Consider the following 63,519-nt stretch of genomic DNA (forward strand, 5'->3'; position numbering starts at 1 on the left):
CTTTAAAAAGAAATGCAGGAGCGAGAACTATTAAGAAACACAGGAGCTGGGACTTCCCTGGTGGCCCAGTGGTTAAGAATCTGCCTTGTAGTGCAGGGGACACAGGTTCAATCCCTGGTCAGGGAACTAAGATCCCACATGCTGCACTGCAACACGGGTGGGTGCTGCAACTACTGAGCCCACACACCACAACTAGAGTGCCAGCACACCACAACAAAAGGTCCTACATGATGCAACAAAGATCCTGCCTGTTGCAACTAAGAGCTGAGGAAGTCAGATAAATAAATAAAAATAAATGTACTTAAAAAAAAAAAAGAAACACAGGAGCTGAAGTCTCACATCAGAAGAGTCTTATGTAATTGGTATAGTGAAGGCAATGCATGGTTTGTTTTCAAGCTCTAAGTTAATCCCAATGTGTATTTACGAACTATTACACCAGGGTTTGGGCTTCCCTGGTGACTCAGTGGTAAAAAAAACCCCACCTGCAATGCAGGAGATGCAGGTTGGATCCTTGGTCGGGAAGATCCCCAGGAAGAGGGCATGGCAACCCAGTATTTTTGCCTGGAGAATCCCATGAACAGAGGAGCCTGGCGAACTATAGTCCATTGGGTCACAAAGAGTCGGACACAACTGAAGAGTCTGAACATGCATGCACGCACACCAGGACTCATTGAAGAGATTAGAGTTTGAGTTATGAAAGAGATTTTAATAGTTTAAGTGGGGAGAGCCTTCCCATTTTCCAGGCTGGGGGTGGGGGTGCCATTAGTTCCAGATGCTCTTTCTGGTCTTTCCAAGACAGTGAACAGCACATAAAAATACTCAAAAGTATTCAGAGTGTACACAGCATAATCTGTTTCTCTCTTCCACTTATTAGTGGTACACTTGGGCAAGTCAACCTGTAACTTCTTTTGTAAAATGGGGAGAATAATTATACCTACATCGTAGTGTTAAAACAATTAAGTCATTTTAATATATACACAAGGAGACTCAGAGCCATGCTTAGCAGATAAAGTGTTCAGTGAATAATTATTTATTGAGCATCATCTATATGACTGGCAGAGAGCCTGAGCGAGAACGCTTCACTTGTATCTGTATCCTTTTAAATTTACAAAGCCCTTGCTTGTTTTTCATCACATTTCCTCCTTTCAAGGGCCTTTGATACAGGAAGGGGGAGTTTAATTTTGCTCACCTGACAGGAGAAAGATGTTGAGTGATTTTTCAAGAGTTTGATAGATAGAATCGTGTATTCAAACCTCCCAAAGAGTACTCTTTCTTTTGCTATAAATAAGCAAACCAAAAACAAAAAAATTGAAGAACTGAGGAATTTGTTCAACTTCTTTGCAGATATACCTTCCTACACACAAATACATGTTCACAGGGATCTCGGCCATCTTCTATCATTCCCAGATGATCCATAAATGGGATGTCTAATCTATCGATAATCTATAGTCTACTTGGAGTTGTATTTCTTTCAGCTGTATTTCCAGTCAAGGACTGTCAGCTCCTAACTCCATTTTCTGAAGAGAATTCTACTTTCACAGAGGTCCTTTCATTCTCTCAAGGAAATTCAGAAAGTGGAAAACGTAAAACAAGTTTGAGTAAGAAAGTCTTCTTTTGCAACACACACATGCATACTTAAAGTTAATACAGCAACTAACATGTTCCTTTCATGTCATAGGAGATAGGTTACATATATTCTGCTTCTAGATAATGAAAGTATAGGAAAAAGACAGATGTAATTGGAAAACATGAGTAATCATTAACAGAAACATAAAATCTAAACTTCCAAATTTTCTCTGATGGTTTCTATTAGCATGGACCACCAAAAGATACAACTCCTGTAATACCATGGTTGTTATTCTGTAACATGTTGTTATTCTGTAGTACACTGTAATACAGTGGTTGTTATTTTGCAACCAGTGGGGAATTTTCTGTATGATTGCAAACAAATATGTGGAAACTCATTCCAACACTTTAAACACAACAATCCTCTTAAGCTTTGAAAAACACTGTGCTCTTTTGAATTTACCTTTTTAGCCTCTATCCAACATTCTTGCTTGAATTGAGCCATTTCATCTGTAAGTGATGCTATTTTGATACAGTGATAGTTAAAGTGAGACACTAAGATGTCTCAGTTCAAATTTAAAAGGCTAAGTGCGATCACATACCACATCCCTCGGTCACCAGAAATAATTTAAGCATACAAACAAATTTCAAGAATAGAATTATTTTTAAATGACTTTAAAGGTCCAGTATCTAATACAGTAGGTTAGTGGCACACAAAATCAAAGCAGTGATATTATCACTATTAATAGTAATAAAAGTTTAATATTAATACAGTAGTAAATATTAATACAGTAGTAAAATAGCAACTTTAGATCTGGCATCCTCAATTTGACCTAATGGGAATTAAGAGCTATCCTAAAGAAACAAGTATAAATTTAAAATAATATGACAAGCTTTCTGTGTATTTTAACAGTAACTGGCAGATGTTATTGTTAGTCCAAACAACAGAAAACCTTATTTGAGGTTATTTATACAAGCAGAGGTTTATTTCACAGAATAAGGAATATGGAATAAGAATCAAGGCGGAACATGGCTCAGTAATACTACTGGGGATCCAGGTGCTTTGATCCTGCCAATACACTTATAGGCCTTCATCTTCTTGCTTTTCATCCTATGGGCTGATAATGGGTGCCAGGACTTCAAACATTTCTGGGAAGAAGTGGGATGTGAAACAAAAGGTACAATTGAGTCTTTCTTAAAAACTCTTTCCTTCTTTAAAAAAAGCCTTTTCCAAAGTTCCATCCAACAGCATCCATGTATGTGACTCCAACAGGGTCCTCTTAGACCAGCACTGTCCAACTGAAATACAATGTAAACCACGAACTGGAGTTGTAAATGTAATTTTAAATTTTATGATAGCCATGTTACAGAAGTGAAAAGAAGGAGATGAAATTAATTTAATATATTTCACTTAACCCAAAATATCCAAGATATTATTTTGACATGTGATCAATATTTTTAAAATTGAGATATTTCACCTTTTTTTGGTACTGTTCTGGAACTCACTGTGTATCTTAACTTAGAGTTGCCATATTTCAAATGCTCAATAGCCATGTATCACTATACTGACAGGAATCCTCAAACCATTCCCCAAAGTGACTAAGGAGAAGAAGTGAATTGGGGTGGACCAGCAAAACAGCACTGTTTGCCTCTTTGACATTAACAGGTATTTCATTTACTAAGGAGTGAGTTGATCTCAGTTTAACCAAAAGAAATCCCATCCATGATAAGCTCTCTGCAACCCTTCAATCTGGGATGATTCTACTGTAGGACGGACTACCTTTCAAAGACAAAATAATTTTACCTCTACTAATGAAGCATTTATAATGACACATAATTTTTAAATTTTCTGTATTCAGCTTGAAGCATCTTGACAGTTTCTTGCAAGCAGGGTTATTTGAGGTCATGCTTATTTTAAAAATACTTCTATTTATTTATTTTTGGCTGTGCTGGGTCTTTCTTGCTGTGGGCAGGCTTTCTCTAGTTGCAGAGCGGGAGCTACTCTGTTGCAGTGCACAAGCTTCTCACTGTGGTAGCTCCTCTTGTGGAACACAGGCCCTGAACACGTGGGCTTTAGTAGTTGCAGCAGGCAGGCCCTGTAGTTGCGGTTCGCAGGCTCTAGAGAACCGGCTCAGTAACTGTGGCACACGGGCTTAGTTGCTCTGAGGCATGTGAAATCTTCCCAGAGCGGGGACAGAACTCGTGTCCCCTGCATTGGCAGGTGGGTTCTTACCCATTGCACCACCAGGGAAGTCCCATGTTTATTTCTAGTCTCTCTGTTCCAGCAGGGGTTATTATAGCAGCCATAGTTACCATTTATCCTCTAACTACTAGGAAATGGCAACCCACTCCAATATTCTTGTCTGGAGAACCCCATGATCAGACAAGCCTGGCGGGCTACAGTCCAGGGGGTTGCCAAGAGTCAGACATGACTGACCGCTAAGCACACACATTTTCCCCAACATGCCCCTCCCTTGGGCGCTCAGAGAGGCACCGCTTCTCCAAATTTTACAGAATCTTCAGTTTAGGAGGCAAGAATCCACTTTTCTCTACTTCTGCTCAATCTTCTCTATCCTACATTTCCATCACTTTATGTTCTCATTCCATCTGCCTTGCCTCTTCTTCACTCTTTACATCTTTAAATTTTTTATAACTACACTTTTAAAGCACGCAAACTCGATTACAGTAAAACATTTTTGGTGACCACATTTTCTGAAGTAAGGATGAAGAACTATCCTCCAGTATCATAACCATGGGTGAATTATACATATATTAAGGTAGGGTCGCGCTGCTTTCACCATAACCATTTACGGTGCCAGTGCTTTTTTCTGAGAGAGAATATTTGAATATCTACTTATGGGACTGTGATGACAGTAAATTCCCTGCGGGTCAAAAGTTGTGTCAGCCCATGGCCGATTCATGTGAATGTATGGCAAAAACAACTACAATATTGTAAAGTAATTAGCCTCCAATTAAAATAAACACATTAATTTACCAAAAAAAAAAAAAAAGTTGTGTCAGTAAACATGGAGAGCAGCAAAGAATTTGGCAGAAGAGCAACTCGAAGGCAGACAAAAATTGCTCAAAAACATAAAGTTGTTCCTCAAGGACAGAGGCTTCACATTTCCCAGGCCCGCTTTCTTCCTCGTCTCCATTCTCCTGGCTGGCATCCTGCTCTTCGAATCTCTGCTGTCCTCTCCCTGCCTCCACAGGCAGTCCAGGAGCGGCCCACACGCCCAGCCTTCGTAGCTTCCCCGGTTCGGGTCCTGGTACCCGCCGACAGCCCATCCCCGGCCTCGCCCGCGCCTGCGTAGAGCCTCTTCTCGCGCGAACGCGCGGCCATCTCCCCGACCGACCCCAGCGCCCGCCGCCGAGATGGGAAGCCTGCAGTTAGCCAGCCCCAGCTCTTTCCGTGGGGCAGCAGCTGTCCTCTGCGTGTCCGGACTCCTCCCACCCTACACGCCTGCGGGCTCACTCCTGGGGATCGGGCCCATAAAGGCACCGGCCAGGCCCCCAAACAGTTACCTCAGGCTACGGGGCAGAGGAAGGTCCTTGGAGGCTGGGACGCGGGCGCGCCGGCGGCGAAGCCCCGCCCCTTAAGGCTGGCTTACTGCCTCCGCATTGGCCCGGGCGCCCGTCAGTCTCACCCCCTTCATGGGGCCGCGGCGGCGGTCCTCCCAGGTCCGTCTCCTCACTGCGCGGGTGTACGGGCTGCCTCGGCTCGAGTCCAGCAGAGCCGGCCGGTCGGAGCCTGAGCTGGCGCCGGCTCCCTCCGGGAAGCCTCGGGAAGGGGAGGGCCGTCCTCGGCCGGAGCTGAGCATCGTCCGGGTGGCCTGCGGGGCCGCGGCCTCTCCGCCGGCAGCACCACCTGTCGCGGGGCCAGAAGCGGGGTAAGGGCGGCGCGCTGCTGGGGCCCCCGGGGCCGGGAGTTCCGGGATGCGAGCGGGCGCCGGCCTCCTCACCCCGGCGGGCGGAGCCGCGCGTTCGGCCCGCGAGGACCCGCTGGGCGGATGGGAGGGCGGGGTGGAGGGAAAGGAGCTCGTCGAGCCCTGGCTGAGAGCTCGGGGAGCGGTCGGGGAGCGGCGACACCCTCTCTGACCGTGGACACCTCTTCCCTTGCGCACGGTTTAGGAACGCGACTTAACCGAGCGAGATTCGCTGGTCCCAGGGCGCCCCCCTTCCCGACCCGGAGAAAGGCCCGGTGGCCTCCGTAGCGAGAGCATCTCTTCTACCCTTTATTCCCGCTCCCTTTAAAGACCGATTTTGTGGCTGTGTATCCCTTTGTCAAATAGTTCTCATTTTCTGCAGGGATGGATTAATGGCAGGAGTTAGACACTGTGTGTGTGTGTGTGTTTGGATCGTTTCCTCGCTTTAAAGGAAGTTTGTCGCAGGCTAGAAAGTTCTAAGATCGGAACGGTTCTGACCATGTGAAATGACATCTGTGGACTAGGACTGGCAGGTGTCTCTTTGACGCAGGTGATAGCCATTTCTGCTTGTGTGATTTTACACAGTGAGGTCCTGGATTTGACTTTCTTGGTTCCGAAGATAATTCTAGAAAATTTCTTTTGCCATTTGGTGAGAAGAAACTTAATCCAAATAACGAATCTCAACAGAAGTGCTTCCTTACAGAGCACGTTCTCTCATATGTGTATCTTCTTAATGTTTATGGCAATCACTTCAAAACAAAACAGTTGATAGCACTGTAATTTGTTTCAGTGTTGCAATCGATAACAATGGAAGCAAGTATTAATTGTTACTTAGAGGCCGGAGCGCTGTTTCCTGCAAGAGTTATCTCAAAATAATGCCCTGAGGTCGTTATTCTTTATCATCTCCGGTTTAGAAAGGAAGGGAAGCTGGTGGCTCAGTGGTAAAGAAGCTACCTGCCGATGCACGACCGCAGGAGACACAGGTGCCATCTCTGGCTCCGGAAGATTCCCTGGAGGAGGAAATGGCAACCCACTCCAGTATTCCTTCTTGGAGAATCCCATGGACAGAGGACCCTGGTGGACTCCTATCTGTGGGGTCACAAAGAGTCCGATGCGACTGAGCATGCATGCTTTACAAAGGAAGATTAGGAAGATTAAGTAACTTGCCCAAGATCTCAGGTTTTAAGTGGCAAAGCCTGGATTCAAACTCAGGCAGTCTAACTTAATAGCTTCAGCCTCCTCTTCACCTTGTATGCTCCTTAAACATTGTTCATGTTGTGAAGCTAATTGCAGTGTTGTGCTCCTAAGTTTTGATCTTTGGTTCCAAGCTTTCTGTATATTAAAGAAGAAACAGTCGTTTCTTTACCCCTCCCCATATATACACACACAAATGCTAGGTAAATATATATTGTGTAACTACTATAACTAGTTAAGTTACATGTTTTATTACATGGTTGCAGAAATAAAGGAAAAAAAGTTTAGCAATTTTCTTCTAGTAGTGGACCTTTAAATAGTCAACTTTGAGCACTGCTTTGTAACCTGTATCTGATTCTTTTATGGTAGCAATAAAGACTTGAAAGTTAAGCATAGAGGGAAGAAATGCTGATACATCTTTACCATATGTTGGAGAAAATGCTGGGCTATGCTTTTGTAGAAGTTTTACATTCTCTTGAGAATTAAAACTTCTTCCTCAATGGTAGTGGTTTAGTTGATAAGTCGTGTCTGACTCTTGCGACCCTATGGACTGTAGCCTGCCAGGCTCCTTGGTCCTTGGGATTTCCCAAGCAAGAATACTGGAGTGGGTTGCCATTTCCCTCTCCAGGGGATCTTCCCAACCCAGGGATTGAACACAGGTCTCCTACATTGCCAGTGTATTCTCTACCACCTGAGCCACCCGATAGTTATTCTTGCTCAATAGTTTCTCCTAAAAAAGAACTGCTTATAGGTTTCACTCTTACAAGGTGTTTATATATAATGCTTATCTTTCAATATATTTGTTATGAAAACACTTTAAAATTCATAAAGGAAATACCCGTTTACCACTTGAGAATATCTTTTGTAAATTAACTCTTACTGTGAAGCTGTTTGTGCATAAATTGTATTTAATTTCATATAAAAAATAAGCTATTTTAAACTGCATTACGTTTTATATCAAACTAAAACTATAATCTGTTTTGATGAATTTCAGGCCACCTCAACAACCATATTTTAAAAAATAACACTAAAATGTGTAGGCGTTTACTAAGGATCAATACTGGAGAAAATTTATACTAAATATCAAAGTTACTCCACATTTGATTTAATGAAATGGTAAGCATTTTATTAAAAGCTAACTATTCAAAAGTAACCATTTTGATTATTATACCTGCCTATTACACCTGTTCTGATCAATATATACAAATTTTTAAAGTTATGAAAAATATATTGATTATGTAGATATTGTTTAGGATAACATTTGATATTTGCCTGGATCTGTATGCTATCCAAATTCTCATTCTTGACCTAATGATTTCATTTGAAATTGTTTAAATAAATGTTAGCCATGATTATCCTCATAGCCTCATGTTTTTAAAGTTATATAGGGTTCTTTTTTTAGACAAATTTTTATTGAACTATCGTTAATATACAAACTCTGTAGCCTCTTAAAATGCATTTCACTTTGGAAGATGATTCAGAAACAGCCTTTTAGAAGGCACCTTTTGACCTCCTTAGTTTATTACTACTAGTAACAATAACATGTAAATAAATAACATAGAATACTTAGAGGGCACTGTGATAAGCATCTTACATGGATTATATAATTTTAATCTTAAAATGGCTCTATTTAGTAGGTCCTGTTGTTTATCATCCCTGTTTGACTGATGAGATAACTGCAGCTCGAGGAGACTGAGACTTAACTGTGACCTAGTCAGGATCCTGGAGCTAGTAGTGTCTCAGGGGCAAAGCTAGAATTTCAGTCCTGTGGTTTGATTGTAGAGCTTACTTTCGACCACTCTGCCAGATTGCCTGGATGTGGATCTTATTGAATGAACCAAGTGAAGTGGTCAAGCTCTTTATGATGATGATAAAGCTCTAAGGTGTTGATACTACTGCCGCTGTTTAGTCACTCAGTCGTGGCTGACTCTTTGTAACCCCACGGACTGTAGCCTGCTAGGCTCCTCTGTCCATGGAATTCTCCAGGCAAGAATACTGGAGTGGGTTGCCATTCCCTTCTCCAGGGGATCTTCCTGACCCAGGGATCGAACTTGGGTCTCCTGTACTGCAGTCAGATTCTTTACAGTCTGAGCCACCTGGGAAGCCTTGAGGACTTGATACTGTATTTAAATATCATCATAACTGCACGCAGCTGTTTAATAGGTTCCCTTCCCTTCCCTATTTTGTTAATGAGAAAAGTGAGACCTTCAAGTTAGGGGTTCCCAGACTTTTGGACTTCATCAGCAAGTTTAAAAAAAAAAAAAGAAGTGTGTGTGTAGGTGGGCAATTCAGATCAGATGTAAGATCCCCAACTTTTAATTCTGTCGACGTTATGGACCTTTTTTGAAGCACTGTAATCTACCATCCCCATCCTTTAAAAAGAAATTTTTTTTTTTAAACCACCAAAAAAGGAGGAAGATGATAATTACAACATGAAAACAGACAATAAATTTAGTGTTGTGAAAAACTATATCGTCCCAGTTTTTCTCATCTGGTTATAGGTCAGTGAAAATGTGTTCCAGACTGACACGAATTCAGAGACCATTTGGGAATGCTTGGGTGACACAATGATTCCAGACTGGTAATTAGCTGAGTCCAGATTCTGACTGACTGCAGAGCTTATGCTCACTGCACCTGGTCACCAGGAGGAGAGAGAGTATGCTCAGTTGTGTCCGCCTCTTTGCGACCGCCTGGGCTATACCCGCCCAAGCTTCTCTGTCCATGAAATTTTCCCGGCAAGAATACTGGAGCAGGTTGCCAATTCCTACTTAAGGGGATCTTCCTGACCCGGAGTCTCCAGCCTTGTCAAGCAAATTCTTGACCACTGCACCATGACTTCACTCAAATTGAGGTCTCCATTTCATTGAACTTCTGCTTTCTACCCCTAGCTAGGGAGCTGGGGAGAGGAATCTTCAGCAGTCAGTGACCTAGCAGTTTCAGTCCCAGTCAGGTTTAGAAATACCACCCAGAGTGTGGACTCCTGCCCCCCTCCCCCGCCCCCCCACAAGGCAAGGTGAATGACACACCAGAGGAAGAAACCACAGGCATACCTCAACATCCAGGAAACTCTCGTAGAGTAGTAAGCAGCTTGATTTTTCATATTTATTCAAAATGGGAAGCCCCACCTTCTTTTGTTTCCTGTTTTTACTTCACTCATTTCTACAATTCTTTCATCCTATCTTATAATATGAGGAGTTCGGGTGTGCATTTTCCCCCTTTTATCTTGTTGCCTCCAGCTGGTATTAAGCCTACTGTCTGTCTGTCTCTCTCTCCTTAGTCCTTGGTTCTATTTTTGGCAGAAATGGGATTTTCTCCTTAAATTGCTTTTTGACTGATGCCTACTTGTTTTAAAGACATTATTAAAGTTACTTTTATTTTTTATTTTACTCTCTGTCACTTAGTAATAAAGTAATAATTTGAGTGTTATGACACCACTCTACAAGTCTTATACTTCGCTGCATCTGTTCTCTCATTTGATCATTACAGTTATCTATGGAGTAGATTTGACAGGTTAGTCTTTATTTTACAGAATAAATTCAGTATTTGATGTAAGCAAATTTTTAGCCAGGAACTGAAGATAGAAGATTTTATGTCAGAATGTTGATCTTAAGTACTGAAAGGAAAAACTCTTGTTTCTTCCTACTCGCAGGCTCAGTTCTTGTGGCCACCAAGTGTGTTTTTTCCCCACACCCGGAAGTTCTCACCTTCTAGGCAGAAGGTGTGCTTCAGCTGAATTCTAACACTCTCTACCTGGAGATAGCTTCCAAGACAACGAGTTAAGGACTCACTTCAGAAAGACTGCCCTCACTTCAGATGCCAATCAAAAGTCCCAGGTTTTGACCCATACTTCTGACCAACTGGCTGTAGATCAGGGCTTCCCACACCCCCCTCCTCAGGTTAGATAGTTTGCTCTCCTGGCTCACAGAACTCAGAGAGACTATTTTCAATTACTGGTGTATTATAAAGGGATACATTACAGGAACAGATGGATGGAAAAGATACATAGGTCTGGGTATTGGGGCTGGATTCAGGAGGGCATGGCCCTTCTTTGTCCTCTGGGCTTGTCAACCCCGAACACCTAGATGTGTTCACCAACCTGAAAGCTCAGCACCTCTCCTTGTTCAGAAGTCTTTATGTATCTTCATCTCTATTGGTCCCACTCCTTTTCCCTAGGGACCTGGAGTAGTACTGCAAAGTTTCTGCTCTAATAATTACTTGATCTTTCTGGTGATCAGCTCTGTTCTGAGGTTATCTAGTGGGCTCATCCTAAGTGAGTTCAGTAGCATAAACTCAGGTACAGTCAAAAGGGTCTCCCTATGAATAGCAAAAGATACTCCTGTCACTCAAAATTCCGGTGGCTTTTAGGAGCTCTGTGCCAAGAACTGGGGACCAAGACCAAATATATTTTATTATACTTGTGGTATGGCAAAATGTTTCTTTTTTTTTTTCAGATAGTCTTTGATTTTAAATTAGAAAGTTTTTCAAACTCTATTTTAGATTTGCCTATGTCACCACTAGACTACAATACTAATCCAGTCTTTTGGTACCAAAGTTTTAATTGTGAAAGATAATGCTTTCTCTCCTGGAAGACCCACTGAAACATGATCAGCGCTACAGTTTCAATTTCTGTCTTTTCAAAATTTACTTTGAAATAATTTGAAAGACTTGGTTGTAAACATTATATTTCATTATACTTCATTAATTCTTCACTGTGTATTTTTAGAACAGGGATACCTCTAAATATGGTTATCGAACTTGGAAAGTTTTAAATTATACAATACTTATAAAATTATAGTATATTTTCCAATTATGCCAGTTATCCCCAATCATGTCTTTGATAGCATTTTTTGGGATCAGATTTTGCATTTAGGTGTCTTGTCTTTTTAGTCTTCTTTGAATTGTAGTTGTTACTTAGTGTTTTTCATGACATGAACATTTTTGAAGAAAACTTGTCAGTTATTTTATGGTATATCTCTCATGATTTTTAAAATTACTGTTATTGAAATATATTTGACATAAAACACTGTGAAAGTTTAAGAGGTACAACATATTAATCTGATACATTTATATATTGTAATATTGCCATTGTGCTGATAATTAGCCACTCTGCATGTTACATAATTATAACTTATTTTCAATGATTGGAATAATTAAGCTCTAGTCTCCTTGCAGGTTTGATTGTAATACAGTATTGTTGCCTGTGTTCACCAGGCATTAGATCTCTAGGACTTCTCTCTTACAACTCTTGTTGGAAGAGTCCGACGTTTGTGCCTTTAAACAACGTCTGTCCTGTCCCTTAACCTCATTCCCATCTCTCATGATTCTTGATCATTTAGATTGCTTGTTTCTGCAGCCATATTTAGATACCACATTTATATAAAATATCCAGAATAGGTGAACTCAATACAGAAGGCAGATTGGTGGTTGCAGGCACTGGGATAGTGGGGAACACACCCACTTAATGGGTGTGGTATTTCCTTCTGGGGTGATAAAAATGTTTAGGAACTAGATAGAGGTGGTTGTGCAATATTATGGATTTTCTAAATCCCTCTGAATTGTACATTGTATGTGATGTGAATTTCTGCTCCCTAAAAATTAACTTAAAGTCCTAATGTAGATGATTTTGCTGCACCCCCATATATAGCCTGGATTTCTTCACAAATAGAAATTCCATTAAAAGCTGTTGCATAGAGGTTTCCCTGGTGGCTCAGTGATAAAGAATCTGCCTGCCAATGCAAGAGACACAGGTTTGATCCCTGGTCCGGGAAGATCCCACATGGCGCAAGGCAGCTCAGCCTGTGCACCACGACTATTGAGCCCGTGCTGTAGAGCCCCGGAGCCGAAAGTGCTGAAGCCCGGACCCGCTAGAGGCTGTGCTTCACAACAGGAGAAGCGCCGCAGAGAGAAAGCAGCTCGTGCACTGCGACTGGGGGGTAGCCCCTGCCCACCGTAACCAGAGAAAAGCCTGGGCAGCAGCGAAGATCCAGCACAGCCAAATAAAACCATGTTAAAAAGCTGTTGTGTGATAATTACGATGGTTTGTGATGATGAAAGAAATGAGCATTGTAAATTGATTTTTAGTGGAAGAATTGACACACAGAAGAATCTTTTATATATTCTCATCAGTAAATACTTAACATTTAATGTATTATCTAGTTTTCTATTTTGAAAAATTCCCATAATGTTTGTGATGAATGTGAAAGGACAAAAACATGTTCTCTAGCCAATTTGCATGATTTTAAAATAGTCAGTGATAGGTTTTCTAGAAACAAAAATCACTTTAGTACATTGAATTTAAATATTGACTATATTAGTACCTTAAAATTTGAAGTCTAGATTAAGAATCAGTTTCTCTTCCTCTGAATGTATATATACCAGGCTTTTTTCTGTTATTTACTTTTCTACCTTCAACCTAAACTCTCCCACACCTGTTTACATTGAACTTACTTCCATGTAAACACTCACTGTTTAGATGTTTCATACCCTGCCACCCTTGTGTGAATTAGAGAAAGGGTAAATATTTGGCTCACTGTAGTAGGTAAGATGTAAAGAGTAGCAATGATTATTGTCATTGAAGGACTTCAACTGTTGTCAGAAGAAATAAATCTTTGCCTTCGCCCTGTTGCTTACTCTTTTATAATCCCTTCTATCTATAGAAACATAAATGTATTTTGAAAAACATCTTCATTTGTGGAAAGTGAAGCTTTCTAAATCTGCTTTTGAAAACTCATCCCTGATATACCTACAGTTCTATAATAGGTTTCTCATTATCTTTTTTTTTTTCCTCATTATCTTTATTTGCTTTGTTTTTCCCAGGTGAGAAAAAAGATGTTGTCCAGGTTTAAAATAGTTGCCACTCCTTGTGCTCTGGCATGCCGCCATTTGCACACAAAAGAGAAAGGCAAGCCGCTTATGCTGAACCCGAGAACAAACAAGGTTAGTAACATTAACACTATCATGCGTTTTCTCTCTTCCTGGTAAAGGTTTGATATATTTTAGACAGATATAGTACGAAAGATTTGTATTGTGTGGCTTTATACTAAAACTATTCGGAAGTGGGGTTTTTTTTTCCCCCTACATGAACTTTTCTCTTTTCAGGGTTGCTTTATACCTTCCAAATTTCACCCTTTCAATTTTACCACCTAGAAAGAGTTGACTTTATTTCCTAGTTATAGCTTAAAAAAAACACCAAGAATAGCAGGTTGGTCAAGACTTTTGGCCAGCTGCAGTATATTTAGATTGACTTCATTTAGTCATTTTATTGCTTTTATAAATAAATGAATAAATGTTCTATAACTTCCTAATCCCTGATGGATCATTCATTCTCACTGTACTTGGAGGGAAAGAAATAGAAGAGGCCTTTTCTTTTCTTCCTACTATGCTTACCTGCACAATGAAGAGTCTAGTTAAGGGATTTTTATCAATATTGTGTTTGAAGGAAGATAACTCAGGATCAGCTGAAGGGGGTACACTTCTACTATGTAAATCAGAAGGGCATTGTCGTTGTGTCGATGAGCAGAAGACAGGATTGGTGAAACAAGTGGCGATGGAAGACAGAAAAGAGTAGAAGGGCAGGTGAGAGGAAAGTTGTTTCTGCTTTCAGGGCAAACGTTTTAGACTATGTCACATTCACGTACTAACACCAGGCAAGCAAATTTAAGAATTTTATCAACTTTTAACATAAATGCTCAATACATAAAATTATTTATTTAATAATCATTTTGATTTCTCCTGCGCATTATAAATAAAATGGTTTTGAGTGTCCCTTAAATCTAGGGACAGAGATAGGCAGTAAAACCTTGTGTGGCCAACTCATTTATCTTTAGCAATAGGATAAGCATTTTTAAATGAACTACATAGTTCATTTAAAACTACATAAAAACTCAGGGGTTTTAACCCTTTTACATTTCCCAGTCTTAGATAAAATCTTACAAGGAGGAACATGACACACAAAGAATTTAGTGATTTGACTTTTTTTTTCTCATTCTAAAGGTTCAACAATTTTATAGGTCTTTTTCAAAGAACCAACTTTTGGTTTAATTTTGAATTTTTCAATTATTTTTTCCATTTTCTATTTATTTTCATTCTAATCTTTATTATTTCCTTCCTTTTTGCTTCAGGTTTAGTTTGTTCTCCTCCCCCGCCACCCAGTTTCTTAAAGTGAAAGATTAAATAATTGATTTGAGATCATTCTACTTCTTTCAGCTACATCTACAGCTACAAATTTCCATCTTAACATTATTTTCACTGTATTCTATAAGCTTTGGTGTGTGTGTTTTAATTCATCTTAAGGTATATTCTAATTTGCCTGTGCTTTCTTCTCTGCCTAGTTGGTTTTTTTAGGAGTGTGTTAAGATTCTCCAAATATCCGTTTATTTTTAATTTCTAATCTTGTTACATTGTGGTTGGAGATCATACTTCGGAAGACTTAAAACCTTTTAAATTTATTGAGACTTGTTATATGGCCTGACAAAGGGTCTGTCCTGGAGAACATTCCTTGTACAGATGAAAAGAATGTGTATCCTTCTGACGATGGAGCATCTGCTGGGTCTAGTTGCTTTATGATGCTCTTCAAGTCTTCTTTTCCTTGTTGATTTTCTGTCTAGTTGTCTTCTCTGTTATTTAAACTGAGATATTGACATTTTCAGCTTGTTGAATTATCTTTCTCCCTAATTCTGTCAGTTTTTGCTTCACGTATTTTGGCCCTCTTTTGTTATCTAACAAAGTATGTTTATATACTTAATGGAGTGTATCTTCTTAACTGGAGCGACCCTTTCAGCAAAAGGCCCTCCTCTAGTAATGTTTGTTTCAAAGTCTATCTTCTCTGTTACTAAGGTACCTCTTCCAGCTCTGTTTTGGTTACTGTTGGCATCCTGAATCTTTTTCCATTCTTTTACTTTACACCTATTTGTATCTTTGAATCAACATGTGTCTCTTGCAGTCAGCATGTAATTGGATCATGTTACTTTATCAGTTCTGCCAGTCCTTTTAATTTTAGAATTTCATCCTTCTACATTAATATAATGTCTAGTAGGGTATGATTTATGTCTGCTATTTTGCTGTTTGTTTTAAAAGTCTAATGTGGTTTCTGTTCCTCTCTGTCTTCCATTGTTCCCTTCGCTTGTGTTAAATATTTTCCATTATACTATTTAAATTCCCATGTCTTTTACTGCCTATTTCTGAGTTATTTTCTCAGTGGTTTGCCCTGGGAACTACAGTTACCATCTTTATCACAGTCTAGTTCAGTTTGATACTAGTTTAATTAAATAGTACCCCAGAACTTTGCTCCTGTAGAGGTCTATCTCCTTTTGTGCTGCTTTTTTGTACAAATTATATTTTATACATTGCATGACCATCAACACAGATTTATAGTTATTATATTATGTAATTGTCTTTTAAATTGAGTAAGAGGAAGAAACCTACAAAAAATATATTTACACTGTTTTTTTTATTATGTAGTCATCTTGTCCATGTTCTTTATTTCTTTGCATAGATTTGAGTTACTGTCTAGTGTATTCCATTTAGGCCTGAAGGATTCCCTTCAGTATTTCTTGTGAGACAGGTCTGTTAACAATGGATTCTCTGTTTTTATTTATCTGGGAATGTCTTAGTTTCTTCATTTTTGAAGGGTAGTTTTGTAGAATTGGGAAGTTCTTGGTTGACAGTTGATTTTTCCTTCAGCACTGCCTATGGCTTCCATGGTTTCTGATAAGAAATTAGCTGTTAATCTTTTTGAGAATCCCTGCATGTGATGAGTCACTTCTCTTTGCTTTCAGATTCCTCCTTTTGTCTTTGGCTTTTGACAGTTTGAATAGGATGTGTCTGGGGTAGACCTCTTTGTGTTTTTCTTGATTGGCTCTATTGGGCTTCTTGAATGTGTGGATTAATGATGCTCATCAAATTTGGGAAGTTTTTGGTCATTGTGTTTTTTTCAATTATTCTTTATCCTTTTCTCTCCTCACCTCTGGTACTCCTGTTATGTTTATGTTGGCACTCTTGATGGTGCCTCTGAGGTCTGTTCATATTTATTCCGTATTTTTCCTTTCTCAGACTGGATTATCTCAGTTGACCAATGTTTAATTTTTTTTCTTCCACCACTCACATCTACTTGTTGAACCTCTTTAATGAAATATTTATTTCAGTTGTATATCAATTAGAGAATTTGTTTGGTTCCTTTCTGTAGCTTCTCTGCTTATCAATATTCTCTGGTTAGTGGGATGTTATTCTCATACTTCCCGTAGTTTGTTAGACAATGGTGTTTTTTAGTCTTTTTGATATATTTAGAATAACTTTTTTCTTTTTTTTTAGTTGCAGTATAATTGATTTACAGTGTTTCAAGTGTATAGCAAAGTAATTCATGTTATACATACATATATATGCTTTTTCAAATTCTTTTTCCTTATCGTTCCCTGTGCTATACAGTATGTCCTTGTTGTTTATCTACTTTGTATATAGCAGTGTGTTAATTCCAACTTATCCCTCCCCTAGAACAACTGATTAAAAGTGTTTGTCTAGTAAGTACAATATTTGGACTTCCTCAGGGGCAATTTCAATTAACTGCCCTTTTTTCTTATATATGAGTCAGACTTCGTGTGTTTTTTGTTTGTTTGCCTTTTTGATTTTTTATTGAAATAGTCATTCCTCCCAGGGTTTGTAGTGTTGCTGTTGTCTATTTAGTATCATTTCTGAATTCTTTCTTCTTGTTATATTTGTCTACTGAAATCTCTGCTTTGTTAACGTCATAATCAGCAAATGATTAAGCAGAAACTTAAATACCTGGAACCATTCTTTGCCAAGGAGCTCTGTGTATCTGTGGGGGTGTGCCTTTAATTTTCTTTCTTGCATTCTCAGTTGTGTCCAACTCTTTGCAACCACATGGACTGTAGCCTTCCAGACTTCTCTGTCTGTGGGACTTCATTAAGGCAAGGAGAGCATACCCCAAGGAGACTTCTCCAGGGGATTTTCCCGACCCAGGGATGAGACCAATGTCTCTTGCATCTCCTGCATTGGTAAACAGATTCTTTACCACTTGAGCTACCTGGGAAGTCTGGGGCGTTCCTTTAGTACTCAGCTAAGCAGTTTACAGGGCTTCCCAGGTGGCGCTGGAGGTAAAGAATTCACCGGCCAATGCAGGAGACAAGCAGGTTCGATCCTTGAATTGGGAGGATCCCCTGGAGGAGGGCATGGCAACCCACTCCAATATTCTTGCCTGGAAAATCCCATGGACAGAGGAGCCTGGCGGGCTACAGTCCGTGGGGTCACAAAGAGTTGGATGCCACTGAGGTGACTTAGCACAGCACAGAAGCAGTTTACAACTTTGTGTCAGCCTTCACTTCCTGTTTACACAGGGCCTCAAGGCTAGCCAGAGGTCTCTCAAGTCTTTCCTGGACATGCTTACAGCTATGCATATGATCGTCTAGGTTCTTAAGAATATGTCTCAGCTTTTCAAAAATCCGCCTGAACTTTTCAGTTTCCCTTTTCAGTTTTTTGGTTAACCTGTTGTTTGCCCCAGATGTTATCTACTGCCTTGGGGAGATGGTGTGTTAAATAATTACCTCTGATTGTTTACATCAGACTGTTCTGGGGGCTGGGAGAGAAGGCTGTTCACACTGCCTGAGCTGCAAGTCAGGTCAAATAAAGATAGCCTTGCAGATAGGGTCTTCAGGTCAAGCAATGACAGTTACCTGGATACTGAGCTTTAGAAGAATCTCCAACCCTTTCTGCCTTTCTCCAGTGACAGCCAAGCCCTAATTTTCAAAGTGACTGCTTCACAGTGTTTGCTTTTTCAAGGTTACTGTGGAGCTGGGAGGGGAGAATAGGAAAAAGGAAAGTTAAAATGCTATGAAGCTTTCTGTTCTTACTGAAACTCAGGAGTTTTTCTTGAATAAATGCTCTCCAATTGCTGAAACCTTTGATTAATTTCCAGAATTGTGAACTTTTGGCCAGGGTTCTTGTTGCTTTTATGGAGGAAAATACTTTTTTAGAATCCTTACTCTGGCATTTTTACTGACATCTTTTTGATAACAAAAAATTTAACCCATAGCTGAATAACAGAAATTGGAAAAGAGTTTATTACATTGGTTAATTTTTCTTAAGTATAATTTCTTCTTCCCTCCTCCCTCTGTTCAGCCTCATTCCTGTCTAGCCATGGTGGTAGCCTCTTAGTTTGGTTTGTATTCTTTCAAACTGTCTGTTGCTTTCATTAATATGTGCATGTATCTGTATGTAACATGTAGTTTATGGGGGTTTTTTTAAACACAATAATAGGGAGTTTTGTTTTGATTTTTCAACTTAACTTTTTCCCCTAACTGTATCTGGCAGGTCTTTCCACTCTACACTTAAAGGTATATGTTTAACTGTATGGAAGTATCATAGGTTCATAACTCTTCCATAATTGATGGACTTTTAGTTTGTAATAGACAAGAGAACTAGAAACAGTGCTACAACTAATCTCTTCATATGTACTTCTTTGTTTATGAATATTTCTCTAGAATAGGTAGAAGTAGAATTGCTATATGTGCATTCAAGATAGGGAAGCAATCTAAGTGTCCATCAACAGATGAATGGATAAAGAAGATATTTATACACACACACACACACACACACACACATGATGGAATAGCACTCAGCCATAAGAAAAGAATGAAATTCTGCCATTTGCAACAGTATGGATTGACCTAGAGTATTATGCTTAGTGAAGTAAGTCAGACAAAGACAAATACTGTATGATATCACTTATGTGTGGAATCTAAAAAATAAAACAAGTAAATGGATATAACAAAAGAGAAAGACTCACAGATATTGAGGACAGATTAGTGGTTACCAGTAAGGAGAGGCAAGGGGAGAGGGACAAGGTAGGGATACAGAATTAAGAGATACAACTACTTTGTATAAAATAAATAAGCTGCAAGGATATATTGTACAGCACAGGGAAATATAGTCATTGTTTTATAATAATTTTAAATGGAGTTTAAAGAAATTGAATCACTGTTGTATACTGGAAACTAACATATTATAAGTCAATTATACTTCAGTTAAAAAAATAAAATATGTGCATTACAAAAAAAATCTAAGAATACTTTAAAATTGGCTTTCAAAAAGCCTAGAGCTGTTTATAGTCCCAGCAATGGTATGAGAGTAATTCTTTTACTATATTCTCACCAGTACTAGATATGATCAATCTTACAAATTTTTGAAAGTCGGGGCCAAAATGTTATCTGGCTGATCTTTTTAAGTTTATGTTTAAATTACATTTGGTAGGTTGCATTACATTTACTACCCCTGTAATTAATAATTTTTAATTCTTTAATTTTTTTCCTTTTTAGGGGATGGCGTTCACATTACAGGAAAGACAAATGCTTGGTCTTCAAGGACTTCTACCTCCCAAAATAGAGACACAAGATATTCAAGCCTTACGGTTCCATAGAAACGTGAAAAAGTTGAATGGCCCTTTGGAAAAGTGAGAGTTGATTAGATGTTTAGATTTTTTTTAATTGATGTTTTGATCAGAAAAATTGGGAGTACTATTATGATGGCATGAGAAATAAGTCTCATAATGAAACTTGTATTTTAGTTGATTTATTTTATAATGATTATATTTCCTTCACTTCAGTGAATAATTCCCTTATTTTCACTGTAGTAAAACTCAGCAGGAATCAGTTTTTTATAGTTAAAACCACAGAGCTTTAAGGTTTGAATTGAATGGTAGAAGCATACACCTATTCTGTTCAGCTTTTATTGATCATCTACTTTGTGTGCTGTTGCTAGCCACTGAGGATATAAAGTGAGTAATAGATAGGGTGGCCATATAATATATCATCCAATCCAGGACACTTTGGGGAGTGAAAAAGAGGTAAATGAAACTGTCACAGGCAAACTGGAATGTATGGCCACCCTGGTAACTCACAGCCTGCCTCCCAGGAGCTCATCCACAGAGAGTTACACTATGGCTGTCATTGTAGCTGCACTGCAGTGTGCAGGACAGCGAGGAAGAGGGATGCCTTCTGCAGCCTGGGAAAGCACTTCCTGGAGGAAGTGATGCCTTAGTTGAATTTGAAACACTATGTTACAGGGAGCAGGCAAAATGAGAAAGAAGGGCAGGGTATTGTGGGTAAAGGGACCAGTTTGACTATAGGACTAAAATATTCATTTGGTTTGTAAAGTATAGGAGATTATTGGCTATTGGTGACAAGTGAGACTGGTTTCTTTGACTGTCAGATGAGTAGGTGAAGGAGAGTGATGAGTGAGGGACTGTACACACACACACACACACACATATACATACATACACATGTGTGTGTGCTGTGCTTAATCACTCAGTCATGTCCAGTTCTTTGTGTGACCCCATGGACTGTAGCCCACCAGGCTCCTCTGTTCATAGGATTATCTAGGCAAGAATACTGGAGTGGGTAGCCATTCCTTCTCCAGAGGAATCTTCCCAACCCCAGTCTTCTACATTCCTGGAATCTTTACTGTCTGAGCCACCAGGAAAGAGCATATACGTACATACATACATACATATGTACATGTGTGTTTCGTCTCTCACTCATCACAGAGGGGAGAGAGTAAAAAAGTGGCATGAGGGTCACACAGGGAGTAGGGGGTTATGGGACCTGAAAATCGGAAAATCTAAAGTGTATGTATGTGTGGTGGGGGACGGGGATGACCGAAAAAGACCCCAGAGAGTGTGCCACCTCAGCTGCATTTGGAGAGCATGAGTAGAGGCCTCTGCCTGGATAGAGGGTGTTCCAGGCAGCGGGTGCGTTGTCATGTGCTGCAGTGCCAAGGTGAGTGTTCTGGAGCAAGTTCAGCACAAAGACGAGGCTGCAAAGTAGCCAGGGAAGTCTCCTTAACGATTCTAAGAGCTTAAGCCTGTTAAACTGGTGTTTGAAAGCCATTCAAGGAGAATAGAACTGATCAGACATATATTTTTAAGAGAATAGATTGGAACAGGAGAAGAAAGTTGTGTGTATAGAGACTTGTTAGAAAGGGAGGAAACAACTGTGTGAAAGGTGTTTAGCAAATAGTCTCTGTAGGACCTGTGAGTTTATTAGGTTGGGGTGGGGGAGGGTGGGAGAGGAAGAATTCAGGAATGGACTCCAGATGGATTCCCATTTGATCAGATGGTAGCAGGAGGAGAAACAAATGAGGGGAAAAAAACGAGTCTATTTTATATTTAATTCAAGGTGATAACTGATTTTTCAGCCCAACATCTCCCTGTTTTCTAAACTTTATTCTTTAAAAGCTGTTATTTATAGGTTTATATGAATTAACCATTGCCTCCTTTATGCTACTTCTGTGTGCTATAATAGACTTAAAATGCTTCCAAGTTTCCTGGATTATAAACCCCACGAGAACAGGGGCACTTCTTATATCTTTGGAGTTTACAATCATGCCTGGCACATATTTAGTATTTAGTGAATATTTGAATGAATGCCACTTTATTTTGTTTTCTTGTTTACATGTCAGTCACCTTGAAGATTAGCTACTTAAGGGTGAGGTGGTGGTTTAGTCGCTCAGTCGTGGCTGACTCTTTGCCATCCCATGGACTGTAGCCCATCAGGCTCCTCTGTCCCTGGGATTCTCCAGGCAGGAATACTGGAGTGGTTTGCCATATCCTTCTCAAGGGGGATCTTCCCAACCCAGGGATTGAACCCAGGTCTCCTGCATTGCAGTCAGATTCTTTACTGATTGAATTACAAGGGAAGCCCCTAAGGGTGGGGGCTTCATGGTAATTTTTGCATTTCCAGTGTCTGGTTCAGAGCCTGATTCACAGTAAGGGCCCAGTAAATGTTAGCTGTTGCTTCTGATTCTTTTCATCATCATCATCTACAATTTAAGTGCATTTTAATTTTTTAGTCCTGGGTATTACATAAGGATATATAGGGTTTTGTTTTCCAGGAGGAGGAAAACGATTGTACATGTTTAGATTTCATTTCAAAGGCTAAAATCTTTAATGCTGTGTGATGTAGACATTATTTACTGTGCTCAATTTCAGATACATCTATATAATGGGAATACAAGAAAGAAATGAGAAATTGTTTTACAGAATACTGCAAGATGATATTGAAACTCTAATGCCAATTGTATATACACCAACAGTTGGCCTTGCCTGCTCCCAGTATGGACACATCTTTAGAAGACCTAAGTAAGGCTTATTTTAAAAATATTTTTGCAAATTACTATTGTATAGGAAAAAAAATCACAGCACCGATTACATTTCTATTTTTTATGTTGCAGTTTTATCCAACCACAGTTCCCTTCCTCACAAAAACTTAATTTGGACAGAAAGGGATTCATAAAAATCTAATGTGTCATATTCTTTATTTTGTGGAAATAGCATCATTCATTCCTAACCTTCTTTAAGTTTTGATTGTTAGAGGAATTGTTCATTTTTATACCGAAAAAAAAGTATTCTCCATTTTGGTAGCATATTCTGCAGAATAATCATAAAACTTTTTGACAGTCTGGCTGACTAAGAGAGTAAATCTCATTTTTTATCAGCATTATTTCTATTGCTTGTTCATTTTTATGATCTTACACAAATTTTAATTTCAAATAGTTCAAGCACCTTCAAATATTTTAAGTGGAAAGGATGCTGGGGTGAGTGTTGGCTCAAGCCTTTGAGTAAGTAAGTTACTTTATCCCTCTGAATCCATTTATCATAAAATAGGGATTCCAGTTCCTTTCAAAGAGCTGCTGAGAAGGTTAGATGAGGAAACTGATGTGACAGTTCTTTGTAAACTTATAAGCGTTGTGTAAGTGCTATTTTTACTTAATTTGAGTTTTCTTGTCTTGTTCCTCTAACCTGTAGTCATTTCCCACCATCCTTATATCTTTCCAATGTCCTGCTTACATACTGATACAAATGTAGGAATTCAAACGCCGTGTGACAGCGTTTGTCATCAGTCTCCTCTCTAGTCTAGTGGCTCTCAAACTTTAACGTGCATATGGAAACATCTGTGGGACTTACTTAAAGTGTTGATCCTTGCCAACTTTTCCTCTCCTTCCTATTCCCAAGATTCTGATGAAACAGAGAAAGGTCTGGAGGTCCGGATTATAATGAACACCGTCGGTGATGGTGTTGCAGGTACTCCCCGGAAGACACTTTTGAGAACACTGTCTGTCCTGTGCTATCAGTTAATGTGTCTAAACATTTCTGTGATATGGCCCAGCTGTTCAGCTCTTTTATAGTTTCATTTTCACTTGGAGTAGTAGCATTTCTCAGTTCAGACTAAAAGACAAAGGGAAAACAGAAGGATCCTGATGCCCTGCTCCCCTCCACCATACACACAGAGGTTCTGATTCCTTTAATCTAGAGTTGGGCCCAGGTACTGCTGTTTCATTAAAGCTCCTGGTGTGATTTTGTTGTGCACCAGAATTAAGAACTCACATGAAACATAAAGAGCTTTTGGATGAGGGCAGATACCACGTATCATTTATGCAATGACAGTGGGTTTTTTGTTTTTTTTTTTTTTTACACAGGAGATGGTCGGTAAGTCTTGGTTGGTTAACTCCAGGCCAGTTAAATCAGAATCTCTGGGGTAGAATCCTGGCATTTTTAAAAAGCTCATGAGATGATTCTACTGTACTAGGCAGCTATGGTTGAGAAACTGTTTAAACTGCTTTGAGCTAGGATAGTAATGCCAGAGTTAAGATGTCAATGAGAAGAATGGATAAACAAAGTCCTACTGTATCACCGAGGGAACTATTATTTAGTGTTCTGTGATAAACCATAATGGAAAAGAATATCAAAAAGAATGTGTATATGTATGTATTTATATAACTGAACCACCGATGTATAGCAGAAATTAACACAACATTGTGAATCAGCTATACTTCAATAAAACAAAATTTTTTAAAAAAGATATCAATGAGAAAGTCAAATAAAAGAACCTATTGGCCCTCATCTCTACTTGCCCTGTTGTCCAGAACCTATGTTTCTTTCTCTCTCTTCTTTCCCTTCTCTCTTCCTTTTTTGAAACCTGGATTAATTATCTCAATTGGATAACAATATACTGTATTTAGAATAACTTTTTCCTTTTTCCTAAAGTTTCAAGAATGTATTTTTTATTTGAAATTACCGTAGTTTTCTTCTCTCTCTTCCTGCTTCTTCAGATTTCAAACTTCCGGTGACTTTTAACAGTAGTTTACTTAGTGGTTTCATGTTCTGTTGCATTGATGGGATGTCTTTATATTGATTTTTGGAGGTATTTTATGGAGGTATATTGAGTTTATTTGAGCAGGAGATATGGATATATTTCTTCTTGGGTAAAATGATTGCATCATTTAAAATGAATCTTTGTTGCAGCTCAGCTACTGTGTGAGCAATACAATTACAGCTTAAAGTAGCTGAAAATATTTGAAAATAAACCAGTGTCACTTAGCTAAATCTGCTTGGAAACTACGCTGTGTCTTGATGTTTTTATTAAAATATCTAAATATTCCAATTATGAACAAAAACTTAGGAAAAAACAAAAACTGTCGTGAAATGCAAAGGTGTTTTTGTTCTGTTGCAGGGGATTATTTATTTCAATCTCAGACAGAGGTCATGTTAGATCAATTGTGGATAACTGGCCAGAAAATCATGTTAAGGTACTAATAGCACAACCTTCCTTTCACAATGCTTTTTCTTTCTATGTAAGTTACCTCTCAATTTCCAAGAACAGTTTTTTTTATTGTTGCTCTGTTTTACTTTATACTTACATACATGCAGATTTAGTGCTCTGAGAAAATCATGATGGTCTTTACAAAAGGGGTTGGTATCGAGTTTGCCGTGGGAAAGCAATTGGAGTGAGTAAGGTGAGCCTGCTCACTTCAGTACCACTGGTACCTCCTGCCTTCAATTAATATTGTTCTAGGTAAAGAAAATACATTAAAATGCCCGAAAAACTTCTATTCTGGTGGGTGATGAGGATTCATTATGTCTTTTTTCTTATAAATCCAAGGTAGATTTAGATCCTTAATCAATCTGGTTGTCTTTCATAAAACAAAAGTTAAGGACTTATTTAAGATCTTTTGGTAGGCATCAGTGTTTATTATAGGCAGTAATCTTGCTTGCCTTTGTTGCATGGCTTCCTCACCAAAATAATCTTTGAATTATCATTTGCTCAAAGAGCCTAGAAAAAGTTCAGTCGGATCATTAAGTTCACAGTATCATCTTAAAACTTTGTAGGTATATTTTTTATTTTAGATTTTTTTCACCATTGCTGAAGTTTTTCTTGTTTGGCTTCAGTTGTTGTTTGGAGTAGCATGTGATTTCTAAACTCCAAATGGCAATCCACTCCAGTACTCTTGTCTGGAGAATCCCATGGACAGAGAAGCCTGGTGGGCTATACAGTCCATGGGGTCGCAAAGAGTCAGACATGACTGAGCGACTTCACTTACTTACTTATTTTTCTTTTAGGATTAATCCTTATTGGAAGTTTGTTCCTTCTTCACCTGTTCAGTCATTATGAACATATTTAAGTTGATCCTCTAGTCAGGGGGCTTCCCTGGTGACTCAGACAATAAAGAATCTGCCTGCAAAGCAGGAGGTCCAGGTTCTATCCCTGGAGAAGGGAATGGCAAACCACTCCAGTATTCTTGCCTGGAGAATTTCAAGGACAGAGGAGCCTGGTGAGCTATAGTCCATGGGGTCGCAAAGAGTCGGACACGACTGAGTGACTGACACTGAACACTTTCTAGTCAGAAGCATTCTACTTCTAAACCAAAGATGGGGAAATCAAATCTAGTTAATTCTCCTTTTTACATCTAGGGTCTAGAAATCCTGGAATTTTAAGTATTCTTGGTTGGTTTATTTTGAAAGTTAAGAAACAATTTTATTTTTTAAAGTGAGAGTGAAAATATGTGAAAAAAATCTTTTTTTTTCAATTTCTTTTTTGCTTTAATAGCTTTTCTGAGATATGATGCACGGACAATGCAATTCACCAGCTTAAAATGTAAATTCAGTAATTTGTAGTATATTCAGAGTTGTGCAGCCATCATAACTTAGAAGACTTTCATCACAGCTCCCTCATCCCCACCCGCCAGAAAAGCCCTGTACCCATTAGTGGTCATTCCTTTCCCCCCAGCCCTAGACAACCACTAATGTACTTTCTTTCTCTGTAGATTTACGTATTCATGTGAATGGAATAATAGAATACGTGCTATTTTGTGATGAAGAGAATCTTTTTTAAAAATGCTTTTGTTTAGTGCTCCATTTTGGACAACTTTTAATTGGTATTTTTTTTGTGATTAAGGCTGTCGTGGTAACTGATGGAGAGAGAATTCTAGGTCTTGGAGATCTGGGTGTCTATGGAATGGGAATTCCAGTAGGAAAACTTTGTTTGTATACAGCTTGTGCAGGAATACGGCCTGATAGATGTCTGCCTGTGTGTATTGATGTAGGAACTGATAATCCGGTGAGTAAAATTACTTTCCCTCTCTGATCCTTCTCCCACAGCTTTATTGCATCCCTCTTTTAAAGATAAGAGAAAAATCTGTGATTAGATGTTAGCTTTTGTCTTAAACTTCTTTTAATGTCTATATGAATAACAGTAGATTAATACTATTAAAAGTTTTTTGAAGAAGAGCAATAGTTTTTACAATTATTAATTTTTTTACAGTTTCTGTTTTACAGAATATGTTTACATTGGTTATGTAACAAAAAGCTTTCACATTTATGTTCTGTTTTATAGGCCCTCTTAAAGGATCCATTTTATATGGGGTTATATCAGAAAAGAGATCGATCACAGCGTTACGATGACCTAATTGATGAGTTTATGAAGGCCATTACTGACAGGTATTTTTTCTAAAGTTTGAGTATATGAAAGCATCTTAAAAAAAAAGAACCACTGTTTTGTTTTCCTTTAATCTCCTGTGAAGATAGGCAGGGGAGATTAAACGTTTGAGAACTCTGGTTCTTTCCTGCCCAGTTCCATGTGCTGATATGCGGTGATGCCCTCTGCTTTGCTTTCCTCAGTTATCTGACATCCTGAGCACACTGAAATCTTGAAGTCTGCACTCACTGTTCCTAAGTAATACCCTCACTGTGCAGTTCTTCAGCTCTCGGCATCCAGGCTCACTCCACCATTCCAGTGAAATTCTTGTGCTGCTTTCATATTTTAAATTTTGGTCTTCTCTCTCCTCCTGTCTGTAGCAGGTTTTCCACTGCTACATCCTTGAAATTCTCTCTTCTCTTGAACTAAAAGACTTTCCTGACTTAGTCTTTCTCCAACCTTTTTTGTTTCCTTTGTCATCTCCACTGATTTTTTTTCTTGTTCTCTTCTGTTAAATGCGGGTGAGTATATAGTTCTTTTCTCTTTTGAGTCATGTAACCTATGACCTTTATGCTTATGACTCCTCAGCCCATGAAAACCTATCTCTGTAGTCCCACCTTCCTCTGAGGCTTGCATTTCCAATAGCTTGAATCCTCCCTCTAGAGGTTTTGTTGCTATCTCTTTCCCTTTCTAAATTGCCTGAAAGGGAAGTTGCTCAGTCGTGTTGACTCTTTGCAACCCCATGGACTGTAGCCTACCAGGCTCCTCTGTCCATGGGATTTTCCAGGCAAGAGTACGGAGTGGGTTGCCATTTCCTTCTCCAGGGGATCTTCCCGACCCAGGAATCAAACCCAGGTCTCCCACACTGCAGGTAGACACCATTGCCTATCTTCAATAAATCTAGCCTCTGTTAATGGCAGTAGCATGCATCCTCATCACCAAACTTTTGATCTTGGTCTAATCATTGACTCTTCCTCCTCTTCTGTCAGCCCCATATAGTGTCATTCAGTCCTCGCGTCCAGTTGGTACTACCCCTTACAAGCCTCAGAAATACATCTTTTCTTTTCCATTGCCACAGCCTCTCTGCAGATCCTCATGTCTCTTTTGGATTCTTCAGAACCTTCCACCAGCTTCTCTCCTTTCCATTTCCTCTCCACCTTACCACCAGATTAGTCTTTTAAAAACATGCTCTTTGTTATGTCATTCTTTTGCTTGCTTTCCTATTGCCGAAGGGTAAAGTCCAAACTTTTTATGATCTAGCCCTGCACTACCTTTTTTTTTTTCCCTGGCTGCCCCTGGTGGCATACAGGATCTTAGTTCCGCAACCAGGGCTCAGACCTGTGCCCCTTGCAGTGGAAGCATGAAATTTTAAACACTGGACTGCCCCGGAAGCTTCCCTGCCCTACCTTTTAGATTACTGGTACATGGAAGATCCTAAAAATTAATTCCTTTTCAGAGCCAAAGTTGTTGACATGTCTAAAACTAAACTTTTTATCATCCCAGACATTACTACCCCCTCCCCTTCCCCTTGTTAGTCATCCAGGCTGCCTTGGCATTTCAACAGCTCTTCCCTCTTCCCGGGTGTGGTCCTCATCACCAAGTTCTGTTTGTTCATTCTGATGTCTCATAATTGTCCCTTTCACTTCCTGTGGCTTCTGCTTCACCTCTTCTTGTCCTCATGCCTCAGTACCTTCCTGGGTATTTTCCCTTCTTTCTCATCTCTCCGTGCACTTGATATGTGCTATGCCTTACTGGCAGCTTTATCCTTCCTCCAGGGAGTCTTAGATGAATTTTTCCCTTCTCAAGCCTTCAGTGATTCTACATCAGACACAGAAAAAAGTTGCCTTCCCCAGTTTTGCTTTCAGAATTCTCCCTTATCTGGCTCCAACCTCCCTTAATCAACTTCTCCCTTAGACTTTCATATAAACCCTGAAATATGTAGCCAGGTTTGAAAATTCAGGGGCAGCAAAATAGACCTTGTATTTCTTCCTACCACTTTACTTTCTGTTGTTCTTTTGGGACCCAAATAAAGTTCCGCCTCCTTTTCATGCCTCCCCGTACTTCAGCTCACCAAGGTGATTGATAGCTTCCTTTGAACGCCAGTGAACTCATACAGCGTTTTTTTTAAACTGCTTATGTAATATATACTGTGCTGCTGTTTAACTGTGAATGTAGTGAGAATTCACATATCAAATACATACTTTTTGAGACTCAGACAGAAATTTCTTCCTTTTTAGGAAGCTATTTGTGCATATATGTGCTGGGCACACTCCTGAAAGTGAAAAGTGAAAGTAACTCAGTTGTGTCCAACTCTTTGCAGCCCCATGGACTATACAGTTCCAGGCACTTGGAAATAGTTTGCACAGATTAGTATCCCTTTGGTCCATCATGGCGCTTCATTCGTTTTAAGCATCCCATAAATTTTTCTGAATGAATAATAGATTTTTCTATATTTTGAGTCTAGTCTTTCACAGACTATTGTTAGTGTGGCCTTGAGTGAAGTAACTTAGTATATTATTTTAAAAATATTTAGAAGTGGTATTTCATCACAACCATAACGGGCTTTGCTGTTTTTTAGATATGGACAGAACACACTTATTCAGTTTGAAGACTTTGGAAATCATAATGCATTCAGGTTCTTGAGAAAATACCGAGAAAAATACTGTACCTTCAATGATGATATTCAAGGTAAAGCAAAAAAAAAACTTAGGTTTTTGATTCCTACTTAAAAAAATTTTTTTTTTAGTATGCCCATTTTTTACCATGTTTTACTTTTCTCACAGGGACGGCTGCAGTTGCTCTGGCTGGCCTGCTTGCAGCACAAAAAGTCATTGGGAAACCGATCTCAGATCATAGAATCTTATTTCTTGGAGCAGGAGAGGTAAGTTTCTGTGAGCTTTTAAGATTGAAAACCAACACTCTCCGTTAGACTGGAAAATGGGGCATAATGAACTTCGAATTTTGTTGAGATAGAGGGCATAAATTCAAGATCTCTATTGTGAAATAGGTAATTTTAAATCTTTGGAAAGAATATCACAAAGAATCGAGTTTTGTGTGCTTCATAAGGGAAGAATAGACCCAGTATTTCTCATACCATGTGATTCTCATATGTAAAGTAACTTATAATATCGCATCACACTCTAATCTTTGTTTTTGAAATTTATATTTTGTTGGACAGGCTGCTCTTGGAATTGCAAATCTGATAGTTATGGCTATGGTAGAAAATGGCCTCTCAGAAGAAGAGGCACGAAAGAAAATTTGGATGGTTGACAAGTTTGGTTTATTATTTAAGGTAAGGTATTCTAAAACTTGGAGAAGCAAAATTATGTTGTTATAGTGATATTTTTAGAGTTTTCTTTTCATATTCAAATCATAATGTCTATATTGGCATGAGATATATTCTCTCTTGCTTTATTTTCTGACTCCTGACTCTTCTAAACCAGGTGGCTTTTAATGGGAAGTCAGAAGTTCCTAACTAAATTGTTAGCAGGACATCTGATATTTGAACAGAAATCCTTTAACCCTTTGGCAATCATAATCTCTTATAGATCATAATCTCTAATAGAAATCTATGGACCTTTTCCCCAGAAAAAAGCATGTATTCCTAAGGTGAAATGATGGATGATAGGTTTATCCCAGGTCAACTTCATATCCTTTGTTCCTGCCCACCTTCCTATCATTGATCACCATTTCTAGTAGCTTAAGAAATGCCTTGTATCTTATACTGTTTAACACATCAAAGCATAGGTAAACTTTCATGATTGAGCTTATGCAGTACACAGTGCTGTTATATTTTTGTGGTGTTTATTCGTATATATAAACTACTTATCATTTACATCTTTGGAATAAGTTTATGTCATTTACTTTGCTCTAGTTCCTGAAATCTTTTCTTAGTTAGTACCAGTATTCTATTAGGACAAAAAATGAAATAAAAAATTGAAGTATATGAATGAAAAATCTTGAATGTTTAAATTTTAAATAATTTTTTAAGTATTTAAAAAAGCACCACACATTGTGATTAACTTATTTAACCTTTTTTCCCCCCAATCTCATTTGATCTTATCAAAAATTTTATGAAATTTTACAAATGAGGGAAGAGGTTTAAAAAGGTCAGGTCATTCTTCCAAGCTTAGAAGTCATGGAGGTGGGATTCCACCCAAATAGCCTGACTATGAACCCTATGCTGTTAGTCATTCAACTGTGCGTCCTCCCAAAGCTCTAACTGCCATATTTGCTTGTATGTCAGACGCAAGGGTTATTAAGACCTGGAAGACCATTGGTATATATTTTTGCTGGTATGCAATGAGTTTGGTGCTTCTGGTTTGTGATGTTTGTTTTCATAAATGTTTTGATTCTTTATCATATTTGCAGTAATCAAGTCTAGGATGAATGTATGTACATCTGCAAGTTCAGGATATGTTTTTTGTTTAGCATGAGTTTTAGGCTTTGTATCTCTTCTTGGGACCCAAAACACTGCCCTCTTTTTTGAGACTTTGAGAGTTTCCGAATGAAGCCATCATGGAAGAGCTGTGGTCTTCTTGGGAGCAAGCATGTGAAGCCTAGTTCTGAGAACTAGGATCTATTGAGGCTGTATTTCAGTCCTTTAGTTAATTCCCCAGCCAAGTGATGATGGAGTTTTGCTTTTCTGAGCCCCTGCTGGTCCTCACCTGGGGCTTGTCTGGAACTCTGCTGTGAAAAGTCACCTTTGCTAGGGGAGTTCTTCTCATTTGCCAAAATAAGGACATGGATTTGTCATCCTGGTTTGTTTTTGCATTCAACATGTTTTTGTTTGCTTTAAACTATTGAGAAATTCATCACTGTTCTAATGTGTCGGTGGTACCTCTCCCACCCTTGTGACACTACTAAGGAGTTTATTTTTCATGGGTTTTGACCTGGGATTTGGTGAGGAAAGCATATTACTTCATTCAGCTATCTTAAACCAGAATTCCCCTTTCCTCTTGTTCTTGAACTCTTGGTAGTATAAGTCCATAATATCTATCTGAAATTCTGAAATCCCTGAATTTTACCTGAAGTTCATTTGGTAATAAATCTCACAGACCTGAAATCACCTACTAACTTTAGTAGCAAGACCAAAGATGGGTATTTACCTTTTGTACTTGATGTGACCATTCATAACTTCCGTTCAGTTGTGGAGTGCCCACTGAGAGGGTGTTTGTGATATATTACACACTGTAGTATTCTTGACTAGAGAATCCCATGGACAGAGGAGCTTGGCGGGCTACAGTCCATGGGATTGCAGAGAGTCAGACGCGACTGAGCAACTAGCACTTGTGATATATTATCATAAGACATTTCTGAAATATGAAATTCTAAGCTCTAAAATGCAGCCAGCCCACATAAGGAATTGTATGCCTTTGTGTCCTGTTGGATTTAGGAAGATTTCACAGAGTAAATGAATTTTTGAAAGGGATTAGAAATTTTCAGTTATAATGGAATTTGATGCATGTTTTATATTTTGGTTTATGGTCAATATGAAGAAAGAATTGGAAGATAATGAGTTGAAGAGAAATGTAAATGAAAATGAAACATTCTTACTGTAGTAACAATATGTGACTTATAATGATGTCTTTTCAACGAATCCTCAATAAACATTTACTAAAAAATTATATTTTATCTAAAAATTCAGGGGCGGAAAGCTAAAATAGAAAGTCATCAGGAACCATTTGCTCACTCAGCTCCAGAGAGCCTACCTGATACTTTTGAAGAGGCAGTCAATATACTTAAGCCTTCAGCTATAATTGGTGAGTAAAGTTGTTGCCAAGTCATTCTGTTACTTACCTGTATAATGCCAGGCATAACTTCCACGCAGAATCACTAACAATGAAGTGACATATTTTAGCTAGCTTTCAGCATATGTGTTTCTGTGATAGCTTTGTTTCTGAGTTGGTCTTTGTTGGCGTGTAGTCGCTTCACAGTGCTGCGTTGGCTTCTGCTGCACAGCAAAGTGAATCAGCTACATGTATGCCTATACTCCCCCTCTTTTGGATACCCTTCCCATTGGTCACTGTAGATGTGATAGCTTTTTTTTTAACTGAAGTGCACTTGATGTGTAATATCATATAATTGACAGCTGTACAGTATAGTGATTCAGAAATTTTAAAGGTTATACTCCGTTCCTAGTTATTAAAAATGTTGGCTGTATTCCCTGTGTTGTATGTGATAGCTTTTAGGTACAGTGTATACAGTTCTGTTAATAGATTTTGCTTGTACTTTTAACTTCTAGAAGCTGTGTGATTGCTCATGCTTTGCTTTTAGAGTTGGTATGACTGGTGGGCTCAAAACCTGAAAAAGACCAAGGTTATTTGACAGACTGTACCAAGAAAATCCTATGCAGAGTCAAAGATTTTCATTGACAACAAAGCTGAAAGCTTTTGGTATGTTTTAAGAGTCAGGCATTTAATAGCTGACATCAGACTGTGTAACATGGCATTAACAGAAAATGTAAAGAGTCTTTAAAAGAGGGACTGTTTCATATACTATACAGCTATAAGATTTGAATGTATCATTTTTCTTGTATTTTACCAATTTCTTGGAGGAGCCCTATGGAATTTTAAGTAGTAAGCTGTTTTAAATCACGAACAGTTTTTATGGTTAGGAAAAGGATATCTGTATTAGGTTCTTTACTGATTGAAACTCACAATTTTTTAGAGTGAGAAGTAATCTTTAAGACTGTAAGTGCATTTCTCTCAGAACTCAATTTTTTGTTGTTTGTTGTTGTTTAGTCACTAAGTCATGTCCGATTCTTCTGTGACCCCCACAAGACTATAGCCCGCCAGGCTCCTCTGTCTATAGGATTTCCCAGGCAAGAACACTGGGGTGGGTTGACTCAATATGGAAACCTAAGAATCTGTCCATTGACTCTGACCCTGGAGGATGAAGGAAATGAGAAAAAAAATGTTTCATTCTGTTAGAACTCATGGATTCCTAAGAATATGTCCACATGCCTCATGTGACCACATGGGAGAACACTGAGTATACATTCCTTTTTTCCATGAGAAGAACAAGCACAAAGTTGTTAAACAACTTGCCCAAGATTTTGTGAGTACTTCATATAGCCAGGAGTGACAGAGGAAGCACTAAAATTCTGGGCTCCAGATCAGTATTTCTCTTTATTACATGTCAGTTTATAAAATGGAATTTAAAATTTCTTTGTTGATTGTAAGCCTTTTCCTTGGATGAACTACACAAGTGTTCAGCTGAGGCATTACTTGTCACCGCCAAGTCCCGCTCTGGGCTGAGTATTCTTCCTTCAGCCATGCCTCTGTACACTGCACCTGAGCACCTATGACCAGTTTTCTGATTTACTGTTTGCTCTCTTGTTTTCCCTCTCAACTTGTAAGCTGCCTGCATTATACTCACTTTTATATCCCAGTGACCTACATACAGTGTCTGAGGCATTGTAGGAGCTTACTAAAAGTTCATTAAACTGATCTCTGTCAGGAACGTGGATGACTATAGTCAAGAAGATCTTTTTTCCCTTCTAAACTGTTATTATTTTATAATGAGTACCACAGAGTTTAACAAGTTAACATTTAGAGATGCAAGTTTTTCATTTAAAAAAGAATTTTAATTGTGGCAAAATATATATAACTTAAAATTTGCCATTATACCTATTTAAAAGTATACAGCGAGGTAGTGTTAAATGCATTCACACTGTATAGCCAGTTTGCGGAACTCGTCCCCTTTTAAAACTGAAGCTCTGTGCTTATTAGCACAATTACGTGATGGAGGTAGTCTTTTTTTTTTTTCCCTGCTGCACCATGCAGCATGCGGAATCTTAGTTCCCTGACCAAGGAACAAGGATACTTGTATCCCTGACTAGGGATACTTGTGCCCCCTGCATTGGGAGCATAGAATCCTAACCACTGGACTGTCAGTGGACCCTGGAGGTTGTCTTATACTCTGTTTTTTTCTCACAATTTACTATGTCTGGGGTAGATAATAAATATTTAAGTAGAAATTTTAGTGTTTTTATCATTTCTCTTTGCAGATGTAAGATTGGAATTACCTTAGCAATGCAAACTCTTATCTTTGTAATGGGAGTTTATGTGTGCTTTTGTTCTGTTAAACCTATTGTAGAAATGCTGTTGATGGGATTGCTATATTTTACTTGTAATGAAGTTGCTTTTTTCCCCCCTTTATTTATTATAGGAGTTGCAGGAGCTGGCCGACTTTTCACTCCTGGTGTAATCAAAGCGATGGCTGAAATCAATGAAAGGCCTATAATATTTGCATTAAGTAATCCTACGGCACAGGCTGAGTGCACAGCTGAAGAAGCATACACGCTTACAGAGGTATTAATAACAATATGAAATGGTTATGTCTGTTATTTTCCCTCCATTAGGGAAGAGTTTAAATTTTAGTTCTTTTGAATTCTTTGCCACTGCCACTGGTTTATATCCCAGTTATAGGTATCTGCTTATATACCATTGGAATAGTTGGATTTTTCCCCTACTGTTCCATAGGGATATAGTTGTAATCTCCACAGTGTAATCACTTTCTGTATTGTTCTTGCAGGTGACCTTTAAGAGGCTCTAGGAAGTGGGTTTTTTTCTTTTTATTTGGTTACAATATTGTGTTAGTTTCAAGTATACAGCAAAGTGATTTGGGGTTTTTTTTTTGTTTTTTTGTTTTTTTTTCAGTTTTTTGTATTCTTTTCCATTGCAGGTTTTTACAATATATCGAATATAGTTCCCTTTGCTATGCAGTAAATCCTTGTTGTTCAGGAAGTGATTTTTAAAACCTTGTTTAACAGTGATATATAGCAGTAATTATTGAGTCATGCCCTTAAGAATAATTCATATGTCTTAGTTTTTAGTGTTTTGTCTCTGTTAAAAGTTTCTTTATTATGGAAAATTTGAGGTATATACAAAAGTAGAAAGAATGATATAATTTAACCTCATGTACCAGTGTTGTTGTTATTTAGTTGCTAAATCATATCTAAATCCTTTGTGACCCCATGGACTGTAGCCCACCAGGCTCCTCTGTCCATGGGATTTTCCAGGCAAGAATACTGGAGTGGGTTCCCTTCTCCAGGGGATCTTCCCGACCCAGGGATTGAACCCAGGTCTCCTGCATTGTAGGTGGATTCTTTACTGGTGAACACTGGGGAATCCCATCATGTACCAATATTCTGCTTGGTACAAGCAAATATTCTGCTGTAAAATATTCTGCTTCAGAAGTGGTCAGTTTATTGCCAGTCTTGTTTCTTTGACATCCTACTCACCTTAGATTAGGAAGCCAGCCTCAGGTGTATCATTTTATTATTAATATTACAGTATATCTCTCAAAAGTTAAGAATTCTTTTAAAAAATATAATCACAGTATCATTATCACACCTCACAGTTTTTGGTGTTTGTGTTTTTTTTAAATTTTAATTATTTATTTTTGGTTGTGCAGGGTCTTCATTGCAGCTCGTGGGCTTTCTCTGGTTGAGGCAAATGGGGGCTACTCTGCAGTGTGTGGGCTTCTCATTGCTGTGTCCTCTCTTGTGGAGCATAGGCTCCAGGTGCATGGCCTGTCACATTTCACAGTTTTGACAATTTTTGAATGTTTATTTGATGCTTTTGTGTAGCTCTTGGTTCTCTACTAAAATTTTGTCTTGTCATTTAATTTCTTGAATATATGAATTATAATTAGTTAGTATCTGATAGTAACAAATATCTGACTCTCTATCAATACATTTCTAGTATGTGTTTTGTTTTCTTCTTGGTTATCCAGTTCTTGTCTTTGTAAGTTGACTTTTGCTTTTCACTTCCTTGTTGAGTGCTAAGTAGTGCAGATAAAGAATTGTAGCAATAATTTGAGGCTTGAGATGAAGTTAGCTTCCTCCACAGGGACTTTACCTATCCTTCTAGAGACTGTTTGTCTGGGGTGGTGGTGGTTGGTGGTTTAGTCACTAAGTCATGTCCAGTTCTTTGTGACCCCCTGGGCTGTTGCCTACTAGGCTCCTCTGTCCATGGGATTCTCCAGGCAAGAGTACTGGAGTGGGTAGCCATTTCCTTCTCCAGGAGATCTTCCCGACCCAGGGATCGAATGTGTTTCTCCTGTGTCTCCTGCTTGGCAGGCAGATTCTTTACCACCAAGTCACCTAGGAAGCCCTCTTTTCTGGGGTAGCTCCTCATAGTTCATCAGGATGTAGTCCATGGGAGGCCTCATCTGTTTTCACAGTTAACCTTTTCTCTGGAGTGTGAGTCAGAAACCCTGGGGTATTTATTGGCACCCCATCTCCACCCCTAGTGGTCTCTAAACTTTACTTTTTCTCTCTCTGTCATCATGAGACTCCTGATAACCTTTGCTGTTCAGGCTCTCAGCCACAGATTTTCATTTTGAAATCACTAACCTGAAGGAGGAGAGCTTCAAATGCTGAGTTCGAATGTCTTGCTCTCCTCTTTTTTGAATCTTGACCATCTCTATCTCCAACCCTCCCTATTCTAGGTAGCACTCCTGCTTCCTTAAAACATATGTTTAATACATTTAATAGAGTTTTTCTCACTATTACCAAAGGGAAAATTAGTGTGAAGCAACCTAGAAGACTATTCCCAAAGTAGAACTCTGTCTCAGATCTTTCTGAACTTCATATTCATGCTCTTTATATATATAGCATTATTTTTCTCATTGTTATAAATTTTATTTTGACACATATATTCTCTCAAAATTCCTTCTGAGTCTATATTGCCATTTTGCTTCAGTTCAGTTCAGTTGCTCAGTTGTGTCCAACTGTTTGTGACCCCATTGACTGCAGTACACCAGGCTTCCCGTCCATCACCAACTCCCGGAGTTTACCCAAACTCATGTCCATCGAGTTGGTGATGCCATCCAACCACCTCATCCTCTGTCGTCCCCATCTCCTCCTGCCTTCAATCTTTCCCAGCATCAGGGTCTTTTCCAAATGAGTCAGCTCTTCACATCAGGTGGCCAAATTATTGGAGTTTCAGCTTCAGCATCAGTCTTTCCAATGAATATTCAGAACTGATTTCCTTTAGAATGGACTGGTTGGATCTCTTTGCAGTCTGAGGGACTCTCAAGAGTCTTCTCCAACACCCCAGTTCAAAACCATCAATTTTTTGGTGCTTAGCTTTCTTTATGGTCCAACTCCCACATCCATACATGACTACTGGAAAAACCATGGTTTTGACTAGACGGACCTTTGTTGACAAAGTAATGTTTCTGCTTTTTAATATGCTGTCTAGGTTGGTAACTAGGTTGGTAACTTTTCTTCCAAGGAGCAAGTGTCTTTTAATTTCATGGCTGCAGTGACCATCTGCAGTGATTTTGGAGCTCCCAAAAATGAAGCCTATCACTGTTTTCATTGTTTCCCCATCTGTTTGCCATGAAGTGATGGGACTAGATGCCATGATCTTCATTTTCTGAATGTTGTGTTTTAAGCCAGCTTTTTTACTCTCTTCTTTCACTTTAATCAAAACTAAAGGTTGCTGCTGCTGCTGCTAAGTTGCTTCAGTCGTGACCGACTCTATGCAACCCCATAGATGGCAGCCCACCAGGCTCTGCCGTCCCTGGAATTCTCCAGGCAAGAACACTGGAGTGGGGTGCCATTTCCTTCTCCAATGCATGAAAGTGAAAAGTGAAAGTGAAGTCGCTCAGTCATGTCCAACTCTTAGCGACCCCATGGACTGCAGCTCACCAGGCTCCTCCGTCCATGGGATTTTCCAGGCAAGAGTACTGGAGTGGGTTGCCATTGCCTTCTCTGAAACTAACGGTTATCATCCCCCAAATTATCAATTAGTCTTATACAATGCCTGTTTGATACATATACTACATGTATTATGGGCCTTGGCATTTCCAAAATATAAAAAACTTAAATGTTTTGGGCGATAGTAGTTTATCAGTAGAAGACTGTTAAAACATTTAAGAATTTTATTTTTAAAGATGTACACTGTTTGAATGAGTGAAAACTCCCCAAAGAGACTAATTTGATATAGTCTATTCCGTTAGTTCTCAGTTGGAAATTTTTACATAATTTTTTCCTTAGTGTTACATGAAATAATGATATAAATATATATATTTGTAGTTACTGCTTAAATTTTTAGTGTCCTTTTGTTTTTGGTGGAGGGATATTTTGGTGTTACTCTAACTCCCTCTGCTGCTTAGTGAGAAAAACCCTTAAAGTTTTTCATATTTTATTGGTCAGTTGCTTCTAGAACAAAGAGTAGGATAGCATGGATTTCAGAATGAGAATTCTTTTAATAAGTTCTTGCTACTATAGGTTGATTATGAAAGAAGAATTTTAAAAAGATGGCCTGGAGAAGATGAACTGCAGTTGAATCTTGCCATTCTAGAGAAGATGCCCAAGATCTTTCTAAATCTCCAATTATTCTAAATCTCCAATAATGCCATGAGAACATACATTTTTCCCATGAAGAGCTATATTGTATAGCCCACTTTATAAGTCTATTAAAATTAATGGTGGCATAAAAAAAAAATTAAAAAAAAAATAAAATTAATGGTGGCATAAAAATAACCTATATTATACACATTATGGTAACACTTACGGCATTAGCCATTGAACTAACCTCAATCTGGCTTCCCTTGTGGCTCAGCTGGTAAAAAATCTGCCTGCAGTGAGGGAGACCTAGGTTCAATCGCTGGGTTCAGAAGATGCCCTGGAGAAGGGAAAAGCTACCCACTCCAGTATTCCGGCCTGGAGAATTCCATGAACTGTTTAGTCCATGGGGTCACAAAGAGTCGGACACCACTGAGCGACTTTCACTTTCACAACCTAAATCTTCAAAGAAAAAATTTTTTGTCACAAAGAAAGCTATGCTTAGAACAGGTGGAGAATGGGGATAGCTATAGCTGTCTGGATTTGTAGGTCCAAGACAGTCACCTGGGTCCACCACTAGCACAGTTGACTTGTTTCTATACCTAAACCTGAGATCATTTTGAAACTGCAAGTATGTCTTGTAAAAGTAATAATTACTATACATAGTAGATCTTCAGATTGTCCAAAGGGTCAAATGCTTGAGTACTAAATCCAGTAGGGTCTACTGTGTTTTGAAGAATACTCACTCTTGGTATAATACATATCTTTGTGTGTGCGCGTGCCCAGTCATGTCTGACTCTTTGCAACCCCATGGACTGTAGCCCACTAGGCCCCTCTGTCCATGGAATTCCCCAGGCAAGAATTTTGGAATGGTTTGCCATTCCCTCCTCCAGGGAAATCTTCCCAACCCAGGGATTCAACCCACATCTCTTGCACCTCTTGCATTGGCAGGTGGATTCTTTACCACTGCGCCACTTGGGAAGCCCAGTACACATCTTTAGATGTAGGGAGAAGCAGACAAAGCATTATCTAAAAAAATACGTATTAGTGAAATGAGATGATGGTAATCTTATAAGCCTTTTGTGTGGGTTAAATTAACTGAGTTAACACATATAAAGCACCTGGTACAGAGCCAGAAACAGCAGGTGTACAGTAAATGGTAGCGATAGAATTTTTGATGTTTCCCCCTCATCACAGATGTTTATAGTAGTCTTTATTTATTATTAGGGGGGATATTTTCTTGCCATCCACATTTTTAAAGTTTTAAAGGAAAGAGGAGTGTCAGGTTTTAAGTTTATTAATGGACATTTTTCAACTTTATTTGAATGGATGCTGTGCATAAAACAAACCTCTTTCTAATAAGAATTTTAATAAAGGGATTGAGTTCTAAAATAAATTGTGCCTTATGCAGGTAATATGTTGGTCTACTACAGAGTTTAATTTTGTTTTCATTCACCTCAATTTTCTAGTCTACATAAAGTGACAAGATTGAGGTTATTTCATTACTCAACAGGGAAGGTGTTTGTTTGCCAGTGGCAGTCCATTTGATCCAGTGAAACTCAGTGATGGGCAAGTCTTTACACCAGGTCAAGGAAACAATGTATATATATTTCCAGGTAAGTGCCATCATTATGTTAGAGTAATGATTAGCTACAGTAAAATTCTTCTTGAAATTCTTTAGAAATTAATATTTGAAAAACAACAGTATTTATAGGATTTTGCTATAAATGTACAGGAAAAGTTAAGGAGTTCAGCAAATCCATTGTGCTCTATTTCCCCTGAAAATTTAATCATACTGTTCATTAAGTTTGTTTTTATTATAGAAATAAAATAGTACATGATTCATAAAAATGCAAAAGGAACAGAATATTAAAAAATCATTTAACCCTCTTTATCTCCCCTTGATACCTCCTTATCATACTTACAAGCTCTAACCACTGTGGTTTCCTTTGAGTCTTTCTGATGGTTACCATCATGACTGGCACACGTATCTCCCCTTATCTTGATTCTTCCAACTCTAGACTGATACGTGTGAACTTCCAACTATGGTATCTAAGTAATAGTCCACACATGCCTCCTACTACCTTGCTTCCTCTCTACTCTCAATTTCTGTTACTACTTTTAGTTTTCCTAGTAGTCAGCTTTATCCCTGCATAATGAACTTAAAGAGCTTTTGTGAGCAATTTAAGATAGCAATTTAAGATTAGCTTGTCACAGCGAAAAATGAAAAAAAAATCTGGTATTTAGCTTCCTTATCTCTTATTTCATCTCTCAACTATAGTTGGTTAATATTTCTATTGTAGAGAAATTCTTGAAATTTGCACTGTATTTTGTTGTTTTCCATGTTTTGTCTTGGATTGATTCTGAAATTAACTGACTATACATTATTCATGTCTAAAGAGTGTGGTTTGATAAATACAGTAGAACATGCAATTCTATATCACAAAATTTTTGACATTCAAAATCTTTTAAGTGTGAGGTGTAATGAATCCTCCTTTAATTTCTTGCTTGCTTTCTTCATTGCATCTAATCCTACCCCACAGTAAATCATTTCTGTGGTGATTCTCTTGCCCATGTACACTATTCCTTTCTGTTTGTTTGCTGATGTTAGCCTGAGCTGTTTAAACTCCACTTGGTTTTCTTTTAAATTCCTCTGTTGTTGTTGTTCAGTTGCTAAGTTGTGTGCTATCCTCTGTGGCCCCGTGGACTGTGGACCACCAGGCTCCTTGTCCATGGGATTTCCTAGACAAGAGTACTGGAGTGGGGTGCCATTCCCTTCCCTATGGAATACATCTTTGAATAAGTTTTCGTTTTTGTTTTTAATAAAGCGTGGATGAAAACTGAGTTTTTATGTATATGAAATGTCTTTATTTTTTTCTGTCAGTTGGTTGGGTAAAGATTTGCAGATTCAAAGTCTTTTTCTTTTTAGTTGTGCCATGTGGCTAGCTGGGTCTTAGTTTACTTCCCCGACCAGGGATCGAACCCAGGGCCCCATCAGTGAGAGCACTCAGTACTAACCACTGGACTGCCAGGAAATTCCCTCAAAGTCATTTTGTCAGACCTTTGAAAACATTTCTCCATTCACTTTTAGTGGCCAGTGTTGCTGACAGAAAATCTGGTGTTGATGAGATTCTCATTCCGTTATACATACTAGCTTTGTGTCCTTGAAAATGTTTCTTTACCTTTAGGATTTCTGAAAGATGAGTAAAATGCATTCAGGTTTGGGCTTTATTTCCATTTATCATGAATGTCTGCAAGTGGGCCAATTCACTGTATCTTCTTTTCCAAAGGATTTTTTTTTCCTGTTTTTATTTTCCCTCATTAATTTCCTTCCATTATTTCTGTTTTTTCCTTATGGAACTTGGGTTGGATGACCATGGTCAAATCACTCTGTTGTCCTTGACTTGTAAATTTTATTCATATTTTCGCCTCTTGTCTTTTTTGTTCTGTAATATGGGGGATTTCTGTGGTGTTCATTCATTCATCTGTATCTGTTTTGGTTTTTAGCACTTCTAGTGTATGTTTTCAACAGTCTTCTTTTTATTATGGAAAATTTCAAGCATATACAAAAGTAGAGGGAAGAATGAAGTCCCATGTTTCCTTCTCCCACCTTTTATCAACTGGTAGCTGGTATGTTTAATCTATATTCCCACCCATTCCACCTTCACTGGGTTATTTTAAAGCAAATCAGAGACATCATATAATTTCATTAATAATACTTCCGTATGTGTCACTAAAAAAGTGAAAACATTTTTTTACTTAAACATAACCATAGTACTGGTATCACATCAAAGAAAATAAACAATAATTGCTTAATATCATTATCAACTCAGTAGGGTCAAATATTATTTTTTTATTCCCAATAACCTTTTATTCATAGAATAACTCTTTAATGGCCACTTTTCTTTTTAAAGCTAGCAGTGTCCTTTCAGATCTCTTCCTAGAGTTATTAAGATTCTTTTAAATATTTCTTCCTTTGTGTTGTTTTATTTTCCAGCAATTTCTGGTGATCCTTCATTTATTCGTTTTAATGAAAGAATCATGTAGAGTAAAATAGTGACTTGGCGTGAGTTTCCTTTGTACTTGTGTCTTTCTCCTTGTGGGCCTCTCCCTGAGGAACTGCAGCCAGCTGTAAGATTTTATGACAGGTAGAGCTATAGCATGCAAAGACTGGCATCAAGGCAGCATGTTATTGTAACTCTTGTTAAAATAAAGATTTGGGGCCTGTGAATATCTTGATGCTCTTTCCTCCTTTTCCCCCATGTAGTTGTGGTTGTCTTAGAGTTCCACTCTGCTTGTCTCTTGAGAGATAGCGTCTGTAACAGAAATTCTCCCATCATTGACTATCTCTAGAACTTGATAGTGTTCAAAATCAGTCTGTTCCATCCAACAGTATTTCTCTAGCATAAAGCCTTAAAAACATGAATACTTTTCTGTTGACTTACCAAAGCCATTTTTAATATTGCATTTGACCAATAGAGCACTTGACAGTTGGTTACTTTTCTATAACACTTCCCTGTCCTAAATTAACAATAACAGTTATTAGGACTATAAATATAGACATAAAAATGACTTGGTAGCAGAGGTTAAAATGGATTTAAAAACAAGATTGGCCAGAAGAATGTTCATGAAGCAAGTAAAAACTTAAGGCTCTGTTTGAATTGTGTACTCTAGTAGCTATAATTGGATGAACAACAGAAATAAAACCTGAAAAGGGGCTGAGGTTTCCTAATGAGGAAAAAGTGGCCGATAGGTAAAGCTGTGCTTCTCAGCAAGTGAGGACAAGAGCTGGAGTCTGGTGCCTGTGGAGGGTGGGCTGCTAGTGAACCATCTCTTCTCTGGGCTGAAACCCTGAAGGACTGTACCTTGGAGTGTGGGGATAGTTCACCCTTGAAGTTACCTGTAAAACCTCAAGCCTTTGTTTTGGCCTGCCAGTGCCCAGAAGTGCTCAGCAGAAACAGACAGAAATCTTCTCTGGTACAAGACAACAGTATCCTGCTCCTCAAGTTACTCTTACAAATAAATCTTCAAATTCAACCCCAGTTAAGAAATAAAAAAGAAATGAGGCACCTGAAGAGACAAGACAAACATAAGCCAAAAGTAACAGATACCGCAACAACAACAAACCCTCTGGAACTCTAGACATCAGACAAGTGCTATGAAGCAACACTTATCGTTTGAGGTGAAAGCATTCAGCCAAATAACACTAAATTCTAGAATTGAAAAATACAATAAGTTAACTCAGTTAATGAGGCTTGTAGAGATTAGACCAAAGAAAATTAATAAACTGGAAGATAGACCAGAAGAAACAATCAAGAGACAAAACAAAGAAGATACAGAAGAACAAGTGAAGATATATTAATGTTAATAATTATATTAATTAATATTAATATATTAATTGAGGTCCAGAGGAAGCTGAGAGTAAGAATGAAAAAGAGGCAATATTTACAGGCTTCATGGCTGAGAATTTCTTAGACCTGACAAAGGACATCAATACATAATATTCAGGAAGCTCAGTGAAATCTGCATGGAATAAATAAAAAGAAATCCACATCTAGGGACATTATCATGAGGCTTCAAGAAATGGCAACAAAGAGAAGACTATGCATGCAGCCAGAAAAAAAGGTTTCCTTCAAAGCAACAATTGTTAGACCAACAACTGACTCCTAACAGCAGCAAGATGCCAGAAGGCAGTGGAGTGATCTGTGTAAGTGGCTTTTACAAAATACTTTGTTAAGCTCAACTCGTTACACAGTGTAAAGATCTTTCAAGAATGAAAACAATGAAGATTTTTTAGAAGAAGAAAAAAAAAAGGATTCACCATCTATCTGCAGACATGTAAAAATGTAGAATAAATTCTAAAGAGTATTCCTTAGACTAAGGAAATATAATTCCAGCTAGAAGTGCAGAGATTTAGGAAAGAGTGAAGGGTAAAAAAGCTGTGATTATTTGAGTTAAACAAAAAGAATGTCATATATATAGGGGAAAGCAGTAATGATATACGGGATTTTGAAAAATACATAGACAAAATACACAATAATAAGAACTTATGGGTTACATAGAGTTAAACTGTTAAGGAGATACTTCCATTGCCTGGCAGGAGGGTAAATTAAAAATTTGCATGAAACTTTTGATCAGGATGTGTGTTACAAATTTGAGGATAACCACTAGAAAGCTAGGAGAAACTTCCAAGCTATGATAAGAGAATATGAAGGGAGAAAGTGAAATGATTTTTTTTTTTAATTCCAAGGCAAGAAAGAGGAAAAGGAACATGAACCAGACAAAACTATATAAGAAGACAACAGATCTTGGCCCAAGAAATTTCAAGGAGAGTAAAGAAAAAAAGGAGGGAAGGAAATTATCAAAGACTGTTAACATTTCCCCAGATCCAGATTTCCAGATGGGAAGGGCCTACCTACCATGTGCCAGACATGGTGGGTGAGAGTAACACGCCTCAAGGCACATCATTGTGAAATTACAGAACATTAGATACAAAAGAAAAAAAAAGATCCTACATAATTCCGGAGATGCAAAAATAAAAAGATAATCACAGGAAAGGGATCTGGAATTCACAGTGTCACCAGACTTATCAACAACAATGCTGGAAGCTGGAAGGTATTGAAATAATGTGTCACAATTCTGAAGGAAAATTACTTCCAAACTAGAATTCTAAACCCAGACAAACTATCAAATAAGTAGAAGGTAGTAAAAGTATGCGTGTGCTTGCGTGTTGAGGGACTGGTGGGGGCTCTTCAAAAATGCAAGATTTAAAAAAATGTATCTCCCAAAAAAGAAAAAAAAAAATTTATCTCCCTTATACTGTTCTTTAGAAAACACTGGAGAGTACAGCCTACCATAAAAAGGGAGGAACAAAAATACTAGGAAGAAGTGAGGCTTAGGAAATGGACTCAACTTAGAAGCAAAGGGAATCTGCATGAAGATGAAGAGTTTCCAGGAGTAGCTCCGTATCTAGGATGGAGAGCAACGAGGCCAGGTTGGAGCTTCAGCAGATTTATTCTGGGGATGAAATGAGAGATGTGAGGTAGTTGAAATTACTAGATGACTGAGACAACTAAATTAATGAGTGTCTCAGCATGAAATAATTTTAAGTACTCAAAAAGGAAAAACAAAAAGACAGTAACTTCAGGGAAAATAAAGTTATGCAGAAGAGGAAAAGTTAAGATACAGTGTTAATACATGGCCCAACTGTTAATAGCACTTATGAAGGAAGTCATAATAATATAAACACTGAATATTGATTCAACCAAAATTATGCTCTAATTCTATTGGGAAGAAGGCTGGAAATATGCCAGAAAGATAAATATTTCTTTGTCACAGGAAGGAGTCCGTCATTTCCAAAACTAATAGTCAGTTAGAAGAAATAGAGGCAAGCTGTGAGAGAGAGAAATGTTATTAGGTTAGTGAGAAAGCAATTGCGATTTCCGACCATGGATTTTAAAGCATTGTAACTAGGTTCATCATGACTTCCCTGATGAGTCAAGCAGTAAATCATCCTCCTTCAATGTAGCAGACACGGGTTCAAGCCTGGGTCAGGAAGATCCTCTGGAGAAGGAAATGGCAACCCACTTCAGTATTCTTGCCTAGAGAATCCCATGGACATAGGAGCCTGGCAGGCCACAGTCCGTGGGGTCACAAAGAACCGGACACGACTGAGTGCACGTGCACATAACTAGACTCAAGTACATATTTATTAGTCAAAACAGAAACCGCTACAGTGAACACATTTTTGTCAGTGAGAAGTTTGTTTATTCTTATAGCATAAATATCCGTGCTTTGGGATTTGATGAACTCTTAGAAAACATTTTTTGCCTCCTGCTGGTTATGGAAGCTGGTTTTCTCTGCAAAAAGTTGTTGAGATGCTTGAAGAAGTGGTAATCAGTTGGGAAGAGGTCAGGAGAATATGGTGGATGAGGCAAAACTTTATAGCCCAATTCATTCAACTTTCGAAGCATTGTCTGTGCAACGTGCAGTTGGGCATTGTGAGAAAAATTGGGCCCTTTCTGTTGACCAAGGCTGGCTGCAGGCATTAGAGTTTTTGGTGCATCTCATTGGTTTGCTGAGCATACTTCTCAGATGTAATGGTTTCACCAGAATTTAGGACCCTATAGTGGATCATACGTGCTGCGATTCATGGGGTCACAAAGAGTCGGACACGACTGAGCAACTGAACTGAACTGAAGTGGATCATACGGGCAGCAGACCACCAAACAGTGACCATAACCTTTTTTTGGTGCAAGTTTGGCTTTGGGAAATGCTTTGGAGCTTCTCTCTCCAAGCACTGAGCTGGTCATTGCCTGTTGTATAAAATCCACTTTTTGTGACGTGTCACAATCCAATCAAGAAATGGTTGTTTGTTGTTGCATAGAATAAGGGAAGGTGACACTTCAGAATGACTTTTTTTTTTTTTTCATTTTTGGTCAGCTCAGGAGGAATCCACTTACTGAGCCTTTTCATCTTTCCAATTTGCGCCAAATGCTAAATGACCATAGAATGAATGGTCGATGTTGAGTTCTTGGGCAGCTTCTTGTGTAGTTGGGAGAGGGTCGCCTTTGATGATTGCTCTTAGATGGTCATGGTCACCTTCTGGCGGCTGCCCACTGCGCTCCTCATCTTCAAGGCTGTCTCCTCTGTAAACTTCTTGAACTAGCACTGCACTGTACATTCATCAGCAGTTCCTGGGCCAAATGCATTGTTGATGTTGTTGTCTCCACTGCTTTATAACCCATTTTGAACTCGAATAAAAATATCACTTGAATTTGCTTTTTGTATAACATCATTTCTATAGTTTGAAATAAATATAAAATAAACAGCAAGTAATAAGTCATTAGCAAAAAAAAAAAAAGCAAAAACTGTACTTTAAAACGATGTATAACATTTATTTAAGACCACATTTATTTAAGAATGTATTCCAGTATCAGCCAGCAAAATTCAACAATGCAAAACTGCAGTTACTTTTGCACCAAACTAATAATCAACTAAGAGGATTAAAAATAGTCACCTCTGTAGAGCAAGAAATAGAAGATTAGAGAGGGACTGGGAATTAATGTTTTTGTAACAACTGTTGATGAATTGTATGCATTTGTAAATTTGATAAATGTGAAAACTAAATCACAAAAAGCCATTTGATATTTATTTCTTCTAGTAAATGAGAATTGTAATAGTTAAAGATCATTTGATTTTAGTGCTCAGATTTCTCTTTTCTCTTGGCTGCTTTTTCAGAGAGGCTGTTTGGGGGAGGGATGGCTTATCATTAATTTGCTTTAAATCTAGCAATTTATTTCACTCCTTTCATAATTTGAAGTGACCTTACTAATGTATTTCAGGTGTGGCTTTAGCTGTTATTCTCTGTAACACCCGGCATATTAGTGACCATGTGTTCCTAGAAGCTGCAAAGGTAAGGTTTTAAATATTGTTTGGTTATTTTATAAAGGGTGAATTATAAAAATGAATGGATCTTAAAAACAGAGAATAAGTTAAATCTGCCTTATGAATGGAAAGGAAATGACTCATCCATTATTTTTTTTATTTACCTTCTCCTTTTACATAAAATTAATTTACCATGATTTTCCCAGTGTTTAATTGCAAGCTGTGAATCGTTTCATATATTCTCTGCCTATCTTATACTTATCTAAAGGTTACATAATTGTGACAGCACAGATAAAACATCTTTAAATCTGATAAAAAGTTTTTAAATAAATCTGATTATTTATTTACTGTTTAGTGGAAAGCAATTTTAATTTCTGCAGTGGATTAAGTGTATTCCTGATAGAAATGAGAATTACATTACCTGGATTATTCTGTTTCCCCAACCCTTTTCCCATTTCATTAGTCCTTATTACTCTGTTATTTAAACGAACAAAAATGAAATTCTTTTCTCTCTTTTCAGGCTCTGACAAGTCAGTTGACAGATAAAGAGCTGGCTCAGGGGAGACTTTACCCACCACTTGCTAATATTCAGGAAGTTTCTATTAACATTGCTATTAAAGTAAGTAATAATTTATACCTCTTCATAGAAATTTTAGTGGTGTTTTTACACAACTAACACATGTTTGAGAAAAATTGGGAACATTGAGAGAGTGCAAACAAGAAATTTTAGGTTGCTCATATTCTTACTACCAGAATCTTGTAACCCTCCTTTGATACCTTCTAGTCTTTTTTTTTCTAGCCTTTTTTTCCTTCCCACACACATATAAAATGCACACATGTGCAGTCACATATGCCTATTTTTAAAACTGGTTTCTCACTGCATTTTTTCCACTGAATATATTGTAAGTGTAGTATGTAAATCAATAATAATTCTTATGAGCATTAATATTTGTGGAATTCTCTTTGTTGTTAGATCATGATTTGTTTAACCATTTCTGTTTTGGGGACATTTAAGCATCTTCTGTTTCATAAGAAATAATAATATAGTGAACATCCTTAGATAATACTATAGTGAACATCCTCAGATAATATTACAGTGAACATCCTCAGATAATATTATAGTGAACATCCTTAGATAATATTACAGTGAACATCCTCAAATAAGTCTTTATATGCATTTGTGATCATTTTTTCTTAAGGTAAATTTCTCATCATAAGAACAAAAGGATTGACATGTTAAGGCTTCTGATAAACATTGTCAAATGATTTTTCAGAAAAAAGTATTGATTTATACTGCCCTGTTAGATAGGAATGTATTCTGCCAATACTTAGAATTATTTTTTTAATTGCATGTTATTTTCATGTAAAGCATTTACTTTATTAAATTGAAGAATATTTGTGTTTTTATTGAACAATAGTATTCCTTTTGTACTTGTCTTCTACTTTCTAACAGTAGGCTCTTTAAACATTAAGGGTAATGATGCTTCTGTTTTCTGTGGTGTAGGTATTTTCCCCTTTGTCATTTATTTTAACTTAGTGACATTTTTCACACTTTTTTAATGGAATGATCTGTTTATTTAATGGATTGTTTCCTTACCTCCTATGGATGGTAATGCTTTCTCCCTCTCCAAAGTCGTAAACATCTACTTGCATGTTCTAATAACATAAAACTTTTTAATTCCTCTGAGATTTTAGTGTATGATATGAGACAGAGAAACATGCTTTCCTGAATAGTTAACCAGTTGTCTCAGCACCAGCTTATTGGGAATGCTGCTCTTGTTAACATAAAAACAAACATTGCTTCCTTTGCTAGGAGTCTGTTCCTGACCATATTTGCCTTTTATTAGGCACTGTTTTAACTTAATGTATGCTATTTGATACTACACATTATACATATGAAACCATCATTATGGTTTTTTCAGGATTTTCTTTCTATTCTTATCTTTTTATTCTTTTGGATGAATTTTTGAGTCAGTTTTTTTAATTCAAAACCTGCAAACTATGAGACGGTATCATGTTTATAAATTGGTGAAATTGAGTCTTTCTGTATTGACTCTTCCCTATTTGGTATCTCTCTCTCCATTTACTAAGGTTTTTCTCTAAGTTTTTCAACATAATTTTGTTGTTTTCTTCATCGAAATGTGGCATGTCTCTTATTACTTATTTTCATAGATATTCAAAATTTTCATTATCCTTTAAGATAACATTTTCCCTTTCCATATATGTTTCTTCACTGATCATTTCTAATATATAGGGAAGGTATTTTGATAAATTTATTTGATAATAAGGTTCTTTGTTGAACAAAGTTAATTCTTTTGGAATTGTTGAATCATCTGTGAATTGTGAATCATCTGAAAATGACTTTTTAAAAAATATATATAACTCACTTTTTCCCTATTTTACTAAATTACTAGCTATGTAAGAGCAGTTTTAAACAATTGAGTTGATAAGGGCACACATCCTTGTATTTTAATAAGGATTAAAATAAGTACTTTTTAAATCTTTTTGAAGAAGTAGGCTTCTGTTCCTACTATTTACTAAGATTTTCTTTTTTATTTTTGGCTGCTCTGCATGTCTTGCGGGATCTCAGTACCCCAACCAGGGAGTGAACCTGGGCCTCAGTTCCACTATTCGTAATATCCGTGATATTCGTAAATATCAGGATTAGATGTAGAATTTATCAACTGCACTTTCAACTTAAATACTGATGATCATAAGATTTTACCCCTTTGACTATTAATGTTATTGTTGCATTATATTAATACTCATAAAATAAGCAAAGATTGGGAATAGATAAAGAATAATATGCCTAGGAAATAATTCTGTTGATCTGGAGTATAGATAGGAAAAAGGCATTAGGTAAGATTTGAAGTTAAGACAGGCTGTACAGATACACAAATGCCAGACTTAGGAATCTGAATACCTTACTATTGTAAAACAGCTGAAGAACTTAGAGCCCAGCATTTGGATGAATAGAGTTCAACTTTAGAATGTTATAGGTGGGACAGATTTTGGAAGATGCCAGTCAATTAGATTACTAGGATGTCCACACGAAAGGTAATATGTGCGGAAAAAGAAGATCTGTGCTTGGGGATGGTATGGGAGCAGAGCCCCCAGGACTGTGTCTTTTCCCCCTCCTCCTCCTGTGTCCTGAGGTTTTCCTTCTTAGGAGTCGAGGGATCAGGAGAGTAGACAGTGCTTCGTGTCTGTCCCCCAGCACTACCCACACCACAGGGCAGCTTCACGTAGCCACTGGTCACCTGCTGGACATCTGTGCACCCAAGGAGGACTCGATCTCAGGCCCTGCCCCCAGTCTTTCCAGTGGATACAGACGTGTTTCCTGCATTAGACTAGACAATACAGGTGACCCTTGAACAATGCGAAAGTTAGCTGCTGACTGCGCAGTTGAAAATCTACATATTACCTTACTGTTGGTCCTCAGTGTCTGAGGTTCTGCATCCACAAATTCAACCAACTGGGGATCACGTGGTATATATTTAGTAAAATAAATTCACATATAAGTGGACCTGTGCAGTTCAACCCCTTGTTGTTTGAGGGTCAACTGAATTTGACACATTTTCCATCACAAAATATCATGAAATTGAGTTCCTAAGACCAAGGATTACCTTTAATAACCATCATTTTTCCTTAAATATTTCTTTTAGAAAACAGAAAGAACTAATAGTAATCATCATTTAGAATGGATATTAGAGGAGGAGACATAATTGTTTGAAAAAAAAATTTTTTTTCTACCACGTATCACTATGTTCTTTTTAAAGTTAGACCATAACTTGAGAACTTAACTATATGACGGATACTGTGCTACCCTGTGAGGAAGCTTTTTCATTCTGCCTCATTTTACAACATAACCAAGACTCAGAGGGTTTATCTTCACCAGCAGTCTGTGGCTTGCTATAAAGATCAGAAATTCATTCAAGCCAGTTTAGGTGGGAAGTACCTAACTTAACTTTTTAGGGTGGTCTGCAGTCTAGTCTCAGAATGCTTTGGGTTTGAAACATATTTCTCACTTTAAATACCTTGGGCAAGTTACTTAAACTCCTCAGACTTTGTTGTTCTCATGTATAAAATGAGAAGAAGAGTAATAGTACTTATAGGGTTCTTGGGAGGATTAAATGAGATACCCATGTAGAGCACATAAAAACATGCCTGACACTCAGTGATGGTGGTGCTGAGTTATTACCATGTGCAGGTTCCAGCGCTCACTTTACTTCACCTTATAGTTCTAGTGTCCAACACCTAATTTGTAATAATTTCTGTGTCCTTTCATCGAAATTGTAGAGCAAAAACACCTGGCTCACTTGGGTTAGATGTTCACCCTAGCCCCATCAGCTGTGAGCAGGAAGCCAAGTCTCCCACACACGTCCTGGCAGGGCTGTGGGAAAGTATACAGGCAGGGCAGGCTACCCAAGCGGGTCTGCTGGACCCACACACAGTAAATCGGAAAGTCACTGCAGTGTCAAGGACATGCTGACATTTCAGGGTGAGGGGGACGTTAAAGTCACTTTAAAACATATCAAACTTATGGTGAGATTGCAGATATTTTTAATCGTCTAATAGTTTCTGAATGTTTTGAAATGAGTCAAATTTATTTTGGAAAAAAACACCATCCTTCGAAATTCATTACTTTGTGTTTTAATAATACCTTTTCTCTTAAATAGGTTAATACTCAGAGCCATACAGTAATCTTATTATTTTTCAGGTTACAGAATACCTGTATGCTAATAAAATGGCTTTCCGATACCCAGAACCTGAGGACAAGGCCAAATACATTAGAGAAAGAATATGGCGAAGCGAGTACGATTCCCTGCTGCCCGATGTGTATGAGTGGCCAGAGGCTGCGGCGCGCCCTCCCCCGATAACAGAGTAGAAGGGCACACTGATACTTCCCATGCGTCAGGGAGCTCCTTTTTCCAGACAGAAAGAGATAATGTTCTGAAATTCATGTTTTTTTCTGTGTTTAAACCCCCCTCCACTTTATTTTTGCCCATGAACCTACACTCCTGTACCAGGGTGGATGTGTTGACTACTCTGTTAATGCCCACCTGCACCCTGCAATCAAATGGCCATAATGCTTTCATTCTCATTTGTAGCTCACATCACATCAGAGATATTAAAAATGTTCTTGTGAATGTCTTCACTTGTGCTCTTGTTCACTCTTAGCAAAATATTTGCTAGTTACTACTATAGCTAAAAATCTCTTGTCCAGTTCTTCTGGGGCTACTAAAATAGAAATTTACTTCTGTGGATATGAGTACAGAATTTTGAGAAGCCAAATTTAACCAAAGTCTGAGGACAAGCTGTCAATATCTAAACATATTCTTTTTTATCTGCTTTATTTGACCTTCATCCTCTGAGACGCCTTTCCAGTAGACAGATACAGAAAAATCTACCCTATTATTTATTTTCTGGGACTAAACTGAAGCTTAATTATAAAGTGAAACAGGAACTATTGCTGTCTTTAGACAAATTAAATAGTCATTGTTTTCAACAGTGTGTGAAATCACAGTGTAATTTTGTAAAATAAAGGTAATATCTTAAATTTAATTGCCTTAATTATGCTATTTTTATTGCATAACTAGAAATTTAGGTTTGCTTATTATGAAAAACACATTTTCATTTTCTCCTGGATGATTCTAAAGAACGGGGTTTAGGTAGACCTCATAAATTATGATTTTTGACGTGATTTTTAACAAATTGACCATGTGTTTCCCATCTAAATGAGTCACATTTAGACTCATCTACGTGTATCTATACCCTTATTCCAGTAGTGATGGTCTTTATTGAGATAATTTTGGAATGGTCCTATGATACATTCCTTTAAATATCATTAGTAGTAATAACTAACTCCTTCTCCATTTGAGATGGATTTAATTTTTTGAAATCACCAAAATTAATTTAGAGCTAAGTGGGAGTGAATAGGTGTTCAGACCAGTAAATGTCATTTTTAGTCCCAGTAACATGGGTAACAACTAGCTAGTGAAACTGATTTTCTTATGTGGCTTACACATTGGAGAGTTCTAAAGGAAAATCCCAAACATTTTGAGAAGTAGTCTTGCTATATATAACCCTAACATAGTTGCTTTGGGGCAACAAACAAAAGTTTAAAATGTTCATTCTAGAAGATAAACTATAAAAAATTATTCAAAGCTGCATATCAGTGTGCACATTATTTGATGCTTCCCTCCACCGTCCTTGATGTTAGATGTGATATTCTAGAGGGTGATAAAAGGGCTTCATTTTTATGTTCCTGTTTCCTTTTACCTAATAGGTAGAGATTGATTGATTCATAGTAATTTTGAATATAATTCAGTGTTTTAAGAAGGCTCAAAATGGCATTGCCATTTGGAGTATGGAAAAATGTAGTTGGTTAAATATACTTAACAGATGAGTAAAATCAGAGGTATGTTTTATCTGTTTGGTAAAATAAACAATCAGATCACTGTTTTCCTTAATTAAAGATGAAAGGCTTATGGTTTTCATGTTACCTTTGTCAAAATCATCCAGAAAAATACTCTCAGTGAAATCTTGATTTTAGTTTAACATTACAAGTAAAATAATTACAAACCTGTTTTTCCACTCAGTTCTTCTTGAAGACAGGAAAATGCAAAATTAAAGTAATTTTACTCAGATGTTTGCTAATTCAAATGTGTCTAATACAGTATACATGGAAATATTTTAAGGAAAAAACAAGGCTAAATGGCATATAGCCTGCTTATTTAAATAAGACAGAATAAAACCTGCCTACTTTCATTATGTGTTATTTACCAACCAGAATTTCAACATGTAACAAATTTTTGGATGTAAATTAAAATGTTTTATTATTTAAGCTAAGAATTCAAGCAGAACTCTCATGGTGGTAGGGGAGGGAGTGGCATCATGGCAGCAAATTGGAAAAGAAACAACATTAGAACCTAATAGCAATGGACAGTTATTTTCGCTCTTTTGAAGAGAGAAGAAATTCTGTAGATCAGGCTGTCAAATTATTTAGTAGGGAAAAGTGAGCATTCATGTTTTTCTAATCTGGAACGACCTGCCAACCTGTACTGTGAAACAAATTGGATAGCGAGTGAGGGTAAAGGTTTATTGACTATAACGGGAAAAGTGTCAAAAATTTTAGTTAAATTTTAAGGGATGGATTCTTAACCAGGAGTGGCCACCAAATTACTGTGAAGTTTTAAAATGCAGATGCCTCTGGTCCCTCTAAGGGCGCTACATCACCACCACCACGAGGAGCTGGGTTGTCGTGGGGAGCTAACCAACCCTCCAGCTGATGCAGCGGGCCTGAGATGGGGCCTGAGATTCTGCACTTCTGATAATCTCCGAGGTGTGCCCATGCTGCTGTGCAGAGGACATATATGTGTGACCCTGCTCCGGAGTCCTGAGTGTGGTGTGTGTTTAAGCGCTCAGATAGTATGTGCTTTCTCTGGAAAACTGAAATTCTGTTCTTAGACCAAACTTGTTTCATCTGCTTTTGTTATGTATAACCGGATGCTCATAAGACCAGCAATACAAAACTTTTAAACAGCTTCTTCTGAAAATACATAATTAGAACATTGTTCAGTTCTTAATTAGATTAATATACTTTGTTGAGTAAAACCTAGCAACTAGTTTTCACTTACAAAAGATTATCAAGTAGATATTTGTTCTCTTATTATTATTTGTCTTATGATATAACTTACCCTATCCTTTGTCTTTTCTTTCTCTAAATTATCAGACTCTGGAGAAATAAGATTCCACATTTTCCTTTGCAAAGGAGTTGCTAATGAATTAAGACCAAAGTATAATAGTTATTGAGGGGCATGGAGCATTATTTACTCTCAGATTACTGAGAAAGCCCAACGGGGGTGGCAGGGTAGTGGGAAAACTCTTGCCTTAGGAAAAACATTTCATCTAGATGCTGCTGTTGCTTTTCCCAAGCCCATTCAGTATCCCACAAAAATAACCTCTTCAAGCCCGGAACAGCTCCAGGGTTTTGTTAAATTCACCAAATCGGAATCAGCTCTGCTGAGCATACAGAATACTGGAGAACATTAATATAAAGCTCAAAGCTTTCTACTGGGATTCCACTTAAAGGAACCATGCTAATGAAGTAGCACCAATATCATATTTCCAGCCAAGATAGGTACACGCGTATTGCTGACTTTATGGAAAACAGCAGAGACACTCCTTGTCTACTTTGGCTCTCAACCAATTTATGACTGGCATTTCGATGTTCACCCAGATGTTAAAAAGAGATCAGTCCTCCACAGACAAGCTAAATAAAGTAACATACATAATATTTAAAATGATCAAGACAGTTTTACTACAGAAACCTTACCCCTCATCTGAAATCAAGATGTTTTAATAGAAGTGGAGAAAAAACTCAATGCTTTGTTCGGAATTTTACAAATTCAACTGGGCCTAATTAGGACACGATTCTTATTGCATAATTCCCTTAATCCTTGCCAGGAGTTACTCAGATAAACCAATGATTAGATTTTAAAACAATAACTGTTTTCCTTACATGGATATGGAAGACAGTGCCTCTCAAGGAGAAAAAGGTCTGGAAATGTGTGCATAGTTCAGTGACATAAAATACACAAATTTAAGTCATGTGACTTGGATGCTTTGCATCTTTCTGTAACAGCTTTTTGCCAGTAAACTGACTCTTTGACGTGGCTATTTAATCAACTCTGTTTTTCCCAAATAAAGATGTATTTGCTACTTTGCTTTATGGGAAATTACCCCTACATTCAGCACACTCTTAAAAGTTTTAAGACAAAGGGGAAATTAATGGGTATTTATTCCCCAGTTTTCAGTATGTCCTTTTATGTTCTGGGAAAACCGTTCTCCTTGACTTTCCTAATTTTAAGTGTCATTCTAGCAAATTGTTGATTCCTACATGGTCACTGAATTATCACCAACACATCAGGTATGTTCAGTTAGCAAATGATGATAAACTAAATTTTATGGATAGCACCTAGTCTGCTGGGCATTGTTCTAAGCGTCTTACATGAGGCAGCATACTTAATCTTCACAACCACCTTCTGTCACTAGCCCCTTTCTCAGAGAAGGACACAGATGCACAGAGAGATTAAAAGATTTGCCCAAGTTCTCTGCTGGTGAGAGGCAGAGTTATGCCTCACGTCAGCCCTTTGTGGGGAAGAGGAGCCTCTGTGACAGGCGATTTTATCTGGATCTTAAATAACTTACCTTTAAGAATTGTTATTTCAAGTGAAAATTTTTCACCTAATCTCATAACATTAGTCTTAGGGCCTTTGTAATGTGTTTTACTGGTTCATGTGATTTTTCTTTTTTAACTTTGTTCCCATTTATAATTCAAATACAGTATAAACCTATTTAATCCATCAGTCTTAAGCATTTTAATTACTGAATGTAAACAATAGATCTGATTTTGACTTTGATAAATTATACCAAAACTTCCAGCTCACTAACATCTTTTGATTTGGTAATCTTCAAAAATTACCACAAGGGCTTTCCTTGTGACTCAGCTGGTAAAGAATCTCCCTCTAATGCAGGAGACCTGGGTTTGATCTCTGGGTTGGGAAGATCCCCTGGAGAAGGGAATGGCTACCCACTCCAGTATTCTGGCCTAGAGAATTCCATGGACTGTATAGTTCATGGTTGCAAAGAGTCAGATACGACTGAGTGACTCACTTTCACTCACATTTTTAGCTGCGTATCTTCAAAAAACCACCACCTGCTATCACTGTTTCAGTAGCACTTAAAAACTTTGTATCTTGTTTTAACTTTCTTTTTTAAATTGAAGTGTAGTTGCTTAACAATGTTGTGTTGGTTTCTGTACTACACTTTGTATCTTGACATCTGCCAGTGTCAACATGAACTGGGAGATGTATTTTTAATGATATCTATTATATGCATGTCTATAACTTCTTCCATTAAAATGTCATAATGGAAAATACTGATAGTAGGTCAAATGTATGTGGAATTTAGGAATTTCTGAAGCCTATTTTAGTTAAATATTTGACACAATAACATTTCTGCCTAATGATTTATTAAACTTTGCCTAATCACCTTCAAAATTAACTGAAATTAAAGCTGTGTTTTTGCAATTGATACTGTATTTCCTTTGGTAACATGTGAAGCATTCATCATTGACTTGAAGGGAGCCGCACGTAGCAAAAGTCATTGCTTACCCCTTCTCACCTTTGTATTTGAAATAAGCAGTGTTGTGGTAATAGCCTATGGAAATACCAGTTTAAGGGGAAAGCCTTGTGGAGAGTGTATTATACCAGATTGACATATTCCAGATGCTTCCAAGAGTCGGTCTAAAAACTTCCTAACGGTATGAACTATTTTTTCTCATTTGTGATATATAAGTCTACTGAGATGAGTGTATTTTCTCTTTTTAATTGAAGCATAGTTCATTACAATGTCGTGTTAGTTTCAGGTGTATAGCACAATGATCCAGTTACATATATATATATTCTTTCTCAGATCCTTTTCCCTTAGAGGTTATGACAAGATATTGAATATAGTTCCCTGTGCTATACAGTAGGTCCTTGTTGGTTATCTATTTTACATGTAGTTGTGTGTATATGTTAATCTAAAACTCTGAGATGTGTGTATTTTCTTAATAAATTTTTGCTATGTATCAAAAATGTGTTATGATCTTTTTTTTTAATGATCTTGTTAAAGGCAGCTATAAGATATTATCTTGGTATTATCTTAAACCTTAAAACACACGCACTTGAAAAAAACAAAACAGAAAACAAAAAAAAACACACGCACTGGTATTAAACCTTAAATGCACCCCAGAATACTTGATCCCCTGGGAATATGCTGTTAGACTGAAGTTCACTGTAGACCTAGTGCTTCTCCTCATCTTTTCATTTCCTTCTGTTTGTTTCCTTACCCTCTTTCTCTCCTTATTTTGTTTCATCAGAGGGGTGAAGGAATGATTTCTCACCTCTTCCCCCACCACGTACACCTTCCCAGACCTTGGTGTTAGAATACTAAAGCAGAAAGACTTGATTTTGTGATTAAGGGAGAAGACGGCATTAGAGCTCATACTTACTGAGTGCTTCTTCAAGCCAGACGCTGTCCTAAGTACCTGATACTTTTTTACTTATTCAAATGTCACAACCACCTTCTGAAGTGTTGATATTTCCCCCATTTTACAGACGCAGGATCTGAGGGGGTCACATAGCTACTAAAATGCAAAGCTATGATTCAGAGCTCTTGGGACACGTTTGTGACAGAAACTCCAATCCTTCTTAGACTCTCCTCCTCCTCTAAGCACAGCCCGCCCAGCACAACAGGGCAGCAGAACATCATGGTCGTGCTGTCTCACTGAGTCAGAGTCACTAACGTCAAGACACCCTCAATGCTCCTGGCATATCCCGGTCCGGTAACTCTGGGACCTTCCCTGCTGTCAGATCCCTGATGTTCTCCTGCATCCTAGCTCTCAAGACAGCCTTGCTTCAATCTCACAGAGAAATGGGATGATCAGAAGAAGGTGTCCTCAAATTTCCCTTCCCCTCATCTCTCCAGGAACCTTGAGAAAGTGAAAAGCAGCAGCTCCCGACTTCCAGGAGCTGACCTGATACTAGAAACTCACCACTAGGCCATGGCTGAGCTCTCCTGTTGAATGGGATACACTCACACTGACACCCAGAGTTCCCCCTGTGAGCTCTCCCCATGGCAGTGAGTGATGGTTATCTCACAGGACATTGACAAGGCGACTCTGACCACAATGGATTAAGACAAAAACAAGGTCACTCCAACATCACGTCTTGTTCAGTCACTCAGTTGTGTACAACTCTGCGGCCCCATGAACTGCAGCACGACAGGCCTCCCTGTCGATCACTAACTCCAGGAGTTACCCAAACTCATGTCCATTGAGTCAGTGATGCCATCCAACCATCTCATCCTCTCCTCTTGCCCTTCTCCTCCTGCCCTCAATCTCTCCCAGCATCAGGGTCTTTTCCCATGAGTCAGTTCTTCGCATCAGGTGGCCAGAGTATTGGAGGTTCAGCTTCAGCACCAGTCCTTCCAATGAATATTCAGGGTTGATTTCCTTTAGGATGGACTGGTTGGATCTCCTTGCCATCCAAGGGACTCTCAAGAGTCTTCTCCAACACCACAATTCAAAAACATCAATTCTTCAGCACTCAGCCTTCCTTATGGTCCAACTCTCACAACCATACATGACTATTGGGAAAATCATAGCATTGACAAAACAGACCTTTGTTGCTAAAATGATGTCTCTGCTTTTTAATACACTGTCTAGGTTTGTCATAGCTTGTTTTCCAAGGAGCAAGCATCTTTTACCTTTGTGGCTGCAGTCACCATCCACGTTGATTTTGGAGCCCAAGAAAATGAAATCTGACACTGTGTAGACCATCACGTCTATACACGGGCAAAACCTGAGTATCATCCAAACCACAGAAATGACCTCCCTCTGCACCCAGAGTGATCCTTTTGTTAAAAACTAATAAACAGGGACTTCTCTGGTGGTCCAGTGGTTAAGACTTCAAGCTGCCAGTTCAGGAGGCCCGGGTCTGAGCCCTGGTCTGGGAACTAGCATGCCACAACTAAGACCTGGCACAGCCAAATAAATAAGTAATAAATGTATATTTAAAAAAAAAAACACTTTGAGGTATCACTTAACACCTTTTAGAATTTGTTGTTCAGTCACCAAGTCATATCCAACTCTTTGTAACCCCATGGACTGCAGCATGCCAGGCTCTTCCGTCCTCTACTATCTCCCAGAGTTTGCTCAAATTCAAGTCCACTGAGCTGGTGATACTATCTAACCATCTCATCCTCTGCTGCCCTCTTCCCCTTTTGTCTTCAATCTTTCCCAGCATCAGGGCCTTTTCCAATGAGTCAGCTCTTTGCATCAAGTGGCCGAAGTATTGGAGCTTCAGCTTCAGTATGAATATTCAGGGTTGATTTCCTTTAGGATGGACCGGTTTGATGTCCTTGCAGTCCAAGGGACTCTTAAGAGTCTTCTCCAGCACCACAATTCGAAAGCATCAATTCTTCAGCACTCAGCCTTCTTTATGGTCCAACACTTTTTCAACGGCCATTTTTCACCTTTCAGAACAGTTATCATCAAAAAATTCTCAAACAATAAATGTTAGCAACAGTGTAGAGAAAAAGGAACCCTCCTACGCTGTTGGTGGGAATGTAAATTAGTGCAGCCACTGTGGAAAACACTGAGAAATGTGGTGAGAAAACAGAGTTTTCTCAAAAAACTAAAGAAAGAACTACCATACGATGCAGCAATTCCACTCCTGGTATTCATTCACAGAAAAGTAAAATATTAATTAAAAAGATACATGTATTCCTTCAATTAAAAAATAAATTAAAAAAAGACACATGTACTTGTGTTCACAGTAGTATTGAGAAATCTCCATATTGTGTTCCACAGTGGCTGCATCAGTTTACAATTGCCAAGATATGTAAGCAACCTACATGTCCATCAACAGATGAACATACAGAGAAGATGCAGTATATATATATGATGGAATATTTGTTGGTGTTTAGTGTCTGACTCTTGTGATCCCATGGACTGCAGCCTGCCAGGCTCCTATGTCCATAGGACTTCCCAGGTAAGTATACTGGAATGGGTTGTGATTTCCTTCTCCAAGAGATCTTCCTGACCCCGGGTTCAAACCTGCATCTCCTGTATTGGCCAGCGGATTCTTTACCACTGAGCTACCAGAGAAGTCCCACTCAACCATAAAGAGAGACGAAATTTTGTATTTGCAACATGGATGGACTTGGAGGGCATCATGCTAAGTGAAAATATCAGAAAAGACACAATGTATGATATCACATGTTGAATGTAAAAAATAAAATAGTGAATATGATAAAGAAGAAACAGAACTCACATATATAGAAAACTATTAGTTACCATTAGAGAGAGGGGATGGGGAAGGAGCAAGACAGGGTTAACAGATTAAGATAACTATGTATAAAATAAATAAGTTACGAGGATATATTGTATAACACAGGGAACAAAGCCAGTGTTTTATAATAACTGTAAATGGTTAATTAAGGGCTAGGTTACATTTGGAGGGGCAGGGTTCTAGGTGAAAAAAACTGAACATAATAACTATTGAAGATGAATGATGTTTCTATATAGATGTTCATTAAACATTTTCTCAATTTTTGTGTATGTTAAAAATTTCCCATAAAGTTTTTAAAATGAATATAAAGCACTATCCAGAATTCTCTAAGCTATAATAACCTCTGAGAAAAGGGTTTGTAAGAAATCTCGATTGGGGTGGGCATAGGGGATGGTAGGTTTAAGCCAGGAACCTCTGGAATGGGCAGATCTATTGGGGGTACCTCTGCAGGGAACCCCTAGTTGAGTTGTGGTCAAGACCTA

The 63,519-nt window shown here is 38.1% G+C and overlaps 1 protein-coding gene across 2 annotated transcripts; it reads left to right on the forward strand.

The window, feature by feature from the left end:
* The first annotated feature begins 5,319 nt into the window (after window positions 1-5,319).
* On the forward strand, window positions 5,320-54,701 carry ME2 (malic enzyme 2). Of its 2 annotated transcripts, XM_043888921.1 has the most exons (17): window positions 5,320-5,456; window positions 7,681-7,802; window positions 13,503-13,622; window positions 20,012-20,145; window positions 22,684-22,833; window positions 25,205-25,280; window positions 26,927-27,088; window positions 27,365-27,468; window positions 30,024-30,133; window positions 30,229-30,326; window positions 30,624-30,737; window positions 33,093-33,207; window positions 35,618-35,760; window positions 41,263-41,365; window positions 49,094-49,164; window positions 49,657-49,755; window positions 53,857-54,701. In XM_043888921.1, the coding sequence occupies exons 2-17, from the start codon at window positions 7,800-7,802 to the stop codon at window positions 54,022-54,024; spliced, it is 1,770 nt and encodes a 589-aa protein (XP_043744856.1). In that variant the 5' UTR covers window positions 5,320-5,456; window positions 7,681-7,799; the 3' UTR covers window positions 54,025-54,701. The 2 variants fall into 2 exon arrangements, with proteins under 2 accessions (XP_043744856.1, XP_043744857.1); XM_043888922.1 differs by lacking the exon at window positions 7,681-7,802 and having other exon boundaries at window positions 5,328-5,456.
* Window positions 54,702-63,519: the final 8,818 nt, after the last annotated feature.

The sequence above is a fragment of the Cervus elaphus genome, chromosome 27, assembly GCF_910594005.1.
Source record: "Cervus elaphus chromosome 27, mCerEla1.1, whole genome shotgun sequence".
NCBI classification, from domain to species: Eukaryota; Metazoa; Chordata; class Mammalia; order Artiodactyla; family Cervidae; genus Cervus; species Cervus elaphus.

Coding starts and splice junctions, on each gene's coding strand:
- ME2 (XM_043888921.1), top strand. Junction 13,623..20,011: donor TGAACCCGAGAACAAACAAG/GTTAGTAACATT, acceptor TTTCCTTTTTAG/GGGATGGCGTTCACATTACA. Junction 25,281..26,926: donor GGCCAGAAAATCATGTTAAG/GTACTAATAGCA, acceptor TTTGTGATTAAG/GCTGTCGTGGTAACTGATGG.